General features: G+C 35.5%; 3 protein-coding genes and 1 long non-coding RNA gene across 4 annotated transcripts; all 4 read right to left on the bottom strand.

Moving 5' to 3' along the window:
- Positions 1–20,092: 20,092 nt before the first annotated feature.
- Positions 20,093–21,895, bottom strand: LOC145582443 (thioredoxin-like 3-3). Its single transcript, XM_081639442.1, has 3 exons — positions 21,669–21,895; positions 21,490–21,515; positions 20,093–20,456 (listed from the first exon to the last, which is right to left on the bottom strand). Exons 1-3 carry the CDS (start codon positions 21,768–21,770, stop codon positions 20,237–20,239), a joined length of 348 nt encoding a protein of 115 aa, XP_081495568.1. The 5' UTR covers positions 21,771–21,895; the 3' UTR covers positions 20,093–20,236.
- A 6,900-nt stretch (positions 21,896–28,795) lies between these two features.
- Positions 28,796–29,836, bottom strand: LOC145582442 (uncharacterized). The gene is made up of 3 exons (XR_014099877.1): positions 29,679–29,836; positions 29,493–29,586; positions 28,796–28,964 (listed from the first exon to the last, which is right to left on the bottom strand). It is a non-coding gene; the product is annotated as an uncharacterized LOC145582442 (long non-coding RNA).
- Positions 29,837–37,193: 7,357 nt separating this feature from the next.
- On the bottom strand, positions 37,194–37,760 carry LOC145581354 (uncharacterized). Its single transcript, XM_081638375.1, has one exon. The coding sequence runs from the start codon at positions 37,758–37,760 to the stop codon at positions 37,194–37,196; it is 567 nt and encodes a 188-aa protein (XP_081494501.1).
- A 16,154-nt stretch (positions 37,761–53,914) lies between these two features.
- LOC145582441 (BTB/POZ domain and ankyrin repeat-containing protein NBCL-like) lies at positions 53,915–57,169 on the bottom strand. The gene is made up of 2 exons (XM_081639441.1): positions 56,540–57,169; positions 53,915–55,370 (listed from the first exon to the last, which is right to left on the bottom strand). Exons 1-2 carry the CDS (start codon positions 57,005–57,007, stop codon positions 54,345–54,347), a joined length of 1,494 nt encoding a protein of 497 aa, XP_081495567.1. The 5' UTR covers positions 57,008–57,169; the 3' UTR covers positions 53,915–54,344.
- Positions 57,170–72,089: the final 14,920 nt, after the last annotated feature.

The raw sequence follows: 72,089 nt of genomic DNA, 5'->3' as shown, positions 1-72,089 counted from the left end.
CTCTTCCTCGTTTAATCCCTCCATGGTCCCACTCTTCCACTCTTCGCACCGGTGCACCCTCGGGTCTCCGTCTTACATGTCCAAACCAACGCAGACGATTTTCCCTTAATTTATCTACAATGCCCGCCACACCTACTTTCTTGCGAATAACCTCATTTCTGATTCTATCTCTTAAAGTGTTTCCACACATCCACCTTAACATGCGCATTTCCGTAACCTCCATCTTTTTAATATGCTCTTTCTTAGAAGCCCAACATTCTGTACCATAGAGCAACACTGGTCTTATGGCAGTCCTGTAGAATTTTCCCTTCAACTTTAAGGGAATGCTGCGGTCGCATAGCACTCCCGTGGCCGCTCTCCATTTAAGCCACCCTGACTTAATCCTGTGGGTCACGTCTTGATCAATGTCACCATTCTTCTGGATGATCGACCCTAGGTACTTAAAACATAGTGATTTTCTATTTTCAGGTTTACAGAAATAGAAAATTCTGGAATACAAGGGGTGGGGAAAATCATAGTGATTTTTTTTTTTTTTTTGGGAAAAATTGAGGTGCTTGCTAGGACTCAGGTCAGAAAAAAAACAGAGTACACACTCACACACAGAAATTATAGGAAGCTTACTTGATATGATGTATTGATAATCAGTGTAATTATACAATACAACTCTCCTTCTTTTGAGAGGAAGGAATTCTCTCCAACAAACTTCACTCTAATCAATATTTAGCATGCTCCCTTCTATTACAAAATTCCTATTTATAATCAGTTACTAGCCTCAACTACAGCTAAGAGGAATAACAACTTATTTCCCAAAATTACCACATTACCCCAAACCCCATAACAAACTCATAACAGACTACCAGCTCAGCATCAAGTTGCTGGAATATTCTTCTTGGGCTTCCTTCGAGTGTATGTGATCCATGGCCTGGGCTGATCCCTTGCAATACCCCCTTCCCAAACCTGCACCTTGTCCTCAAGGTGGAAAGAGGGGAACCTGTCATCAATCTCAGTGTATTGCTCCCAGGTAGACTCAAATTCCTGCAAGCCTTTCCACTTGATTAAGACCTCTGTAGCCTGCTGAGAAGTCCTGACCCCACGCACTGCCTCTGGCTCTACATCAAGAACCAAGTCTGAAGTAAGTTGTGAGGGAAGCTGTGATGGTGAGTGTCCTGTTCCTATGGCTTTCTTCAGCTCGGAAATGTGAAAAACAGGGTGAATCCTGGCAGAATCAGGTAGTTGCAGCCTGTAGGCTACCTGTCCAACCCTTTGCAGCACTGTGTATGGCCCATAGAACCTAGGAGACAACTTTTCATTCCCACGCTTTGCCAAAGAGTGTTGTCTATATGGCTGTAGTTTTAAATACACCATATCCCCAACCTGAAATTCACCCTCCCTTCTGCTCTTGTCCTCGTATTGCTTCATATATTGTTGAGCTTGAACCAAATGAAATTTTAGTTCATCCAAGATGGCATCACTTTCCAATAGCTGGTCTTCAATGGAAGAGACAGAAGTGCTACCTGGGTTAAAGCGCACCAATTGAGGAGGGTCCCTCCCATACAAAGCCTTAAAAGGTGTACAACGTGTGGCTGTATGGAATGCTGTGTTATACCAGTATTCAGCCCATGGCAACCAGGAAGCCCAGCACTTAGGCTTCCCATTGACAAAGCAACGAAGGTAAGACTCAACTCCCTTGTTGAGAACTTCTGTCTGACCATCTGACTCGGGGTGGTATGATGTACTTCTCCGCAAGTGAGTGCCTTGCAGTTTGAATAACTCAGACCAGAACACACTCAGAAACACCTTATCCCGATCTGAGACAATAGAAGAGGGCATTCCATGAAGCCTAACAATCTCCTTCATGAAGCTAAGTGCTACTCCTTGAGCTGTGTATGGATGTTTCAAAGGAATGAAATGGCCATATTTAGTGAGGCGATCAACCACCACTAAGATTGAATCCCACCCTCCGGACTTAGGCAAACCCTCAACAAAGTCCATGGATATGTCTTCCCATACCTTGTCCAGGATTGGCAAGGGTTGAAGTAATCCCAAGGGAGTGAGAGTTGATGTCTTATTTTGCTGACAGACGTGACATTGCTTGACATAGGCTGCTACCTCTCTTCTCATGCCTGAACAATACCACTCGGCTGCCAAACGTTGATACGTTTTCAAGTCTCCAGCATGTCCTCCCACTGGTGAATCATGATATTCCTTGAGTAACCTAGCTGTGAGCTCAGACTTCGAAGGAATTACTACCCTTCCCTTGTACCTTAGTACCCCATTTTCAACTGAAAACCACTTTGGAGCAGTACCACCTTCCTTGAACTGAGAAATCAGCTTTTGCAGCCCTAAATCCTTGTCAATGAACGACTTAACATACTCCCAACTCACCCCACATGCTGCCACCAGAGTGTCACACTCCACCTCTGGTTGTTGTCGTGATAGGGCATCAGCTACCCTATTGGTAGGACCAGGTTTGTAGTGGATGTCAAAAGTGTAACCAAGAAGCTTGCTCACCCATTTTTGATAAGCATGCCCCACCTCCCGTTGCTCTAATAAGAACCTCAAACTTTTCTGGTTAGTGCGCACAATGAATTGTCTTCCTAACAAGTAATGTCTCCACTTTTCTATGGCAAACACAATTGCCATCAACTCCTTTTCATAGATAGGCTTTGCTCTAGCCCGAACACCCAAAACCTTGCTATAATACGCAATAGGGTGACTTCCTTGCAGCAAGACAGCCCCTAACCCGAAGCCTGAGGCATCTGTTTCAATGATAAAAGGCAAAGAGAAATTTGGCATGGCTAGAATAGGTGCTCTGGTCATAGCTAGTTTCAGGGCTTCAAAGGCCTGTGTAGCTTCAGCAGTCCATCCCCAACATTCATTACGCAGCTGGTCAGTCAAAGGCCGAGCTATTTCAGCATATCCTTGGATAAATTTTCTATAATAGCCTGTAAGGCCTAAGAACCCACGCAAGGCTTTGAGATTCAAGGGAACAGGCCAATTGATCATGGCATTAATTTTTGAGGCATCAACCTCCACTCCTGCTGCTGAAATCACATGGCCAAGATACGCCACCTTCTCCTTCCCAATCTCACATTTCTTCATATTAGCATAAAGGTGGTGTGAGGCTAATGTGTGCAAAACTTGCTGCAAGTGGTGATAATGCTCATCCATGGAGTGGCTGTAGATGAGTATATCGTCAAAGAAAACCAACACGAACTTCCGGAGAAAAGGTCTAAACACCTCATTCATTAAAGACTGAAAAGTTGCAGGAGCATTGATGAGGCCGAAGGGCATTACGAGAAATTCGTAATGTCCCTCGTGAGTGCGAAAGGCAGTCTTGGGCACATCCTCCTTTCTTACACGAATTTGATGGTACCCCGATTTAAGGTCCAACTTGGTGAACACACAAGCACCATTGAGTTCATCAAGCAATTCATCGATCACCGGTATTGGAAATTTATCGGGAATTGTCTCCTTGTTCAAGGCCCTGTAATCGACACAAAACCTCCACGAGCCGTCTTTCTTTTTAACGAGAAGAACCGGGCTAGAATAGGCACTTGAAGAGGGTTGAATAATCCCAGCCTTGAGCATGTCCTGTACCAATTTCTCAATCTCATCCTTCTGGTATTGAGGATACCTATAGGGGCGTACACTAATAGGATTAGTCCCATTCTTCAATACTATAGCATGCTCAATGTCCCTGGAAGGAGGCAGCCCTGATGGCATCTCAAACACCTGCTGAAACTGATCAGTGAGAGGGCGGAGAGCAGCAGGGATATGGGGGTCAGTCCCCTGCAGACCCTCTAACTGATTAAACTCCAATAAAACACCATGTCCTTCCCTTTGCAAGGTTTTAACCATTGCTTTGAGTGAGATACAAGTCCTCTCTAGAAGTGGGTCTCCTTTGAGAGTCACCATTTCTCCACCCACCTGAAACTTCAAGGTCTGACTCTTCCAGTTCGAAGCAATAGTACCCAATTTCTCAAGCCACTGAATTCCTAATATTACATCAGAATTGCCTAAGGGTAAGATAAGAAAATCCTCAATGATAGAAATACCTTGCAAAGTCAGCACTACTCCCTTGCTCATTCCCTCCCCTTGCACAGTCTCACCCGTACCCAAGGTCACCCCAAAATGCTTGGAGTCTGAAATTGTTAAGTTCAAATGTCGCGCTGCTATGGCTGAAATAAAGTTGTGTGTGGCCCCAGGGTCCACCATCACTACCACCTTGCCTCCATTAATGGAGCCTATCATTCGCATCGTCTTTGGGGTTGTTATGCCCATCATAGAACACATTGACACCCCCGGATTCGAGTCAAAAGAAGAAGAAGAAGACAGAGGGGAAAGAGGGGGGGTACCTCCACGGCGGCGAACTCAGTAGCTTCATCTTCCTCAACCTCGTCATCATCGACGGTGAGAAGCACACTTAGTTCTCGGCGGCGACAACGGTGGTTCAAATTCCACTTCTCATCACAGCGAAAACACAAGCCCCGTTCGCGCTTCTGCTGAACCTCCTTTTCCGTTAATCTCCTTATATCGCCGGGATTTTTGTGGTGGTAAGGAAGGCGGTTTGGGTGGTTCTGGGTGGACGAGTTTAGGTTAGGGATTGTGTTTAGGTTCGTGTTTGTGGTATGGGTTGGGTTCGTGTTTTGGGTGGATAGATTTGGAGAAGGGCGTTGGGTGGGGTAGGGAACTTTCCACGTGGGTAGATTACCCCCGTATCTGGGTTTCGGGTTGACCCGGATTTTTTTCCTCGACCCGCATCGACAGCTCCATTGCATGATCCAGTGTGACCGGATCCATGATCCGAACTTCTACTCGGATCTTCTCTTCTAGCCCATTAATATATTGGCCCTTAGCTATTTCTTCAGGAACACCATCCAACGGGGCAAGCAACTCAATGAAGCGTCGCCGATAATCCGCCACCGTGCCAGTTTGTTGGTGAGCCAGCCACTGCTCGTGGAGCGTCCCGGTGGCGGTGGTGCGAAAGCGCCGGAGAATTAATTTCTTCAAGGATTCCCAAGTGAGCAACGGGTGGCGACGGTGCTCCCATTGATACCAAAGCAGAGCATCACTGTCAAGAGCCACCATTGCCGCCTCCAGCTGATCCTCCGCGCTGAGTCGATAGAAGTGGAAAAAACGCTCAGCACGAAGTATCCATCCATCTGGATTGTTTCCATCAAAAATTGGTAAATCGAGTTTCCTCATTTTCCAATTAGATTGACAGCCCTGTCCTCCACCAGTGCCAACCTCCAGCTGCGGCGGCGCTCTGGCGAATGGGTTATCCCACTGGTAAGGAGACCCATTCATTCCAGGTCCACGATTCTCCGATCGATTCTTCTCCGAGCTAGCAGCAAACTGACTGGTAAGATCAGCCTTAAACGAAGCCAATGCTGAAGTGATTTCTTCAGCAACCCGACCCGGAACACCAGCAATCTCCTGCTCGAGCAGAACCAAACGCTGAGCATGGGTAAGGCGAGCCATCCTAAACTCCGATGAGATCGTGACTGCTCTGATACCAAGTTGCTAGGACTCAGGTCAGAAAAAAAACAGAGTACACACTCACACACAGAAATTATAGGAAGCTTACTTGATATGATGTATTGATAATCAGTGTAATTATACAATACAACTCTCCTTCTTTTGAGAGGAAGGAATTCTCTCCAACAAACTTCACTCTAATCAATATTTAGCATGCTCCCTTCTATTACAAAATTCCTATTTATAATCAGTTACTAGCCTCAACTACAGCTAAGAGGAATAACAACTTATTTCCCAAAATTACCACATTACCCCAAACCCCATAACAAACTCATAACAGACTACCAGCTCAGCATCAAGTTGCTGGAATATTCTTCTTGGGCTTCCTTCGAGTGTATGTGATCCATGGCCTGGTGTCACGGTCCGAGTGTTTTGACACTGGATCGTGCGGCGCGCGCTTGTCTATTGACGACAAGGACGCAAGCCTAACTTAAGGGAGGTTCGTGAGCACACAGCAACACGGACCAAAGGTGTCTTAAAAGGGCACACGATGACAACGAGTGCGGAGTCGGGGCTTGTGACGGCCGATACTTCGAAGCGGGCACAAGCGGAACCGACGAGATGAAAGTGTATCTTGGGTCTCTTGGTTTGGTGGGGATGCTTTAAAACAAGGCAAGCACAATATCTATAAAGGCTTAAACAACACACAAGTCTTAAAGCAATAGCAACGGGGTAGGGAGCTTAGATTCAATAACCATTCGCTCCCTAAAGAGCTTTATATAGTATTACTAGAGAAATACAAGTGAACGTTGAAATGACAGTAACACAATAATTCTCCCTAGAGCCTAGAAAATGAAAAGAAAGACTTAAGAAACAATACATAAGGGAAAATACAAAGAAAATAAAGGAGAATACATAATTAAGAGGTTGGATTCTAACATCCTCCCCCACCTAAGCTGTCGACGTCCTCGTCGACTTACAAAACATACTCTAGGGATCCTAGCAGCTTCAGTCTTCTGGAGTGGCTCTTGTTCTTGGCCTGATGTTGGCGCGGTAGCTCACGTTGCGGTTGCTGTCTTCGGGATCTGGATGATAAGGTTTGAGACGGCTAACGTGGAAGACGGGGTGAATCCTCATCCACGCAGGCGGTTCCACCTTATAAGCATTCTTCCCAATCCGTTTAGTTATACGGATGGGGCCTTCGTATTTCCGAATCAGACGACGATCTCTGCCTCTTAGAAATTTCAACTGTTCTGGTAAGACCTTCACCATCACCATATCCCCAACTGCAAAATCCACCGGCCTTCTGTTTTGATCAGCCCATTTCTTCATCCGACGCGAAGCTCGCTCTAGGTAGGCTTTTGCAATGTCGGTGTTCTGTTTCCACTCTCTTGTAAACTCCCGAGCTTGAGCGCTCCTTCCACCTTCCCAATCAGCCACTGTGTGCGGAAGGAGAGGTTGTTGACCCATGATCAGCTCAAAGGGGCTTTTGTTGGAGGAAGAGCTCCTTTGAGCGTTGAAGCAAAGTTGTGCGACGTCCAAAAGTCTCACCCAATCTTTCTGATTAGCGCTCACAAAGTGACGCAAGTATTCTTCAAGAAGCCCATTGAATCTCTCCGTCTGTCCATCGGATTGAGGGTGGTGGCTTGACGACATGTTGAGATCAGACCCCATCATTTGGAATAGCTCAGACCAAAATATGCTCGTGAATCTGGTATCCCGGTCGCTCACTATGCTCTTCGGCAATCCCCAGTACTTCACGATATGTTTAAAGAAGAGCGACGCCGTTTCTTCTGCACCACAAGCCTTCTGCATGGGCACGAACGTTGCATATTTGGAGAACCTGTCTATCACCACCATGATAGAAGAGAACTGGTCCACCTTCGGAAGGCCGCTAATGAAGTCCATTGACACACTCTCCCAAGGTCGAGTGGGAACTGGGAGGGGTTCTAGGAGACCTCCGGGTTTTTGTCTGTCAACCTTGTCTTGCTGGCACACAAGGCAAGTTTTGGTGTAGCTCATCACATCTTCCTTCATTCCTGGCCAGTAGTACCCCATCGCGAGTAGACTGAGGGTTCTCTGCCAGCCTGGGTGTCCCGCCCATAGCGTGTCATGGCATTCCTTCAGCAACATTTTTCTCAATCCTCCTGCTTTAGGGATGAATAGCTTTGTCCCTTTTGTGAAGATAAGTCCGTCGTCCAACCAGAAGCGTCTAGTCTTCCCTTCTTCAATCAACTTCGTTATGATCTTTGTCATCGGATCATCTGGGAGGTAGGCTCGCACTTGATCTCTCACGGACGTGGCAATGCTGCTTGCATTCATTGGCGCTAGCTTGTACATTGCAGCAAGGTCGGCACGCCTACTCAGGGCATCCGCCACTCTGTTGCTGGACCCCGTTCTATAGGTGAACTCCACGTCGAAGTCGGCTAAGGCCTCTTGCCACCGGGCTTGTTTTCCTGTCAGCTTGGGTTGGGTGAGGAAGTGACTCGCCGCGGTGTTGTCTGTGCGGACGGTGAACTTTGATCCCAACAAATAGTGTCTCCATCCTCTTAGACAGTGCACAATGGCGAGTAGCTCCTTTTCCTGTGCCGCATACCTCCTCTCAGCGTTATTTAACTTCCTGCTTTCGAATGCTATGGGATGCCCTTCCTGGAGAAGCACTCCTCCTAGAGCAAAATCTGAAGCATCCGTCTCAACCACAAATGGTTTGGTGATGTCTGGAAGGGCAAGGACCGGCTCCTTCACCACTGCTTCTTTCAACTTCTGAAAAGCTTCCTTCTGTGGGCCTGACCATTCCCAACGACTTTCTTTCCTCAATAGATCGGTGAGCGGACTTGCGATCTCTGAGTATCCCTTGATAAATCTTCTATAGTAGTTCGCTAATCCCAGAAAGGATCGCAGTTCGGAGGGGTTCTTGGGATCTTGCCAATCGCGAACAGCACATATCTTCTTCGGGTCCATCCTCAATCGACCCTTCCCCACAAAATGCCCAAGAAACCCGACTTCTTCTTGCGCAAAGGCACACTTTTCTCTCTTCACAAACAGGTGATGTTCTCTCAACTTCTCGAAGACCAATCTGAGGTGCTCGAGGTGCTCTTCAAAAGTCTTGCTGTAAACAACAATGTCATCAAGGTACACAACCACAAACTTATCTAAGTATTCTCGGAATACTTGGTTCATTAGAGTACAGAATGTAGCGGGCGCATTCGTCAATCCGAAGGGCATGACTAGCCATTCGTACGCCCCGTATCTTGTCACACAAGCAGTTTTTGGTTCATCCCCTTCGGCAATGCGAACTTGGTGGTACCCAGACTTCAAGTCTAGCTTGGTGAAATACACTGCATCCCCTAACTGATCGAACAGATCCGCCACCAAAGGAATAGGGTAGTGATTGCGCACCGTAACTTTATTCAATGCTCGGTAGTCGATGCACAATCGAAGACTCCCATCTTGTTTCTTCTGAAAGAGCACAGGGGCCCCGTAAGGAGCCTTTGATGGCCGGATGAAGCCTGACTCGAGCAAGTCCTCCAATTGTCTCCGGAGTTCAGCCAATTCCGGGGGAGCCATGCGATAAGGGCTTCGCGCTGGGGGTTTCGCCCCTGGAACTAGCTCAATCTCATGGTCCACCGCCCTTCTAGGTGGGAGAACTTTTGGTAGATCTTTCGGGAGGAGGTCCTGGAATTCTGCTAGAAGCTCAGCAAGGGCAGGAGGAAGGTCTCCGCTTACTTCATCTTCCTTAGCGGACAGAGTTGCGAGAAACGTGGGCTCGTTCCTCTTCAACCCCTTCTCTAATTGCATTGCTGAAAGGAGGGGCCCTTTCGGCCCTTTTCCCGGATTGCAGGTTCTGAGGAGACATGGTTGTTGCCCGGGCACAAGTATAGATCTAAGGTGCGGCATCGGAACTGCCTTACTAGAGTGTAAGAAGTCCATGCCGAGCACCAAGCTGAAGTCATCCATGGGCGCCACGGTAAAGTCCACCTGTCCGCTCCAATCTCCTAGCTTCATTGTCACTCTCTTAGCAACGCCGTGGATTGGTTTGGCAGCCGAATTTACCGCTTTCATACTACCTCCTTCTGGTAGTAGCTTCAACCCCAGTCTTTTTGCCTCCTTTTCTGAAATGAAGTTGTGGGTAGCACCTGTATCCACCATGGCTTGAGCTTCCTTGCCATTTACCAACACCTTCACATACATCAACTCAGAGTTTTTGGGTTGGCCTTCAGAGGCCTCTCTTTCCATAGCACACATCATACGAATGGCACCCAATCTTGAATGTTCCCCTTCACTGGGTTCTATCTCATCAGCTTCTTCAACCTCCGCCGCTTCTAAGGACATCGAGGAAAGTTTCTTTTGGAGGTTGTCAATTTCTCCCTTGTGTCGACATTCAAACCACTTGTGCGGTCCCCGACAAAGGATACACGTCAATGGCCTGGCTGCCGAAGATGAACTAGGTGTGCTTCCTTTACTAGAGAAGGAAGAAGCTCCACTCTTCCGAGAGTCTTCTCCCCCACTCCTGTTATACCTATTGTTTGAGTTGTTGGAGCTCACTTGTGAACCATATCCCGAGTTTCTAGGAGGGTTCGGTGTCGGACCACTATTCCCTTTCTTCAAACCTTGCCCTTTCTCTGACGAGTAGTCCATCAACCTTTCAGCTACGGCTAGAGGTGGCCAGTGGGCCGGGTTGGACCCAGCCCACCCTGACCCGCACGGCTGGTGGGTCAAATGGGTCCAGCCCGGATCCGACTCGGCACAACCCGGCACAACCCGTTTGAAAAGGTGGGTGCGTCATGGGTCCAAAAATTCTAGGCCAGCCCATTTCGACCCAGCCCATTTTGACCCACATGATTCGGCCCAACTCGTTCAACCCATTTCGACCCACGTGATTCGACCCACCCAACCCACGAACCCACCCAACCCGACCCATCACGCACGGCCCACCCAACCCACCAACCCGCACAACCCGCCAGCCCACCCAACCCGCCAACCCGCACAACCCACCAACCCGCCCAACCCGCCAACCCGCACAACCCGCACAACCCGCCCAACCCGCCAACCCGCACAACCCGCACAACCCGCACAACCCGCCCAACCCGCCTAGCCTAACAGCCATATTCCAAATAATTTTCAAAACTAACGGCTACTTTTTTTTTGAATTTGATGAAGAATGTTAACGGCTAGTTTTTTTGTATTGTATGATCATCCCCTCAATTTTTCCTATAAATACCAATTCCATTTCATTGAAATTTCCACACAACTCAAGCTTTCTTTCTCTCTTACTCAAAAATTCTTAATTGTTCTCAAATTCTCAAGTGTTATTTAGTGTTATATAGAGTTTTATTTTTGTTAAAAAAAAAATCTCCTTACTATTATTATTAGTATTCTTAAGATTCTAAAAAAAAAAAAAAAAAAAAAAAGTTCTTCTCCATATTATAATTAGTAATCATAAAAAAAAAAAATGGGCTCAAGAGGAGGAATGGGAAGGAGTCAAAGTGGTGGTCGAAGTGGTGGCCAAAGGAGTGGTGGTGCAAATTTTTCGTATGAAATTAATACGGAAAATTTAAACCAATTTGTCAATGAATATGGAGATTATGGTTTAGGAGATGGGCAAAATATTCAAACGTCTCCACCACAACATTTCTCCCACCAATCATCGAGTTCAACTATGCCACCTCCATCACAACCAACATCTCAACCTTCATCTCAAGGTAATTTCTAATTTAATTTTTATTGTTATGAATATTTGAAAAAAACTATTATTAATGATTATAAAGTTCGTTTAGTTCCAATTTTCTATGATTTATAATTACCATGAAAAATGCGTTTAAATAATTATAATTAAAATATTTAAAATTTAAAAGCTTATTTTCATGAATAGCGTTTAAAAATTAATTTCAATAATTTGATTTATGAAAGGTGGTGGCGGTGAAAGTAGAGGTCGAGGACACACTTCTTGGGTGTGGAAACATTTTGACGGTGTTGACGTCACACCCCCGGGATGGCAACCCGGTCAACCAAAGAGGTTCACGTATACATGCCTAGTTTGCAAGGCGCTAGGTGCAAATGACAAGTCATATAGTTGGAAAACGGGAGATGGAACCGGAACCTTTAGTCGGCATTTGCAAAATAAACACGACTTGTTCGAAAATGGCCCCCGTCCTTCGGGGGGTAAGTTGCCCGTCCAAACACAATTGGGTGGATACATGAGCCATCTACCAGGCGGAGGTACACCTTTCCATTATAATAAAGATAGAATGATTGATGAAATGAGTACTTTAGTTATTGCTAATGAATACCCTTTTAGTTATGGTGAAAATGCAAATGTTGAGCATTTTAATAAAGTTGCATTACAACCTGCATTTACTCGTGTCCCCCGAAACACCCTAAGACGTTATACACAAACTTCTTATTATAAATATAGGAGTGGTTTGATTGAATTATTTCGTACTTTTGATGGTCGTGTTAGTTTTACAAGTGATACATGGACTTCTAGTATGGGCGAACCTTTTCTTTGCATTACTGCTCATTGGGTGGATGATGATTGGTTTATTCAAAAACGTATACTATGTTTTCAAGCTATGGAAGAAAGGCATACCGGTTTTAACATCAAAGTTCGTATTTTGGATTGTTTAAAAGAATTTCACTTGAATAATAAAGTTTTTTCTTTGTCTCTTGATAATGCAACTGCAAACACAAAGTGTATTGACTATTTGAAAAATGACTCCGAGTTGCATTTGTTGTTGGGTGGTAGTCTCTTGCATGTTAGATGTTGTGCTCATATTTTGAATTTGTCTATTCAAGAGGGTCTCGCTGAGTTGCAACCATTGCTAAACCCAATTAGAACAGTTATAAAATGGATTAGGATAACTCAGTCAGTTAGACGAAAGTACATAGCTATGTGTAAAGAAAGAGGTCTTAAGAAAAGACAATGGTCTATTGATACCCCTACCCGTTGGAATTCTACTTTCAATTTATTGAATGATGCTATAAAGTATCGTGATATTTTGACCCAACTTTACAACGAGACTCGTGTTGATCCTACTGAGTTATTAACCGAAAGTCAATGGACTAATGCTTCTTTTGTTCGTGATGTTTTAAATGCTTTTGATAGTGCAACTCATATTTTCTCTTATATCTACGAGCCTAACATTCATTTAGTAGTAATTGAGTGTGTTAAAGTTGTTCACACCATCGAAGAGCATATGAAGATTGATGAACTTCGTCCCGTTCTTGATAGCATGAAACGTAAGTGGCATACTTATTTTAGTGAATTTCCAATTATTTATGGAATTGCTGCTATTCTTGACCCCGGTGTCAAAGCTGAAGGTTTGGAAAATCTTTTAGAATTTTATTATACAAGTTTAGGAATCGATTATGATGTTAGTGAATATATTAACAAATGCAAATCTGTTTTGGGAGACCTTTATGATCATTATGCATCTATTTATGGTTTTGATTTAGCTACACCAACTAATACTAGTACTTCCGATTCTAGATTTGGTTTTCTTGATAAAGTTATGAAAAAAAAACACAAAGCATCTACATCATTCTCATCATCATCTTCTTCAACACTTGCTATTAATGATTATTTGTCATATCAACATGAGACCAACAACAGCTTTCAAATTATAAAATGGTGGCAAGAACATCAAAAAAGTTTTCCTATATTAGCGAGAATTGCAAAAGATATACTTGCAGTTCCCGCTTCATCAGTTGCTTCCGAGTCTGCTTTTAGTGCAGGTAGAAGAGTGTTAGATGAAAAAAGATCTCGCTTAACTCCGGAAAGCATTCAAATTTGTGTTTGTAAGAAAGATTGGGATCAAGCTGAAAGAAGAACTCAAGGTTTAAAGCAAGACGAAGACGATGAAGATGATCCTGTGATGATATTGGAGTCGTCAACGGATGATGCAGCTTCCGGGGATGATGATGCAACAAACATGGATGGCTAGAAAAGTCTTAATCAGGTACGCTAAGAACTACGTGGGCTTTGATTCTTTCGGGATACGTAGGCAACTTATTTTTCGAAAATTAGAATTTAATTGAAAAATTAAATTTTAATTTTCTAAAGATAGGTCCAAGCCCCCCTTCCTCCCCCAAATTCCAAAATAAGTACAATATAAGAACTACGTTGGCTTTGATTCCTTATTTTGTGATATAAGGATACGTAGGCATCTTAATTAAGAGCAAGCCATCAAATTGTTAATTTTGTAAAAATTAAAACATCACACACCCCATTTAGCCGTTTCACCCACCCGACCCTAACACACGAACCCACCCGACCCTAACACACTAACCCAACTCAACCCAAACCCACCCTTTGACCCACCCTAACCCATGAACCCACCTCGACCCACCCTAACCCACCTCGACCCACCCTTTGACCCACCCTAACCCACGAACCCACCTCGACCCACCCACGACCCGTCTAACCCACGAACCCAGCTCGACCCACCCACGACCCATCTAACCCACGAACCTAACCCTAGTGTGTCCAACTTCTCCGACCCAACCCACGACCCGGCCCACCCTACCTAACGTGTGTCGTGTCGTGTGTCATGAAACCCCAACCCGCGACCCACCTAACCCTAACCCAGCTCGCACGACTCGCACGGTGGACACCTCTAGCTACGGCGATGGCTCCCGATAAGGTATCAATCTTCTGGCGCCAAATTTCCCTTTGGGCCCATTCCTTCAGACCGCGCACAAAATTAAATAGACGATCTTCCTCCGACATGTTGTGGATCTCCAACATGCACGCTGAAAATTCTTTGACATACTCCCGAATAGAACCCTTATGCTGTAAAGCGGCGAGCTTGGTGCGAGCAACAAACTCGGTATTCTCGGGATAAAATTGGGCCATAAGCTCTTTCTTTAGATCCTCCCAAGTATCTACCGACGTCCTCTTAGCTTGGATGTCGGCGTACTTGGTGCGCCACCAAAGCTTTGCATCATCCACCAAATACATAGTGGCGGTATCGACTTGTAACTCACTCTCCAACTGACAGACGCGGAAGTATTGCTCCATATCGAAGATGAAGTTATCGACTTCCTTTGAATCTCTCGTGCCATTAAAGGTTCGAGGTTTGGGAGGTTTAATCTTGGCACCTCCACTTCCCCCGAGCCCTCTCTGGGCACGCATTAGGGTGGCACATTTGTCTTGTGCTTCATCAGCAACGTTTTGCACGAAGTTAAGCTGCTCCGTTAACCCATCCACTGTTGCTGCAAGCCTCTCCATTTGTTCGGCTTGTTTTATCACAATATCCTCGAGCTTGGGCAACCTTTCTTCGAGCATCGCCCAATGTTCGGACTTGCCTTCAAGCCAAGCAAGTCGTTCCTCAATTGTATATTCATGCATCTCTCCTTCTGCCATATCTGCGGCAAACCTGGCTCTGATACCAACTGTCACGGTCCGAGTGTTTTGACACTGGATCGTGCGGCGCGCGCTTGTCTATTGACGACAAGGACGCAAGCCTAACTTAAGGGAGGTTCGTGAGCACACAGCAACACGGACCAAAGGTGTCTTAAAAGGGCACACGATGACAACGAGTGCGGAGTCGGGGCTTGTGACGGCCGATACTTCGAAGCGGGCACAAGCGGAACCGACGAGATGAAAGTGTATCTTGGGTCTCTTGGTTTGGTGGGGATGCTTTAAAACAAGGCAAGCACAATATCTATAAAGGCTTAAACAACACACAAGTCTTAAAGCAATAGCAACGGGGTAGGGAGCTTAGATTCAATAACCATTCGCTCCCTAAAGAGCTTTATATAGTATTACTAGAGAAATACAAGTGAACGTTGAAATGACAGTAACACAATAATTCTCCCTAGAGCCTAGAAAATGAAAAGAAAGACTTAAGAAACAATACATAAGGGAAAATACAAAGAAAATAAAGGAGAATACATAATTAAGAGGTTGGATTCTAACACCTGGGCTGATCCCTTGCAGTGCTCTAGGTTTGCTTCATCTCATTAGTGTCATTTGCAGAATATAAAAATTTAAACACAGTATAATATAGTGTAAGCATTCCCCTCCTAACTAGCTTTGTTTCTACTTTCTAATACCTAAGTGGTTATAGGTTGGTGCACATGGTACTGGTGCAAAATTGCCACCTATTGATGAGCAAGTTATTGCCATGAAACTGGTCACTCCTGCCAAGGGAATTATAGAGCTCTCAAAAGAGAAAGATCCGGAGCTGTTTTATCTTGCTCGTGTTGGTCTTGGAGGACTCGGAGTAGTAGCTGAAGTCACCCTTCAGTGTGTTGATAGGCAGGAGCTTGTGGAGCACACCTACATCTCTAATATGGATGAGATAAAGAAAAATCACAAGTAATTTCTCTTAGATTATTTGAAAATTTTATTTATTATTGCAATTGCACTAAAGAAAAATTCTTTATCATTTTCTTTATAATCATTTAAAATCTTCTTTCTTCCCATTTCCTCTCTCTTACGTCTGATGGCCAATTCTGATAAGAATATAGTATCTATTTACTACTTTAGTGTTGCTTACCAAGGTGTCCATGTGAATGTATCTTCTTTAATTCATGTTAGTGCTGTTGCCATTTCCTATGAAGTTGCTTCTCAACCTGAAGCTACTTTACTGTTTATAGATTCGTTTAGATCTACCTATCCATCATCTTAAAACGCATTCATTGATTTGTTACAATAAATAAGTTGTAGACTTGTAGGGGTCCTTATCGTGAAACTGTTAGCTGTTTTTCTAGGTGTGTGGACATTTAAACTGGTAAGAGCATCCAACAACGCCTCTAAGGGGTGTTGCTAAGTTTTTCACATTACCAAAGCTAGATATGGGAAGGACAGATATGAGCAGACACAAACCTTGACCAATGAACTGCAGTGATGTATATGATAGGTTTCAAGTTTTAACCCCTTTCTTATGGTAGTGTTCGCTTTGGCTGTAGATGTAAAAATACTCTTTGCTTACTTTGTTATGTCTATGACATGTTCTAGAAGTAATAGTGACTATAGTGTTATCAATATCTAGAAATAAATTTGTATTTGCTTCCTTGCAGGAAACTACTCTCTGAAAATAAGCATGTAAAGTACCTGTATATCCCATACACGGATTCTGTTGTTGTTGTGACATGCAATCCTGTATCAAAGTGGAGACGTCCAAAGAATTTCAAACCTAAATATACTAAAGATGAAGCGCTTCAGCATGTACGAGATCTGTACAAAAATTCATTGGATAGTTACAGGTATTGTTTTTTTACATGCATAATACTGTAGTCTATATTAGAAGGTGGCCATCTAAACTCTTGTCATTTCATATATACTCAGAGAAGAAGCTATATTAAGGGCCTTGTTTGTTGCTATCAGATTACCATGTCTCAGGAAGTTGTCTCTCATGATTGCCTTGCTGTCAGGATATGAAAATTAATTATTAGCTTCTGTTATGATGATGAGACCATCTAAGCAAATAGAACCCAAAAGTTATTTATCTTGCTTTCTGTCTGTGCTTTTTCTGTTCATAGACTAATTTTGGCTGCTATTTTATGGCTTGGCACATCTTTCATACATATTGCAGCCTTTTGATTCCTTCTATATTTGTATACTATAAGTTCAAAGTTTTAAGCCAGTCTCTTAACTTTGAGGACACCACATCTGTGTTAGCATAATCATGGACTGAATTTAGAGATGCATTGCTAAGCAAGGTTGTGGAGTTTGATTGATGATAAACTGTAAATACAGCCAAGTAAAAGATAATTTCACTTTTGAGAGGTGATTTTCTCCCAATTTATCTTAGTAAGCTAACCCAAAATATTTGTATTCAACATGCTAATCCCTTTCAAATCTTCTCCTATTTATAGTATTACTCCTCTAACTCACTCCCTTATCTTCATCCTCAAGACACTACAAACTGAATTATATTGCACTACCTAATATGCCCCTCCCCCCTTACATCAGTTAATTGCATTCTGATGGTAATTTTTTTTTAAACCAATGCAACAACTCTAATGATGTCATGATTTCTGCAGAGTATCTCCTGCAGAGAATGATCCAGACATAAATGAGCTTTCATTTACGGAGCTTAGAGACAGACTTATTGCTTTAGATCCTGTGGATGAAGAGCATATCATCAAAGTGAATCAAGCTGAAGCTGAATTCTGGAGGAAATCAGAGGGTTATAGAGTGGGCTGGAGTGATGAAATCTTAGGTTTTGATTGTGGTGGTCAGCAGTGGGTCTCAGAGACATGTTTCCCTGCTGGAACCCTTGCAAAGCCTAACATGAAGGACCTTGAGTATGTTGAGAAATTGAAGCAGCTGATAGAGAAGGAAGGAATTCCTGCACCCTCTCCTATTGAACAACGATGGACAGCTAGGAGTAAGAGTCCTATGAGTCCAGCATCAAGCTCATCAGATGATGATATATTTTCTTGGGTAATTTATTTGGGTGGTTATTTTTGTTTAATGTATTTCTGATTGTGTTTGCTCGATTAAATTTTAAATGATCTGGAAATGCTCTTATAAACATTAAAGGCTGATCTTTTCTGTTGGAATTTGATTCTCAAAGTTTATAAATTCAGACACCTTTTAGAAATAATCAGAAAATTCCTCTGAAACTTATGAAGTCATAGTTAAAGTTGAATACACGATATCTATTTGATTGACATAGCTAATTTCACTTGTATAATCGACCTTTTTTGGAGCCTTTATTGATCTATTTCCAAGCTGAACCATTATATCTCTATGTTTTCCCAGCCCAGACTACTAGTTGGGAGAATGGAGGGGATGTGTTTTGAAGGTCAATGTAGCATTACACCTAGAACCAAAGAACAGCATGCAGAACAACCAAATACTCCATCTATTTTCTCAGGCAACTTTGCCCTTTTAGAAAACCAATACAATATTATCTGTCCATGTAATGTACCTATGTAGCATGTACCAGTGCAGTAACTGTCTCCTTTCATAACACAATAAATAGTTCTTAATTTGTGTGCATAACCTTGCTAATTACTTAAATGGGAATGGCGGGAGAAATTTTCTTTGGGATATCATTTTAGTTGAACGGATATACATAGTGTAAGGCAGCATGGAAATGTAAGTTATATTTTCTTATTCATAATTCCGTTCCTAAACATTTTGACCTATTTTTCAGGTTGGTATCATTATGTACCTTCCAACGATGGATCCTCGCCAGGGGAAGCTGATAACAGACGAATTCTTTCACTACAGATCTTTGACACAAAATCAGCTGTGGGATTCTTACTCTGCTTATGAACATTGGGCAAAGATTGAGGTATTTGATGCACATTTAACCTTGTCTAATGAAAATTATCTTGATCTCACATATTCCATAATCAAAACTTTTAAAGAGTTTTCATGATCCATCAGAGAATAAGCACTTTACTTGTGATCATTTGTGTGATTCTTAGATTCCGAAGAACAAGGAAGAGCTTCCGGATTTGCAAGCAAGGTTAAAGAAGCGTTTCCCTGTGGATGCATACAACAAAGCACGAAAGGAATTGGACCCAAACAGGATCCTGTCTAATAACATGCTTGAGAAGCTCTTCCCGTTGTCAGAAGACGTATGAAAAGCATTCAGCATACCAAAATGTGAATTATTTGATGTCTGTACTCTCAATTTTTGGTTTGATCAGATCACCCCTCTCTTAAGTTTAATCTTTTGCTCGTCAAAAGATGCCTTTCTCTATTAACATGTACAACGTAGAAAGGTAGTTGATGGATTTTGACATGTGAATGTAAGTCATTCCATAATCTTTTATATCTACATTTAATTATATAATAAAAGTCCTTTTAAAGGTGGTGACAGCCTTGTGCTCAGTTACCCATCCTGTTCTAAATCTTCTCGTTATTATCTTTACATTCCAGAAGAAACACTTAACAAAAGTGGAAAAGAGAGAGACTTGTTCCTGAGTCAATTTTCGATTAGAGCAGACGTGCTTATAATGGAACAGAAACCTGTAACCCTGTAGGATATGGGATCAGAACTCTGAAAACAAAATGAATGTCACCAGTTTCCTGAGTCAATTTTCGATTAGATCAGACGTGCATATATTGCGGAGTCATTTTGTTAAGGATTTCACTAAATGGGTCTGATTCTGACAAGGAAATAGAAGAGAAGCTAAAGTAAGTTGAATATCAAACCATCCTGCAATGAAGCAAACTAGCTGGCTAAAGGAGCTAAGGAGCCAACTGTAAAAGTCTGATTATAATTCCTTAACCAGCTAAACAGATAATACTCTAGAAGTTCTAGTCTCGATTTATTTTTCTGTCGGGATAGCAGATAGCCAGTGAAACCAGATACCTTCCCCTGCTCCAAGTCCTAAAACTAATGCATCGTTATATAAGAAATTACTGGTTCATGGAGAGTACTGGAGTATTGCTAGTTCGCTGCGACAATGGTAGGCAAAGGTTTATTGCAGGTCTGTATCTATAATTTGCAAGGATCACATAAATCAAGTTGTCAAGAAATTTCAGTATAACACAACTCCACATCAGAATAGATTCCCAATCAGTCAAATATGCGATCCAATAAGTGAGAAAAAACAATTGTCAATGATCCATCCAAGCTATGAGCTATCAGAAACAGCTAAAACAAATACAGGTTTTTATATGTGTAAAGCAAGATCAGGGTAAATAATCATCATCTATATTTAAATATCCAACTACATTTACATGCTTCTCAAATTTTCCAAGAAAGCTGATTTTTTGGATAATACATGGTTACAGAGTTAGGCTTGTCCTTTGCCACAGGTACAGTAGAGGGGAAAACTAAAATCATGAATGCAACCAAAGACGGTCACGAAGCCGTTCTTCTCCAGCTCCAAACATCTCGTCAACCCTCTCACCATCGCGGTAGAACTGAAATGTAGGAGTGTAGCGTATCTGTTGAGTGGTTTCAGGGCACTCATCTATATCAGCATAAACAAAGGAAAGCTTTGGGAACTCTTTGCTGAACTTCTGAAATGCAGGCAGGATCTGATTGCAAACTCGGCACCTGAAAAAGATTAATTATTAGTCTACTCTGAAACGTCTTAAAATTAAACCGGCTAACTTCACATAAATGATCATCCAGTGAGTAGACCATGCATAGCTTACGTTGAGAGGAAAAAATCACAGGACTGCAAACATGCCGAAAGCATATGATGCTACAAACAACTTGAAGTTATAATGGGATACATCAAGTAAATATTAATCTTAAGACATTAAAACACAACAAATGATTGAAACCAATCAAAGTAATTATTTGCCAATTCAAAGCACATATCCTTGAGAAGACGTTCATGGAATCCGCCACGAATGGCACATCCAAATCCTTATGTAAACTGTAAAGTATCCAACTTCAAGTCAATTATTGCTCACATTATTCTCAGTAATCACTTTCTTTTAATCAATTTTACTCGTAAATCACCTAAACAATATGTACTCGTAATGAAAACCTAATTAGTCACACCAAATCCAACCTAGAAAAAGGTATCTTCAATAGTTCTATTTGACCAACAAGTCCAATACTCCAAACATAGTTCATTGCATCAAGATACCAAACCTCACTCACCTCCCACTATGTAGGGTCGGCTACATCAATTATTGGTCACCAAAGTAAACTTGAAAGCAACAATTATTCCCTTGGTTTCAAATTCTTCTAGCCTATTAATCAGTCTATAACAATGACCAACTTACAAGGCAAAATCTTGTGTACGACGGGTTTTAGTACTTCGTATACAACAAACTTAATCACCCCAAATCACATACAAGTCAACTTTGCAAATGAATAAATTTAATTTAATCAAAGGCAACTATTATTCAATTTATAACAATGACCAACTTAAAGGGAAAAACTTGTATACTATTAGTCGTACTTTGTATATAACATACTAATCACCCCAAATCACATACGAGTACAAGTTGGCTTCCCAAATGAATAAATTTAATATAATCAAACGCAAGTAAGAATATTGTACTGTATTACATTATTCAATACAAAAAAATAATGCAAAAATATAGTCTTGGAAAAAAAAAATCAAACTTACCAAGAAGCACCATAATTGATTACTGCCTGCAATTAAACATAGGCAGAATTTAGACAAAGAATTTCCAATTAAATAACAAAAACCCACTTCTAATAAACTAATTTATGCACTCATCGTCATCCCAAATAAAAATTAAGTAGAAAAATAGAAGAAAAGGGAAAGTAAAGGAGATTGTTTACTGGGGTTTTGGAAGCACGAATTTGGAGAAGAACATCAGTGAATTCTTCATCAGTGGAAGGCGTTTTCAAGTTGCTCAAATCTTTGTCAACCTCACCTTCCATTTTCGCCGGAGTACAACGTGGCTCGCCGGATTATGGTGACTGGAACCAAGTAGAATGGTTGAGACTTGAGAGGCTCAGTTTTTTTTTTTTTGTTCATTTCTTTTGTAGATGGGCTTGGGTCATAGACACTCTTTTAAGATCCCCGTCCATATAATCCCTCCGTATTTTTTTAGTTTTACGACTTAATATTTTTTTGACTATTTATTGCACAAAGTTTTAGGAGATTAATATAATATTGTGAGTGGGTTAATAAATTATAAATTACGGTTTTTTCACCATATACCACTGAGTTAAAGCTTAATTCACCATATACCACCAAAAACATTCTAATACACCATGTACCATTGAATTTAACATAAATGTTACAACATGCCCTTTTTCTTAACCCAGTTAGTCATGAAGAGTTAAATGTGACATGTGGCAAACTCTAATTGGCTCTTATTTAAACTATTTAATTAAATAATTAATTAATCAATTAATTAATTAAAAAAATTTAACAAAAATAATTGGAAAAAAAAAACCACCACCAACTGTCAGCCATCTCCCCTCCCCACAACCGCCACCTAGCAGCCCAGCCCCTCGCCGCCCACTCCCAGCCTTGAACCACCACCGGGTCGGTGCCAACTCTCACCCAGCCTTGCGCCGGTGCACGAATCTCTCCCTTGATCCACCATACCCAACCCAAATTCTCCCTCCTTCCCCGCCTAAAATGCCTCCCCAGTAGCCCTTCCACCTAAGCCGAAAACCACCATGCCGAAACCCAATGTCGGTCGCCTAGCTCCCCCTCCCTCACGTCGCCACTGTTCGATTTAGCTGCAAACAACCAACCCAAAATCCCAAAACCCAAAATCGAAACCCTAGATTTTGATTTTGGGGTTTTAGGGTTTTTGGGTGGTGGTTCAGAGGGGGGGAAAGGGGTGGAGTTGGAAGATTGAGGGGTGACTTAGGTTCGCCGGCACGGGGAAGGTGAGTTTGGGCGCCGACAAGTGGGTTTGGTCGTCGGAGAGAAGGTTTTTCGAGTTTTAGAGTGGGACTTGAAAGGATGGTGGTTTAGGGGAAAGGGATGGGCGAGTTCAGGTGGATCATCTTGAGTTATGGTAGTTGTCGGCAGGGAGGTGGCACCGGTGTAGACATGTCGGCGCCGGTGGGGGCAGGGTTGTTGGTTGGGCTGGGGGGGCAGCGGTGGCTAGGTTGGTGGTGGTTTATTTATTTAATTTTTTAAAAAGTTTTTTAATTCTTTATTTAAGTAATTAATTAAATAATATTAATAAGAGCCAATAAGTGACAACCACGTGGCACAATTAACCTTAATGACTAACGGAATTAACGACGTTAGTCATTAAGGGCATATTGTGACATTTATGTTAAACTCAGTGGTACATAGTGTATTAGAAAGTTTTTGGTGATATATGGTGAATTAAGCTTTAATTCAGTGGTATATGGTGAAAAAACCGTATAAATTATTATAGTAAAAGTAAGATGGGACCTAAAAGAGAAAGTATGTGAGAGAGGATAGATATTTTTATTATTTTAATGTGAACCATTGAAGAGAGAGAAATGATAAAATAAGTTGAGTGGGATTTAAAGTAAGATAGAGAAATAATAAAATATAGTATAAAGTTACCAAATATAGAAGTGATGCATTAAAAAAAACACCCCAAAAAGGAAAGTGATGCAAATAAAAAAAAAAAAGAGAGTACTTAACAACGAGCTTTTGTGTAATCGACTGACATACACTAAAAACAATAAACAAGTAAACCTTGACCGATTGAATAATTCCTAACCAATCAAATAACCCCTAACCAATCGAATAACCCTTGACTGATCGAGTAGCTCCAGATCAAGTAACCTTTGATTGAGTAATCCCTAACCGACCGAACAACCCCTGAATAAATAACCCCGACCATACGTTGTGGCCAGCCACATATAAAATTCTATGAATAAAATAATTCCTAATATGGCTGACTAGGCGGTGTAGTCAACCACATATAAGAACTTGTGTTTCCTGTAAACAAAACATAACCTCGTTAATATAACACAAACTATTGGATGCGGCCGTGCGGTGCACCCGCACTCCCTGCACCCGATAGTTTGTGCGATTGCCGCACAACTCTCCTCCTTTCTCTTTCTCTCTCCTTCTTCTCTTCCCTTCTCTTTCTCTCTCCTCTACTCCTCCTTTTTTTAGATCAAAATTAAAATCAAAATCTGAAATTCACATCAATTACATTGCATAAAACAATCATAAATTAATCGAAATTGATGATTTGCTCTGTTTGAAAGCAAAGGAGGAGGCGGCGGCGACGGCGGAGGATAGAATTTCTGGTTTGCTATTTGCAATCGAAAATTGTTGAACAATAAAGACTGTTGAAAACTCGTCAATAGTACTACAATCGGCTAAATTTGTGCGATTTGCGGGTGGTTGGCTGTGGTGGTGTGAATTTGGACGTGGTTGGTTATGGTGGTGGTGGGTGGGGGCTGCGGCAGGAAGGAGAGTAGTTGTGTTGGTGGTGAGTAGGATTAAAAGACTTGGATTAAGAGAGGGGAGCTGTGATGGAAGAGTACAGGGGAAGAGAAATGCCAATGGTCGAATGCAATATTCACATTGGGCTTTGATGATGGCACTATGGCAGGATATTAAACTTTAATATCTTAGATGATATGATTTTGCCATTTTGTGATAGTTGGCTGATATATTTATAATGTTAGACTGATATGATTTTACCTAAAGATGGGCAACGGGCCGTGCCGTGCCGCGGTGATGGGCGTGACGTGCCGTGCCGTGCCTAAATTTGGCACACCCCAGCCCACGGCACGGCATGGCCCACGTGCCTAACGGGTCGGGCCGTGCCGGGCCGCGGGCCAGACCGTGCCACTTTTTTTTTTTTTTTTTTTTTTTTTTTTTTTTTTTTTTTTTTTTTTTTTTTTTTTTGTAAATAGAAACGATATATATATATTAGTACAACTTAATTTTATATAAATAATGTTATTAATTTATGTTTATGTTAATGTTAATATATTTTGTTTTGAACAACTTTATTTTAATTAAGGTTATATAAATTATTTATCTAATTATGTTTAAGTTTATATAAATAATTCTATTAATTTAGCAAAAAAACAACAATACATATAATAAAAAAAAATATTATGAGGGCCGTGCCCGGCCGTACCACGTGCCGTGCCCTCGTGCCGTGCCGGTGTGCCGACCCACGGGCCGGCCACCGTGCCGCCCGCCGTGCCTCGTGCCGTGCCCCTGCCGATTCCCAGATTTTTGTTCACGGCACGGCCCAAGGCCCACAGGTGGGTTGCCGTGCCGGAATCGTGTCGGGCCCGTGCCCATCTTTAATTTTATCCATGATTTTGTGAAGATGAGCGAGGTGTAGAAAAAAAGTGAGAGGGGAAGTAAAAACAGAGTGTATGTTTTAATCATATTAGCCAATAAAAGGATGCATATCAACCATTAAAATGAATATATCAGCCAATTAATGTCTGATATAGTCAATATTAGGGACATATCAGACATTAATAACAATGTATCAGCCAATAAATGGAATATATCAGCCCACAAAAGATACATGTCATCCAACAAGAAGAATATATCAGCCAACAAATATTACTTATCAGCCAATAAAAAGAGCATATCAGCCAACAAATGGAGCGTATCACCCAACAAAAGGATGAAATCAGCAAAGAAAAGCAACATGTAAGCCAACAAAATAAACATATCAGCCAACAAAATAAAACATATAAGCCAACAATTAAAATATGTATATCAGCCAACAAAATAAATATATCAGCCAACTAAAAAAATATATAAGTCAGCTGATGTTTGATATCAACAAAAGAAACCTATTAAAAAATTTAAGAAAAATATATCAGTCAACAAAAAGAATATATTAGCCGACACAAAAAAACATATCAACCAACAAATGAAACATATCAGCTAACATATGAAACATATCAGCCAAGTCAGACGCACAGATATTTGCATGCGGACATCCGCACGCAATAAATTCTCTTGATATAAAACACATTACCTTAACATTAACTCACCAGTGTTTATCTATGACTGTATCTATGTTTAATTTTCCTCAAAAAGAGAAATTGTGTGTTTATCTATATCTTTCTTTCAATACATAAGTTGTAACCTTCAACATTAGTTCATTGGTGTGTCATCATTATTTATCCATTACGAAGTTGCCACAACAACACATGACTACGTCTTGCAATATCTTTGTACTGTCATGTTTACTTAACTCTTAACTCTTGCCAAAGTGCCTTGTGTTTAGCCGCGTGTGACCTTAAACCATTTAAGGTATTATTCGAAATTAAATTTGGAATTATTCTCACCATTCGTCCATACGTCCATGTTATGCCACAACACTCCATGATATTCTATACATCTGTACATACCGTTCATAAGATGGGAACATGGGATTCGAGTCATTCGACCATTTTAATCGTTACCTTACATAATTATATACTCGAATGTATCTACCAGAACATATATACGTAGTAATTACATTTATATTGTCTAATTATTTACCAAGCTAAGCTTGGTTTAGTGAGAAAGATTGCATCTTTGAACCTTGAGGTTGGGGGGTTCAATCCCCACTAGAGGCACTTTGAGGGTGGGGATTCCTTACCCTTCCCCCTTCACTCTCAAAGTGTCTGACCCGTAAATACCGTACCAAAAAAAGTGAAGGTTGAGGTTCGATCAGGATCATTCTTCTTGCCGTAAAAACAAAAAAAAAATAAAAATAAAAATAAAAATAAAAATAAAAATAAAATAAAAATAAAAATTGCCTAATTGTCTTGCTAAAACTAGCTCGTGGAATGGTCATCACTTTAGTAATTTTGGACAGTTGGAAAAAGACCAGCAACTGAACTTCACAAGCTTATCTTTAGGTCAATTAGTTTTGGTAACACGTGGAACATAAAATATAACACGAGCAGATGTTCATGTTAGCTATCTTCTTTAGTCATTTCCATTCATACTTTGGATTTTGGGGTAGATTAGATATTAAAAGTTGGTGGGCTTCTCTTTTGGGATATTCATTGGTTTATGGTATAGTTTTATAAATTTTGAAGAAGTCAATAATAATCACCAAAAATGAAGAATATGTGTGTAAATTGTACCCTTAAAAAAGTGCATTATTAAGTTTTTACTACCAAGTCTCCAAAGTAATAATTAGTAACTTTCTCCAAGTAATTACTACTCTTTTGGAGCAACTTTTTATTAGTTTCCGTCAAAAAAACTTTTTATTACTTTGGGCGATGTTTAGATTTATTGACAATCAGTAATTACTTTTAAAATTATGATTGAGTCTTGATTTAATTAACTTTCATTTAGTAGTACATTGTCAAAATATAATATTTCTGTTTGCAATGGGTTGTATGTATGCCTGTATATGTTTCTAAATGTTAAGGCATGAGATCATGAGTCAAAGTCAAGTGCATTTCTTAACTTTGATTTTTAATGTTTATGTGGATCCGTAGTGGATGATATATCAAATGAGAACCAACAAAAGAATGAGAGCGTTACGTGACATACATATAAATTTATTACGGAGTACGGAGTATTGTATTAGCACATTTGGAATATTAATATTATACGAATATCGACATCAGCGAAGTATTATACAATCAAGCAAATTAAAAATATTTAGCCATTACTTTGTCTTTGATCTATGCAAAAATCTTGCCATAATTTTCAAAATATATAATTTTATAATAGTACAATTGTTCGTCATATTAAAGTTAAAGCAACAATAATATTAGATTTTGCCCTAGTTCTTAAATTCTTATGCACTATGAGTTACACCTTGGCTAATTAAAGTGGTCAGCTTTTATTTCCTTCTTCTTTCAAAACTGCCTTATTAAAAAGGAATGTAGTATAGGTCAATAGAACCCAATGTAGCAGGCAAGATCATTTAAAAGTAAAAGAAAGATACGGAGTAAGAGAATTCTCAATCTCAAAATGTAGCCATACCGATAAAATAGGATTATATAAGCTCATGTCAAATAAAATTCATATAATACTTTACACCAAATACTACCTATTTCTTGACTCGCAAATTTTCAATAGTGTACTTGTACAAATATTATTACAATCATTCAATGACAACTAAAGAGAAAAGAATATTGTACAATGACATGCTACCTTTTCGTTGATGTCAAACTTAGCTCTTGAAGTCTAAGATACAACCAATGAAACAAGTAACCAGTTATAATTTTGTATTTGTTGCTTAATTGAATATTATTTGAACCTCCTTAATTTAAGTCCAAGAAGATAGTTCCAACTTTGTTCGTGATTATCCTAATAATAGGATTATTAATCGACAATTAAATGATGATTAGACTAGTAGAATATATTGTTTGTGCCATTGTTGAAAAATTGGCCCACATTGCATTTTCTATAACGTCCTCATCACGCCTACATAGATCGATCTAGACTTCCACAATTATTAATTGTCTCTCTTTATTTTCTTCAATTATGTCATTTACTATATTTTTTTAATTTCATAAATTGAGTAAAAATTGAACAAAAAATAAAGAAAATAATTAAAAACGCATATTTTTACTACTCATATATTTTGTTCCGATACATATATATAGGTTGAAAAAACACAAAATTAATAAACTCACACTAAACTCTCAAAATAACATTATGGATAAATATTTTACAAGCTCATAAAATAATAACATAGGCTCTCTTTTTTTTTTTTTTTTTTTTTTGACATAATATAAACTTTAATTTATTTGAAGGGTGGAGAAGACTTTTTAACAACACTCTTCACAAAGCCAACAGCAGCATAAAGCTGCAAGGCTGCGCGCACCAATCCATACGCCAAACAAAAAATGAACAATCATTAGATAGACCAGAATAATTAACAAAAACTAACACTGATAATTTTATTATTCACATGACAAATATATATATATATATATATATATATATATATATATATATATATATATATATATATATATATATATATATATATATATATATATATATTATGGTATTGTTCATCAAATCATAAATCAATTACACATAATTCAAGAATCCAATAATTTCACAAACTGTATTAAAAACATGATAGATATAATAATCATCATCAATAATCATTCAATCCATGATTCTTTTAGCAGCAGCACTCTTCACAGATCCAACAGCAACATAACCCGGCCAAACTGCAATTTTTTCACAACATTCAACAAACAAACAAACAATATAAACAATTTTGTTTATCATATATAATTTATTATCACTCTGTATATATATAATTTGACTATATATTAATTCTTTGAATTAAAAATAAAGAGTAGTTTAATCCAAATTAAGTCATCATGTTATTTTCTATAATTGTTTTGTTTAAAATTATGCAAAATAATCTTGTTTCACACATGCATATAAACACATAGTAACAACAACTAGATAACTCTTTTATTATTAGTCAATTATGGATGAAAATTAATTTTGTGTCTGGTTGATTTGTTTTGATTATTGGCTATATGGAAAAAAAATTTTAAAAAAAAAAAAAAAATCTCTAAAACGCCCCCACAAGTTAACCAATCAATCACCGGAATCAAATAAGTACATAAATCGGGTTTGCCTAAGGCACGTTACGTGTCATAGCCAAACTTGAAAAAACATAAAGAATAATAACGAATAGAGGGAGTATTATTTATTAAGTTAGGGTGTAAAGAGAGACGACGTACCATCCTTCAATGAAACCTTTCTCACCCCTCTTCTTGGAGCGGAACCAACCCTTCTTCTTCATCTTTCCTTCAGGAGGACTTAGAGTCGGGTAACCTATAACATCATCATCATCAAAACTCAAAATCAATTCAAAAACTTAAAATTAACAACAACAACCAAAAAAAAAAAGAAACAAAAATTAATACCAGCAGGAGGAACGTTGTCCATGTTTTGTTGTTGTTGTTGTTGTTGAGTTTGTGTGTTGCTCATAATTTCTGTCGGGTTGATAACAATTCACAAAGTAATTGGGTTGTTGTGGTGTTTTCAAGGCTTATAAACTTCTTGTGATTTTTTTTTATGGGAGGAATGAATAATGATTTTAAATGTATTTATAGGCAAACAAAGTTTAGGAAAATAGGTAGGAAAGATTTATTCAAGGAAGGTTCCAATTAGGCTTACGCTTTTTTGGAGACGCGTTTTTTTATTAATTTCATTTTCATTTTCATTTACTTTTTTTTTATAAAAATTCATTTATTTTTCCTTTCATATTGTAATGGTATAACTAAATACGACTACCAATTTTACACGGCTGCTATGTGGTTAAGGAATATTGGGTTAAAAGGCCAATAAGGGTAACAAGTCAAATATTGCTTATGAAAACATTATTTCTTCAATGTTTTTAACTTTTTATCAAAATTTAATGTACTTTTCATGAATATCTTAAATTGGATTTCAATCTTGTAGATTTTGGTTAAGCAAAGTTTGATATCTGTTTGGAACTTAGATTTTTGATCTTGTACTTTTTTTGTTAAACATAGTTCTTATTAATGATATCTGTTAGGATATTGAATTGATACTCGTATCTGTTTGGATTTGTAACCATAATAATGAACTTATATCACATGGATATATTAGAAAATATATAATAATAATGAAAAATTTAAATAATCATAAATATATTATTGTGTTACAGATTTACAGAGTATATATTACACAAATATTGTTTCTCAAAAAAATGAAAAATACAAAGTATTACACATATATAAATATTTTCCATTATTTCATTGAGTAACTTTTGTATACATCCGGTGTACAGTAATTTACTGAACATCGGGTGTCACTTTTATCAAATTTAGGGTTATTTTTACAATTTTTTGGGTAACTTTTATCAATAAAGCATAAATACTCCGTAACTTTTATTTATGGGCCTGTTCACATTTACTTAATTTCAGTTCAGTTCAGCTCCAATCAGTTCAGTTCAGTTCAGTTCAACTCCAATCAATTCAGTTCAGTTCAGCTCCTAATTTCCCTCTCTCATAAAATATTCATTTCAACTCAGCCCAGTTCAGTTCATTTCAGCTCCAATCAGTTCAGTTCAGTTCAGCTCCAATCAGTTCAGTTCAGTTCAATAAATGTGAATAGGCCCTATATCAGGGTAATTTTTATTCATATTAGGTAACTTTTGCTCATTTTAAGATAAATTTATAACGAATATATAATATTTTATTGTACATACTTGTCATTTTAGGTATCAATAATGACAAGTATGTGCTCTTAACTAACTACAATTATATTACTTAAAGTACAACATCATCCATACAATCAAACTACAAAGTGATACGGAGTATAACCAATAAAAATATGTTCGAAACTATTTCAAAAGTTTCATAATGTTTAGAAAAGTAGTCACAATCTCTATCTCTAAAGGAATAATTGTACAATTTCTTAAAATATATAAAAAAAAAAAGAATAATTGTATGAGTATAGTTTAATTTGTGATTCGGAAAAAAATAAAAAATCACATTTTTTATGTTATATAATTACGTTTGTATTCAGTATTTAACTAGTTATAATCTTATAATTAGACGTACTGTACTTCATAACATGTAATTAATACAATTAATTGTTGTTAAATTAATTACATGTCAAGCACGCATGGCCGAAACCACGAGTAGTGTAGTTATTCTCAAAACAAATTTGAAATCGGTATTAGTTTAGGTGTCCGGTATATCGATCATTTTTTTCTTCAATATTTTAATAAATCCTTGAAAAGGAGATAGAACTAAATGTGTAAGCCCATGATGATTTAGCTTTTTTGTTGCAACTATGAGTTTAATTGACATTAGTACTTTACTTTAACTACTTTGTTTATAATAATATTGTTCCATGTGTGACCCAATCGAATTATTATGATGAAGATATTTAAAATTGTTATGATTGAGTGTTGTTGCTACTAAATTTAAGAATCTTCTTTAGACCTTATAATCTGAACATGCAAATACATAAGAATTTAGAATCTTTCGAATGTTTGATGTTTTACAACTCACAACTTTGGAAAAGAATGGCAATGCAAAGCTGGTTATATATCTTTACTTCAAATAGATCTTTCATTCTCTTAAAATTATATTTCTAGGCTATGAAAAATAAATAAAAAGATGGACCTTTATATTTTGTTAGTGACGCATAATAATTTAGCTAGCTAAGGATAAACTTTCTACTAGATCTACTTTTGTTTAATTTGTTGGGGGTATTGAGAGACTCAAAGCCACGAATATGCCACAAATATATTAATAATCTATAAGCAACTTTTGTGTGCGGCTGATCATACTGTATAGCCAACTAACACTCGGGTAACCCCTGGTCGAGTAATTCGAGTAAATTCTAAACGAACTCCTCAAGTAATCCATGTCCGAATAATCTCTCGAGTAACCCAAACCGAGCCCCTTAAGTAATCCCTGATCGAGTGACCCCTAACCAAACCCCTCAACTAACCCATGATCGAGTAACTCGAATATTCCCTGACCGAGTAACTCGAGTAAACCCGACCACACCGTGTGGTCAGCCACATATAAAAATTTGTAATAATCTAATATAATGTTTCAGAGTCTAAAAGCCATCACCAAGAATTTATCGACTAAGTTAGCTGGCACAGCTAAACTCGATTTTATAACATTGATCATCAAACTAGTTATACCATTACCATCAATCAATAAAGGAAGATGCCTTCCTCTTTGTAGAAAAACATACATTAACCGAAAGTAAAGGGAACATTTTTGTTGGGAATATATTCTCCATTACATTGAAAGGGAAAAAAAAAAACTAATTTTATTTTGGTGATAAGATAATAGATAAATTGATAAGAGGGGTTAATGAAAGAAGAAGATTGTCCTTTTCCCAAACAAGGGTGCGTGATCAAATTGACATTTTCACGGAAGCAATAATAATACGCGTTCAAAATTTTATTTTATTTTATTTTTTTGAAACAAATTAATTTATTAATAAAAAGCCATCCGACATTTATAAATAAAATTTAAATTAACAAATACATAAAATTGAATCAAATTAGGGTTTCCTTTATCAAAACTACGATCGTTAAAAAGATGTTGCATTGTGGTACATCTCTCGCACACATCGCTGGAATATACAACCTTTTCGGAGAGACAGTTTAACGATTTGTTGTAGCCGTAAGGATGATTCTCATATGATTTGCCTGAACGCATTTGAAAACTTGATAACCGTTGCGATCCCGAATAAATTTTTACCGAAAAACTGACAATAGGGCCAAATATGATTACCTTTTTTATGAACCCTAACACACAAACAAACTCTAAACATAAACAAACAACTAAACTAACAAAAACTAACGACTTCACTATAGGGAGGCACTCCACCATAGAGAGACGGACAAATATCTACACTACTTGTGTAGATTTATTGAAACCTAAAATGCAAAATTAAATAAAATTAAGGGGAAAAGGATTGGAAATACTCTAATTTCCGAAGACATTAGACTATTTTCGGCCTAAACGGCTAAAATTTTGGAGAAACCCTAAAAGAGTGGAGGAGAGAAGAGAAGAGGAGAGGCGAGAGATTTTTTTTTTATAATACGCGTTCAAACTTAAAATTCATATGCTAATTGAATTTCTACTTTGACAATTGTCAACACACGTGGTCAACATTGATTGGTTTAAGTCATCAATTTATGATCTCAAATTATCAATTCATTTTTTTTAAAAAAATAGCTAATCATAAAATTAATGAAAGGGTTAATTGTTTCTTAAGCATTCCTATAACACAAGCAAACACAACACGAAATTATAGTCACTTTCATCAAAATTTGATGATTGTATTTTTCGTAAGTCATACTAATTCAAGTCAAACATGAATTACTTAAATCAAAATTCACAAATAAGTGGATAATACAACCTACATCCTATGCGCACACTCACATTCATTTGGGGTTCAATTTGTTTTGTCCTACTTTATTTTAAGCAAGGATTACTATAATTTTTCTTCTATCTTACCATGAATAATAAAAGTTAGAATTCACACTCACATTCAATGTAACCCTGTTTGCATGTAGAATTTTAACTTTTATGTTTAGTTTGTTTTGATGGAAAACGTCTTTCACGAAAATTATAAATTTATTTATTTTTTTACATAAAACAATTATATTTTCAATGGAAAATGTGTTTGTAAAAACGTTTTCCTTTATTTGTTCAATAAGCCTTGTATAAGGCTGGCTTATACGTTATTGTAAGACAGACAATTTAAGGATAACTTTAACAATTTTTATGGTGTCTTGAATCTCTTTAAGGGTAACTTTTAATTTGTAATGAATTTGACTGTATTTTAACGTGTAATTTCGAATGGATACATATATATTATGAATGTTGTTATGATTAATCTAATACATTATAAGTGTTTTTTAAGGGTAAAATATTTGTTAGAAAAATAGTAACTTTTATAGTATATAAAGGTAACTTTAAATACTTTTAGAATAATTTTAAGGAAATTTTCACTTTTGCTACCAGCAAAACACATGCATTTTACTTTTGCTACCGGAGAAAAAAAATTTATTTTATTTTACTACCATACAAAAGCAAGTTTGTTAAAAATTATTACCACTTAACACTTTCAGTTAGTAATTCCATTAGTGAGATCCAACCACCCTCATTATCACCTTTCGGCCACCATTCCCTCCTTAACCACCCTAACTGCCTCCTCGTCAGCCTCTAAAATAAATAAAAAAAACCAGCCACCCAAGAAACCAGCCCAACCCCTCCCGTTAGCCACCCAGCCCCTCCCCCCTACCAGCGACCGGCGACCCCATCCCACTCCCTTTCCCCCACCAACGCTGCCAGTCCCTCCCTTTTCCCCTTCTTGCTGCCCCGACCTTAGCCACCACACTGAAACCACAATCGAACTCGAATCGCTGCAACCACCACCACTACCACCACTCTTCTGCAACACTTTGATCGATCTTCCTCCAAACCCCAACGAATCGACCCACCTTAACATTTTCGGCCACCCCCTAACCCCTAAACCACCGCACCGAAACTACCCTAAACGGGTTTTAAGGTTAACGGTGGTTTCGGTGTGGTGGTTAGGGTCGGGGCAGCAAGAAGGGGAAAAGGGAAGGGGCTAGGCTGCGTTTGTGGGGGAAAGGGGTGGGATGGGTTCACCGGCGCCGGCCGCTGACAGGGGGGAGAAGAGAGGGTGGCTTACGGGAGGGGTTAGGTTGGTTTCAAGGGAGGCTGGTTATTTTTTTTTTTTATTATTATTTAAAAAAAAAAAAACTTAACGGATCCCCTAACGAATTCCGATAAGTGGTAGTAATTTTTTACAAACTTGCTTTTGTATGGTAGCAAAATAAAATAAAAATTTTCTCCGGTATCAAAAGTGAAATGCATGTGTTTTACTGGTAGCAAAAGTGAAAATTTTCTAATTTTGAGTACTTTTAGAGTAATTTTAACCCGTTTTATTATAATTTAATGAAAGACCGCCTTAATAAAGAATTTGTGTTATTTGTTTGATTGTAGAAATACTTATGGAGAAAAAAGAAAAGGGGGAGTAAAAGGAACAGGAAGGATGGAGCATTGAGAAGAGAAAATAGAGAAGTGAGGAATAAAAAGAAAAATGTGACATATATACTTTCTTCACCAAAGGTAGGTTCTTCTTCTCGTAACAGTAAATTTTCACCGTGGGAAAGTGGAGACATAAAAACAATTACTTCTTAACTAAGAAACTGTTTTCCAACAAAACAAATACAGAATCTTATTTTACTTCTTGTTAATTTTTTAACATGACGTTGGTCTATGCAATAATAATACTTACTCCATAATATTAACACGCGATCATCTAGTCTTCATTGTTAAGATTTTCTAATAATATTGAAAGCAAATGATTTGTTGGCTATCGATACACACCAATGCATGCTCCATTATTCTAATTGTTTGATCCTCAATGGTGATCATATAAGTTATTTATAATCATATGATTAGTATAACTAAATACAAAATAAGACAAGCTTGATTACGATAATTGGTACCAAACCCACCCTGGACCATCTACTTCATAATAATAACATAAAGATTGATCCATATCAATGCTATTTATTTATCACATGCATGACTCATGCAGGTGACAATAACCTTACTAACTAACGATTAATGAAAGGGGCAATAGCTTAGTCACAAGCTCACCTTCCACATAACAAAATTGGATCAATTGAGAAAGAAGGCAGATTTCTTAATAATGAAAAAGAAATAAGAAAATATTATGAGAATCTTATTATTAATAATAAGTCAATAATAAGATTTTGTTATTATTAAATTTTAATCATCCAGTTTGAAATCAACTGTTTTCCAATATTTCCCTAAACTAATATTATGATCCAAATTGTCCTGTACTCGATTGCTTTGTAGTACACCCTAATTCGAGACAGTGCACAACTGCACGCGCAATTTGACATGCTCATAAAGTCATTAGATATTCTGATTCATATTGGATATGAGCCCGAAACTCATATGATCAGAACTTGACTTGAATCTAAAGCTTATACAATTCAAATTAATAACATCTATCATATTTTTGTTCGATTATTTTATAAAATGAACCCGCTAAAATTAGTTCTTAAGTGTTAAAGTGATCTGAATTTGATACTCAATTCTAAACTTTGACTCAAATCCAAAATATAATTTGAGGGGCAAGGAGGACATCTCTAAGTGCAAGTTTATTTTGGAGATTAGTATGACCATAACCAGTAATTGGAATGCGATGACCGTTACCAACTAAAATATGATTATTTGTGCTTAATTTAAACAGGGGAAGAAGATTACCGGAATTATGAGTCATGTGGGTGGTAGCTCCCGAATCCATATACCATCCTTTATCCGGTGTAGATAGCCCCGGTGATGAATAAGCACTAGCAAACTCCGTTGGCGTCATAGATGAACCGTACATAGGGGACCCAATGTAGTAGGCCTGCTGATTTGAATTGGGCCTTTGCTGAAACTGGCCCGTAGTAGGAAAAGGTGCTGGAGGGATTGCCCATTGAGGCAAAGCATATTGTTGTTGAGGCCAATTTCCTTGTTGGGCCCATGGCTGTCCAATCGGCCCAGCTTGTTGTTGTTGAGGGGCTTGAGAAGTGGATTGTTGTTGCTGCTGTTGTGAGCCTCGACCCTGGCTTCCACGACCTTGACCTTGCCCCTTTCCTTTGCTTCGACCTCCCTTGCTGCTGCCCCTGCCCCGAGCTGCACCACCGCCGCGTCCACCGCCGTTCACCGGCGGCTGTTGTGAGGCGTCAGCAGCGGTGTGTGATTGTTGGGCGGCAAAAGAAGAGGTGTTGCTGCTGGTGTTTTCATTGTTCCGGCGAGATTCTTCTAAAAGAAGCCGTGAACGCGCAGTATTGAAGGAGGGAAGAGGGTCGGTCTGGGCAATCATTGTTGGACCGTATCATAATCCGTCTTGTGGAGGCCGGCAACCATAAGGAGCACCAATTTCTGGTCGGAAATTGGTTGATCAACATTCGCAAGCTGGTCGGCAATGGACTTGAGGTGTTGACAGTATGCGGTTGCGTTAGGGTACGAATCCAAGTGGATTGAGTTTAATTGGGTCTCAAGATACACCGCCCTCGTGCTCTTGTTATCTTGGAAAATTTCCTTGAGACGATCCCACGTCTGCTGAGCAGTAGACTTTCTCTTCAAAATTGTCACAAGAAGATCAGATGATATGGTGCCGTAAATCCACTGTTTAACAATTGCGTCCAAGCGATTCCATAAAACATCGGAGACATCGGAAGGGCGAGTTACGGTGGTGTCAATGTGATCCAAGACGTTATAGGAAACCATATGATTTTCAAACAGCTCCACCCAATTTGCATATTGAACTTTTTCATAATCAAGAGTTAAGGGGATCGCGTTCTTGATATTGGTGACAGTGAGTGCCGGATGGAACTCGTTTGTCGGTGGAGGAGGTGGCGGGGGGGACTCATCGTCTTTCACCATAGTAGCTCAATATGACAGTAAGTGGTGATTGAATGTAGTATTAAAGAGTTGAACCGAAATCAATGAAAGAACAGAGAGCAGGAAAAAAAAAAGTTGCGGAAGAAACGTGTAGTAGGTCCCAGTAAAACAGTAAACCAAAAAACCAAAGAATTGGAAAAAAAAAAAAAAAAAAAATCGGGATCTAAAACCTAAGCTCTGATACCATGTTAGATTTCGGGAAAACTCCTCAATCTGGAGTGTGTACCATTGATCAAATATATAGAGTTTACAACGCTAGGCCTAATCACGTTAGGAATCCTGGATACGATAAACATACAAATATACAAATAATATATCCTAATCTGTGACAAATATTATCCTAAGTATAATATCTATCATGCTCAAATTAAATTCAATATTCAAGATTGGCCTAAATTTAATATAACCTGTATCAAAATTGACTTGAACTCGAAACTGTGAATGATTTGGGCTCACAGAAAATCAAAGCGACCCAAATCAATTAATTCGACTAGAATAGACTCACTAAACAAAAACCTCGATTTGAGCCAAGTAAAGTCATAAAAGACAGTCCATCGTCGGTTAACTACTCTAATCTCAGTGGTGGGCTTATGCTATATGGATATCTACTTCTGGGCCATGATATAATTTAAGGCCCAAATTCTCAATTTATCTGGATTATTATAAGGCTTGTGTAGTGGCCACATAACTGTCCAGGATTAATATATTCTCGAAGTGTTTTGATGATATACTTGGGCTATCACAGCCCAACAAATGCCAATAATATCAACACAAGATCTACTGTATAATACGGAGTACAACACATAATAACATGATCAATAATACTTCCATTTTTTTTTTTTTTTTTTTGCAATTAAAGATTTTACGCTTATCAATGCATTACTTTAGCTATTAATATCTAATTATACTTTTTTAAAAAAAATATATATAAAAAGTTGTTTTTTAAAAAGTAGATTTCGAGAAAAATTTCACTAGATCTCAACGATATTTTTCATTACGGATAAATCACTGAAAATAGTAAAAAAAAAATGTAAATAGTGTAATATTCCTTATGGTGCAATAAAATAAAACAGAGGAAGTATAATTTTATTTTATTTTTTTTAAGGGGAAGAAGTATAATTTTATTTTATTTTTTTTAAGGGGAGGAAGTATAAATTATATGACATGTTTAGTAGACATTTTTACGTTTATTTTGACGGAGTCAAGTAGACTTGCTTCATTCTTTCGAAAAAAAAAAAGAGAGAGAGAGAGAGAGAAGTAGACTAGCTTCATCTTCCGGAGTTCCGGGCAACATTTTATAGCGAGATATGACTAGTGGTCGGTAGAGTTGCGACAAAGGGCGTCGCCAATGGTCCGATCCTCATAGGAGATATTGCATATGACAAGGTTTAATTTTTAAATAGGGAGGTTTTGTACTTTGAAATATGATGGCAATTATGACTACAACGAGCAGTTTAGTACAGTAGATGAGTATATCTGCAGTTTGCTAATTGTATGCTTTTATATAATAGGACAATGGAGCCTCATATGTTAGTTGTTAATGTTTGACCACTAATCGGCAGGTGTGTAATGTGAAATACTTATTTAGTTGGTTAAAATTTAATAGGATGATACGTGATGAGGATTGAGAGTTTGGGATCGAATCATGTTAACCTTACTAGTAACCTTAATGAACGAAACTATGTGAAGTAAAACTAAGTGGCGGCCCGTAATGTTGTAAAGATGGCATTGTGTTGGACATCGCATGATCCAACATTTTTTTTTAAAAAAAAAAAAAAAAAAAAAAAAAAAAAAAAAACAGCTGCATGACATGACATACATAATCATATGTATCCCTTACTTGAAAAGTATGATAAGGCTCAATAATATAACAAAGCACACTAATATAAATCAAATATGGCCGAGGCACGCAAGCACTTCAAGGTGGTGCATGGGCTTGTCTTGTGGCCTTGAAAGTTTCAATACAACACAAAACTTGTGGATCAATGTTTAGATTAAGTTTAGTCCGTTCAAAGCCTGCAAGTTAAACACGAGTGACGAGACACAACTTACAACCATTTTTAGTTGTTAAGTGCATATTCGTGCTTCTTCCCAACAAATAATTCTCTATATCTCTTTTCTCTTTACGCTAGTCTTCCTTTTTAATCTCTTTATCTCTCCTCATCTTAAAAACAAGTCCCTCTTGTTGCAATAAAAATGAGTGAAGTTTATAATTCCCTTAGCTTAAAAGTCGCTCGGTTAAATTAAAGCAACCCAACTTTGCTCATAAATAAAATTTGACAATGTTCAAGTGCTTAATTTAAGTCTCAAATTATTGACCTAGTAGTTCAGTTTGACTATTTAAAGTATGAATTATTTGTTGTTGAAAAGAAGAAAAGGATACCGACAATTATATTATTTATACACTACTCTCGTAGTGGACATAATTCTTCTCTGATCTCTATGTTATTCCAAATTTGAAAGGTCCTTGGTATTAAAATGTGATTTTCCTGAACTCTTTCGCCATCTATTTATTGACTACACATCAAACCCTTTTCCCAAACAACCCACAATCTATCCATCTTCATATGTGCTACCACCAAATTTGGTATCCGATTATTTATTGTATTATACAATCTACTAAGTTTTCTATCATAATTTCATACAATCTATCAAGGGTTCTTTTTTTTTTTTTAATCATAATTTAATGTAAAAAAGGGTTAATTAGTTTAATGTATTTACTAAGTTTTCTATCATAATTTGATGTAAAAAATGGTTGATTAACTTTTAAAAAATGTGGTGAATAGAATGAAACCTAAGTAGTTTTCCATGAATAAGAAATTGTGATTAATAAGTATAATCATCACATGAGTAAATAAGATGATCAAGCCGTAAAGTGGAGAATGGGTGGTTATGATATAACATAACATAACAATTCTAGTATTCTACTAAATAATCTTATACTTTTTGTGATAACGCTCCATTATCTTCATAGTGTGTATAAATCAAGTAGTATAAATTAATATTTTCATGTCCCTTTCATTAATAGGAACCACAACATTTTTACTAAATAAAAAATTAGTATTAGTACGTATGAGATTAATATATTAATTAAAATCAACTTTGTTTCTTTTTTGAGACAACGAAAGGTCTAGATTTGTCTGATTCAATTGCAACATATATGCTTTTTATTTGATTATATAATATTTATAAGATCCCTCTAACCCACCCTCTAAAAAAACAATAATGTTAGCAAAAATTTCTTATAAAAATGGGGGACATTATAATATAAGTGTCCCACTTGGATTTTAAGTTCTTTTATTCGACGTGGAGAGATTTCAATCTTGTATAAAACTTAAAATAACAGTCTTAATATCATTCTTTTTCAGAAACTTTACAAAAGATTGACTAATAACCTTACTTGAGAGATAACGTCGGTATGTCATCACATCAATTATCATTGATTTTGATATAATATAATACATAGAATATGTAGTATTATGTACCACTTGATCTAAATGACGTTTTTACGTAATACAAGTGTATATTACTACCTCATATCGTATTGTACTAAGTACTATTGTTCAAGTTGCGGAATTAAATTTGAAGAGTTAAAAAAATTATTGTGAACTCTTTTTTTATAGAACTTATCTAATTCAAACAATTTAACAGTATACTCATATTAACAATGTATTACGTTGTACATTATTTTAAAAATCCTTATAAGTACATGTTCAATTAAATTAAGTAACCAAAGTATGTGACTATAATATAGGGTGATCATTTGATCAACTAACTTATCATATATCATTGAACTGAACCACTGACCTGACCTGTAAAAGTGCAATAACCTTCTCAAGTTTTTTGATGATATAGGGAGAAGGAAAGTGCATGATATGATTGATTCATAGTCAAAGTGAAAGAGGACAATGTTGGTCTTGTTACTGTCTGGACCTGATCTCCCAAGAACTCGGACCTGAGATCCTGATACCCCTATCGGCGAGCTGAGAACCTACACAATGAGAAGAAGTTAGCTAACCCCGGGGTGATTCGGGGATAACCACTCCGATGACAAAGTCAGAAAGTGTTTAAGAAAGGAAGATAAGTATGAGAGAGAAAGTAGAGAGAGAGTGTGTGTGATTAATGTCCTCATTAATGAGGTCTTACCTACTATTTATAATGACCCAACTTGACAGGTGGCTCCCATCCATGCAAAGCCTCTTGAGCCAGGTGTCGAGCTTCTGCTGCCACGTGCCGAATTCCGACAAGCCGATATGTCTGCTTTCTAATACATATCAACGCCTTTTTCACAATTACTCAAGGTTTAATCACGCGCTTCTTCAAGATATCGGCCTTTCCTAGATATCATCCCATACAATTAGCCCCCCAAGTGAGGACGCATGATCACAAATCATCGTTCTCAGTTAACCTAGCCGACAAACTTAATCTAGCTGAACAAACTTTGGGTTCCACTTCTCATTCTTCAAATTTCACCTTATTTTAGAATTTTTATATGACACAACGTTTCTTGCACTCTGTCAAGCACTGTGCACCAATGAAACACTACTGCTATCCCTGTTGTTGCTCCAGTTCGTTATGCCCATTTAGCTTACACTCAAACACTGCAGCGGGTGAAGTTTAAGGATATCTCAGAGACTTTATTCTGACCTGATGGCGCGGCTACAACTGGATTTATTTGTGTCCTTTAAGCTCTATATTCTTTTGCTGAGAAGATTTGTTTCTTATTTTTGCTATATTCAGGACGACTTTTGTATAATGTTATAATTCCTTGGTATATTCATTTTCATTATCTTTGGTGTTATTTCTCAATTTTATACTCTGTTATACTCCATCGACACATTACTGTTATTTATTGACTCTATTTTCCCGCCCAAGTGACCTTGTGTGCCGATAGCAGACAAGGTCTACTTGTTACAAAATGTATGGGAGCGAAAAACTCCGTTTTCCCCCCTAGTGACCTTGTGTGCCGATAGCAGACAAGGTCTACTTGTTACAAAATGTATGGGAGCGAAAAACTCCGTTTTCCCCCCCAAGTGACCTTGTGTGTTGATAGCAGACAAGGTCTACTTGTTACAAAATATATGGGAGCGAAAAACTCCGTTTCCCCCCCCCCCCCCAAGTGACCTTGTCTGCCGATAGCAGACAAGGTCTACTTGTTATAAAATATATGGGAGCGAAAAACTCCGTTTTCCCCCCCAAGTGACCTTGTGTGCCGATAGCAGACAAGGTCTACTTGTTATAAAATATATGGGAGCGAAAAACTCCGTTTTCCCCCCTAGTGACCTTGTGTGCCGATAGCAGACAAGGTCTACTTGTTACAAAATGTATGGGAGCGAAAAACTCGAGAGCCAGCAATGGTGAAGTATTTGGAGAAGATGAAACAGTTAGCAGCGCAGTTGCAATATTTTGAGATAAAATTGGTCCCGAGACTGAAAAATGTTCAGGCAGATGCGTTGGCAAGGTTGGCAAGTTCGAGTTTTAATGACTTAGAAAGGACGGTCATGGTGGAGGTTTTAAAGCAGATAAGCATAGATGAGATGTCGGCAGTGGTGTTGAATACTGATATCGGGAACCAGTGGTTTGATAAAATATTGGCATACCTCCTTCATGGTGCAGTGCCGACGGATAAGGGGGAGTTGAAAAAATTAAGAAAAGACAGTGTATGGTTTGTCATGTACCAAGGTCAGTTATACAAAAGGGGGTTTTCACTGCCATTATAGAGGTGTATAACGAATTTTGAGTCAGCAAGGTTGATGGAAGAGTTACATGAAGGTAGCTGTGGTAATCATCTCGGAGCAAGAGCCTTATCCAGAGAAGCAATGAGAAGGGGGTATTATTGGCCAACGATGAATGCAGATGTAATGGCTTATGTTAAAAAATGTGAGAAATGCCAAAAATTTGCCCCAGTTATTAACTTGCTTCCCAATGATCTGACTCCGATATTAAATCCAATCCCTTTTGCACAATGGGGGATGGATATAGTTGGCCCATTCCCATCGGCCACGGGTGGAAGGAAATTTTTAATAGTGGGAATAGATTATTTCACGAAATGGATTGAGGCAGAATCGGTAGCGAAGATAACGGCATCAGAAGTGAAGAAGTTTATATGGAAGAACATCTTCACAAGGTTTGGGTTGCCAATGGCAATGGTTTTTTATCATGGAACCCAATTTGATTGTAAGCCAGTCAAAGATCTCTTAACTATGTACAAAGTAAAATTTGCTTATGCAGCGGTATGCCATCCACAGTCTAACGGCCAGGTAGAAGCAGCAAATAAGCAAATTATAATAGCAATAAAAAAGAAAATTGAAGATGCAAAGGGTTTGTGGGCAGATTTGATACCGGAAATATTGTGGGCAAACAGGACTACAGTCAGAGAAGCTACAGGCGAGTCGCCTTACACTTTAGTATTTGGTACAGAAGCAGTTATACCGGCAGAGGTTGGGTTGCCGACATTTAGAGTTCAGCATTACTGTGAAGACCAAAATGATTTACTCTTACGGGAGCAGTTAGACTTTCTGCCAGAGCTCAGAGAAAAAGCAGCAGTTAAGTCAGCTGCGTATAAAGAAAGAATGTCAAGAACTTACAACAGAAGGGTATCTCATCGGTCGTTAAATGTAGGGGATCTGGTACTGCGAAGAACATCAGCAACGGGTAAAGGAAATGAAGATGGAAAGCTAACAGCAAGCTGGGAAGGACCTTATCGGATTAGAGATGTCGTCATCCAGGGATCGTTTTATTTGGAAACTTTGGATGGGGCACCCCTAAAGAATGTATGGAACTCGGCAGTGCTGAAGAAATACTATGTATAAAATGTATAAAAATTTTTTTTTTTTGTGAAGCTGATATCAACAAAAGGTATCAGTGATGAATGAAGAAGTATTCAGACAACGTGTATTGGGAATAGGCATCCTCCATTTAACAGAACATCGTTAAATGGGACGGACAACTCAAAACCGCTTCCGTGAAGTTAATGAATCTACAACCTGATCAGTTGTATACATTAACTCGCGAGGTTGCTGGTTCAAAATATGATACCGGCCAAATCAATTCAAGTATACGCTGACATGAGGCGTAGCTCAGAAAGTGATCGCCGAGAGGGTACCCAACTGGCTGAAACAGCAAAGCAGTGGGTGACCGATGTTATAATCTGGACCAGCAACACAAATTACCGCATAGTGTATATAATTCCAATAAGAATTATGTACACTAGGGGGAGTAAAGAGTGAGATGGATGTCGTAGATGTCGTACATTGATAATTTTTAAGGTTATTGTGTTATGTTTGGATATTGTTATGGTGTGATAATTGTTGAGAGTTGTCAGATATCAGATATGTCCTTATTTTTTGCAAATGATAACACTGTTTAAATAGGCAAATTTGCAACATAAAATACAGTATCATTAACTGATATGGTAAGAGATGTTTGGATTCACAAGCAACTGATAAGCAACAAAGTATAATGAAAATGAGTTGAAAAGTTTACACAACAATAAAGATGACAATCGACAGGCATCACCACAAAAAAGGGGTATATGCCGATAAAACAGCATTGTCAAAATAAATGTTAAGACACACAAAAGGCAATAAAAGAGAGTTATAGCTGATAAGGCCCAATAATACAAGACCCACAAGAAGATGACGGTGATGACTGCCCGCCCCTTCAAGCTTGTGCATTCTCAGGGACTGGGGAGTTCAAAATGCTGGGATCTTTGGGGCCGTCATCAGCACTTGGCACCAGATTGTACAAGTCCTCCTCAGAGAATTGTTGTGCCTCGAAGCCGGAAGGGATCTTGTAAGCTTCCTCCTTGAAAGCTTTTTCAACCTTGGCCCAATCTTCCTTCTTCCAACCGGCAGCATGGGCAACACATCTCTGAGCAGCAGTCCAACCTCCATCGAAACGATCTTGGAGCTTGGAGCAGAACTCGTTGGAAGCTAGATAACGGCCAACTTCTCTCTGGCAAATACCAGGCTTGTCAGCTTCCATTTGTTGAACCTTCTCCTCAAGGTTTCTTATCTTAGCTCTGGCGTCGCCAAGATCTTTTTCAACTGAAGGAAGGCGCTCAATGGCCTTATCTTTTTCAATAATTTGAGTCTTCAGACTCCGCACTTCTAGCTCTAGACCAGCGACCTTCTCAGCCTTAACCTTCAGCTCCGACATCTCCTTGTCGTCTCTTTCTTTTATTTTCTTCAAATTATCTAAGGCTCTTTCAGCGTTGTCGATGATTTCTTGCATAGCGCTTTGGCTGGAGGAGGCTTGATGATGCTTCTCTTGATAATAACGGTAAATCTCAACAAGCTCCGTACCAGACATGACGGCCTGAAAACAGGAAAATATTTAAAGGTAAGAATAAACAAAGAGTGAGAAATACGTAATAAAGGTGTGCAAAAAGCATAAGGATATGCAAAAAAATAGAGTGGGGTAGACAAGGTCAATAGCAAAAGTAAATGTACCTTCATCATGTTATGCATGTGAATAGCAGCAAGGGGACCGATTGGACCAGCAGGTCTATCCATCGGTAGAGTAAGGTTGCTCAGAAGCCGATAACCGAGATTCCCACCTTGCATTGGGTCATCGGTGATCATAGATTCATTCCGGCCGACATCCATATTAGGTTGCCAACGGTCTCCGGAATGACCAGCAGGAACAGCGAAGCCTTTTAAAACTTTGTCTGGAAACCTTCTAGAGACTCGTTCAATCCACTGATTAGACCGGTAAGTCAAGGCCGGAATGCTCGAATCTGAGCCAACCGTAGTATGAGCGATTGTAGTAGTTGGCTGAAGCTGACGAGGGGACTCAGCAGCAGTGAGATCCTCGATCTCAATCCCCTGAATAACCTTCTTCACAACAGCTTCAGGGCTCTTTGTTTTTGTGATGGGTGGAGTCTTCTCAGACTCCAACCTGTCCTTCTTCTTCTCGCCACGCCCTTCAGGCTGTCTAGGGATAGAGATCACGACGCCACCACCTCGCCGATTGGCAAGTGATGTAGTCTTTCTCTTCTTGGCGTTGTCGTCGGCCATGATCTCAGCTCTTCTTTTTGCGCTGATAGTGGGAGCACGACCACAAACACTGGCAAGTGTGTCGTAGGGACTTGACGCCTTAGGACAGCGTCTAATTACTCTCTTCCCGTCGGCTGATAGGCCAAGTTGCCTGTTGTCTAACTTATCTATGCCTGAGAACAAAGAGCAAGAAAAATTAGATACAGATAAATAATATCAAGAATGAAACAGAAAGTAAGAAATTAGCAAAATAAATAATACCATGATGGTCTGTCCAACAGAGACCGACACGAGAAAGCGGCGCGTTGCCCAGAATGTAACTCACATTCGGCACCCACACCTTGGGAACTAGACGAACCTTGCCGTCACCCTCATCAAATTCCGAGATGTCAAAGTGATTGACAGCTCTTTGTTCGTGCTTACCGAGATCTCTCTCGGGAATTGAATCAAAACGGGGATGAGGTCTAAAGAAGGTTCTCCTCAAAGGAAAATCCTCTGGGACCGACATGAAGAAGAATCTATCTTTCCAGTCCTTACAACTAGATAATTTAGGATGAACGGTATATTTGTGGGGGATGAGTGTATAGTGACCACCACCGATCTGATTGACCATCCCTCTTCAGGGTAATTAACCGTCTAAATACGTTAAGGGTTAGAGGATAGTTCCGATATAACATAACCCAAACAGTAGCAATAACGGCCCGAACTGTTGGAGGAGTTAATTGAACTAAGCAAACATTCCAAGCTTTAAAAATTTTGGCAACAAATTGTTACTGTCTGGACCTGATCTCCCAAGAACTCGGACCTGAGATCCTGATACCCCTATCGGCGAGCTGAGAACCTACACAATGAGAAGAAGTTAGCTAACCCCGGGGTGATCCGGGGATAACCACTCCGATGACAAAGTCAGAAAGTGTTTAAGAAAGGAAAATAAGTATGAGAGAGAAAGTAGAGAGAGAGAGTGTGTGATTAATGTCCTCATTAATGAGGTCTTACCTACTATTTATAATGACCCAACTTGACAGGTGGCTCTCATCCATGCAAATCCTCTTGAGCCAGGTGTCGAGCTTCTGCTGCCACGTGCCGAATTCCGACAAGCCGATATGTTTGCTTTCTAATACATATCAGCGCCTTTTCACAATTACTCAAGGTTTAATCACGCGCTTCTTCAAGATATCGGCCTTTCCTAGATATCATCCCATACAGGTCTAGCAATCTTCTCAAGTTTTGATGATAAGGAAAAGGAAGAGTGCTTGATTAAGAACAATAAGATCGAGAGTAGTTGCTTAATTTAGTGACTTGCGTACATTCTAACTTAATTTTTATTGTCAATTTTTGCATTTCAACATTGCCAGTATGTTTTGGCACAACAAACTATGCACACCTACATAAAGTCAAAGAATAGTATTCTCACATTATGTGCATGTGACAATACAATTGTTAATGTGTGTGCATGAAACTTAAAAATTATAATCATCATCATCAATTGTGTCACATGAGATTGGTCATGACTCATCCGACGACTTAGGTCATATTTTAATCCTAATCTGCTCGACTATGACCTTCAGTTTATTTGCTTTTACCAAAGTAGCTTGGGGCCCAACTTACTTTACTTAATTGAAATATCATTTGTAAATAATCAGTGAATGAAGAGAAGAAAGGTACGGATAGTTTACAAGGTTTTTTTTTTTTTTTTTTTTTTTTTTTTTTGGTGTCTACTACTAGTAATAAGTAATAGGAGTAACTAATAGACCATTACAAAAAATTTAATTAAAAGAGGAAAAACGAAGTTTTCAAAAATAGACCCTAAAAAGGATTTCATCATTTTGCCTATAAATTTTCTAGGCTATTGGTAACCAACTTTGAAAAATGAAAATGAGATTATTGAAACATAAGAAACTTTTTTTTCTTATGAAGGCATGTACCAATTACTTATGAAGTATATAGGCCTTGTATGTTTGCCAATCATTTATTAGTGGATATTAAGCTACAGGCGGTGGTACCATGCTTGACACATACAAAAAACGCAGAAAAAACATGTAGCTAATTTGTAAAGAACGTACAACTATTTTGTAAAGAACATATATCTGTTTTGTAAAGAACAACTAAATGTTATTATTTTTTATTTATCTAAAGAACATCTATAATATTAATAAAGAACATTTTGTCAAAAAAAATATTAATAAAGAAGATGATAATATTATATAATAAACATTATTCATATATACCCACCATAATTTAAAGACGAAATTCAAAGAACATTTCACAATAAGCAACGAACATAATATTACAAATAAAAGTACATTACACTGACAATAAAATAACATGGAAATATGTTCTTTTCACTCTTTTTTGGTAAAAATATGTTCTTTTTACTTTAGGTTTTTGTTCATTATAATTTAATAGTATGTTCTTTTCATTATAGATATATGTTCTTTACATTTGTATAATATGTTCTTTCCGTGAAAAACGTCTGTACAATACATGGTACAGGAGCCTGTGGAAACCACGCACTGGGTGGATAATTTTAAATAACATTTGGCTATTTAGTTTACTCAACACACATCGAGTATTCACTTAAAGGTATTCAAGTAATGGTTGTAATTAGTTAGATATAGTGCAAACAAATTGGATTTATTGTGTAGAACACAATTAATTATGCAACTGACTGTATAAAAGGATATGACGTTAATTATGATAAAACAATATTTACATAATATTCCTAATTTGGTTGTGTAGCTTAGCTATAATAACAAACAAAATTTCCACCAAAAAAAAATAATAACAAATAAAATAAAAAGATATAATTCATATTTGATAATTTATTACAGATTTTAGGTGGATTACATTTTGTAACTTAACACAATGATAGAAGAAAAGAATAGAGTGACAATCCAGTTGTTCAAATTCATTCAAATCATAAAGGTGATGAGTTATATTGATTGGATTAGGGCCAATTAAAATATATTCTTAGGTTCAATTATTATCAAGTATTTCTAACTGTAATGAAGTTTTATTTAATTATTTTATTAATTTGCAAAGTCGGTCAGGCAAGTATTGTCTATTGAAGAATTTAGTAGCCTAATTTCGGCTACAATTTACTTGATGGGTCGGGTCTATTTTACGAGATCTTAGAACTACTAGTTTTGCATATTGTCAGCAGTGCGAAATACAGAGTATTACGTTTATTAGACATATTAGGGTGAGGGATTGCAGTGCGAAATACAGAGTATTACGTTTATATATATGTATATATATATATGTATATATAGAATTCGCTAAGAACCCTTCCTTATATAAGAATTCTTTCTTATGTAAGAATACCTTATGTTCTAAATTTTTTTTTCAGCTTATGTTCTAAAGTTAGAATAAGGTATTCTTATGTAAGAATACCTTATGTTCTAAAGTTCGTCCTATGTTCTAAATTTTTTTCTACTTATGTTCTAAAATTTTTCCTATATTCTAATTTTTTTTTTTTTTTTTTTTAGCTTATGTTCTAAATTTGTTCCTATGTTCTAAATTATTTTTTCAGCGTAAACTCTAAATTTTTTCCTATGTTCTAAATTATTTTTTCAGCTTATGTTCTAAATTATTTTTTCAGCTTATGTTATAAATTTTTTCCTGTGCTATAAATTATTTTTTCAACTTATGTTCTAAATTATTTTTCTTATGTTTTAAATTTTTTTCTATAAATATGAACTCCTCAAAATTACAGAAATGTCATTACTAAAGGATCATTTTAGATGGTTAAATCAAAACTGATAAAGGGAAGATTGGTTCTTATATAAGAATGGGCTCTTTTTATATTAGGAGGGTTCTTACATGAGTATATATATATATATATATATATATATATATATATATATATATATATATATATATATAGTACAAGAACCCTTAAAAAAGTGAATAGTAAAAGCAAACTCTCACTACATAAAATAAAGACCTATGTACAGATATGGCTTCTTGTGCGTGTATGGACTTCGATTGAATGTCTATGTCCTATATTTATAATTGAAAATGGAGCTTGGAAGAAATGGGTGGAAGATTCTAGAACTTCTTTCATCATTGTTATGACCACAATATTCTAAAATATTCACGAACCATATTTCTATTTGCTTCCAATATCAAGAATTCTCTAGACTATTCAAGTGGCTTACATGATATAAGCTAATAGTAAAATCTAGAGAAATAAAGAGCAATAAGAGTCATGCTACATGAATCCGAAAGCTTCTAAAATATGCAAAAATAATCCATCCAATCCATGGGCTTATAAAATTTGGGTCACACCCAACACATATGATATCTAATGTACAAAATTTATAGATGTACAGAGTATGAGAGTATATAGCGGCAAGTACAAATATTATTGTCCATTAAACTGTAAGCTTAAGATGTTAATAACAAACTAACAGAGAGAGATGAATTATTGGCATAAAACTATTACCTTGGGAAATCAACAAAATCTTTAGACAAATATGCTAAATGTGACAGGACTAAAGCCAAAACAAAGTATGATTCCATCTTACTATTTGATTGTGCCTAAATGACTGTATTATTTTCCTAGGTGAAAATTGCACCTTTTCACATAACAACCCTGATCTTGCCCATACTTTAATTGCTTTCATAATGGTAATGTCCATGCATCCTTCTAAATAAATCATTTATATGTAAATAGTACATAATTACTTATATAATAAAGTGATATATATTTTATATATTAACTACATAAATGATAGTAAAAGATGTAATCAAGTCATCTAAATGTACAAGATAAGTCTCTTTAGTTCGGTAAATTATCATTAGGAAAACTCATTTAGTTCATGCATGTATCAAAATAAATTCAACTACAACAACCCGAGAATAGTCTATTTCAACACCTTACCATTATAGTAGTTAATTTTTTATGTAGTCAAGATCTTTGCATCCTACAAGAACTAAGAATCCTAATTTTCTTGGATTTATAAAGGTCAAATATGTAGATCTGTTAGTGATATATAATAATTATACCGGGAAATCTGTATCATCACTTTGTTGTCGGGTGCATAATATAAGAATAGATACTTAAACAAAAAGAGTAATTATACTATTGCCTAAAGTACGAATGGAGAATTTTATATGATAGGTCACATGGGGAATATGAAAAGAGCAAGAGTGAGAAAGAATCGCGCGATCGTAGGCCAAACCTAGCTAGCAATTTAGGTGATGAAGAGAGCTAAACCTAGGGTTTCAATTAAGTGATAAACAAGGAGAAAGAAAGATAATTAATAAGTAGAGCTCCCCAAAATGGCAAGGTCGAGAAAAGGCAAAAGGAGGGTTATTGGAATCCTAAATACTTAATTAATAAGATATCAAAAAGAATAATTAAGATAAGATATTGTTGCATTTTTGTATAATAAATTATAGTATATGCTATGATAAGTCCATTTTTGCTGGTGGTCACAGTTCATTTGCTGCGTTCATCCAAGACAAACCAATCAATAATTTGCACCCACAAAGCCTTAAAAAACTATTACAATTAGACCAAAAAGACAATCAAACTTGAACTTATGTGAAAAGGTTTATTGATTGGAGGTAGCCAAGAAAAGAAATGAACCATAAAAGGCATGAACAGCTCATTTTCCCAAATAGAACAAGATCTAGCCACATATATTATAAATAAATATGTGAAAATAAACTACATGTATAAATATACAATCTTGTTAACTAACTACACTACAATACCAAGACATGCTAGGGAAGTCAATTTACAACCTCAAATTTTGATAAAAGCTTGCATACACTATAATATTTAATCCTGTCATAACCAATAATTGCATTATCTTAATATTCTTAATACTAAGGTAGTAATATATAGTAGTTCAAAAAAAAATATAACAAGAAACTATATTAAGAAAATTATTATTTGATTATGAATGAGTCAAACGACATGAATGTTGATTGAATTCAAATTTGTTTTTGAATAACAATCACACTATCTCTAAAACTTTACAGATAATAAGTTATCCTATAATTAACAATAGAGACCATTATATTATACATAAGAGAAAAGACTTGATGATAAAAACATACTTATATAGACTAAAAAGAGAATCTTTTTACTAAAAATTACTTTTCTATTTTAATTTGACCTTTGAAGTCTTAACAGTTATAATATTTTGAATTACATTTTAATTTACAAATGTCCGTTATAGTAATTACAGAAAATTATCCTTTATAAGGATACATACACACAAAGGGTTTTTCTCAAATTGTAAATGGGTACCAATGATTACTAATGTTGTACCACCAATTACAACTTTGAACTAGAAGTGACTTGTAGTTTTTTTCCCAAGAATGACAATTGCTACCAAATTGGAAATAGTCACACTTCACATCCTTACTTTTAAACCAATAGTATTAGTATTGCAATCTTGATAGCAAGTTGAAAAGCAATTCAATATATTGTCATGATATATTGTTCAACACAATGCACTCATTATTAAAAATAAAAATAAACATTATTTTAAGATTACTATTATACACTATAAATTGGTTATTAGCAGTATCTGATCACGAGCTAACCTATCAACACTCATGTAATTAATATTCTAGCTCTTCGTTTTAAAAAGTTTTTCTTGACTGAAATAATCATGGATTGACGTAAATTAAAAATAAAATAAAATAAAATAAAATAAAATAGTCAAATTAATATTACATTAAAAACATTTAGGAAAAACATTTAAGCAGTCAAAATATTTTTTATAAAAACAAAATTTTTGTCATAGTCATATTGTTTTGAGTGAAATATAGCTCTTATAGTGCACTATTATAATCATTATTAGTAAACAAGCATAAATTTATGTGAATTAATGATGAACATTTCAAAATGAATAAATTCACTGTAAAAAACAAAAATAAAAAAACTCTATTTTTTATTTTTTTTTTTAAAGCTCGATATATTTATTATATAGTAACACCTTATCAAAAAAGCCAAAGGGTAGGAAACAACAATTTTAATGGGAAGAAAAGATGAGTGGGAGACAAGGAAGAAAAGAAAAGTTAGCAATAAATAGGGCATGATATTGTAATTTCACAGAGGTGAATTAAACCATGTAATAATATTTTTACAAAACATAATTTAATTTTTACAGGCTTGTATTAAAAAGATTGCCCTGATTTTTATTTTTTTTTTTAATTTTTTTGTAGATTTAATGCTCCAAAAAAAACCAGAATCTCCACTTCACATGATCAACTGCATTTTGCATATAATCATTTATCATTAAATTGATCATGCACAAAAAATAAAATTAATAAAAAAAAAAAAAAAAAAAAAAAAAGAAAGAAAGAAAGAAAACCTACAAAAACCAAGAATTAATTTTTTTTTTAAAAAAAAAAGAGAGAAACCCAAATTGAATTAATTGAGCAAAATTATGTAAATAATTCTAGCATTATCCACCTATGTAGTAGTAATTTGTTGTTGACTTAGCTTGCATTGATGGATAATTACATATTGATTGTTTTCAATTAATTAACTAAAATATGTAACACCAACCGTACGTACGTCCGTACCCTCCAAAATTTAACTTCAATACTCGTTATGATGATGGTGATGCTGGTGGTGGTGATGATAAATCGACGCCGGATTCCGGTGACTTGTGTGACTATTATCCTCGTTATGGTGGTGGTGATGATCTCCCATTGAAGCTGAACCAACTGCCCCTAGATTCAAATAAACCATTCTTGAATCTATACCAATGTTCCCAACATTTCCACTACTACTAGTACTACTAGTATTCTCTTGATCGCCTCCAACGGGTGCATAAATCGATGTGTTATTGTTATTGTTGTTGGTGGTGGTGTTGTTGTTGTCGTTCGCTTCCTCCCTTGAGATCACCATTGCAGCGGACTGCACGAGTTCGAGACAAAGTCGTAGTTTGTTGGGCTCAATGTGAGCTAAACCCGGGACCGCCCCTTTGAAGAGGAAATCCGAGGTTAAAGTCCTTAGGATGTCTAGGGGAGTGACTCCGTCTACGGTGCGTACATTTGGGTCTGCGTGGTGGTCTAACAACACTGCCACCATGTCCGGGGACACCATCTCGGCTGCTATATGAAGCGGGGTTTTCCCCGTGGGGCCTGCCGGGTAGTTCACGTCGGCTGCCCCTAGTTCAAGCAATGCCTTAACAACCTCACGGCTGCAGTTTTCTACTGCATAGTGTAGTGCTAATGCTTCATCTAAATTTAGGCCCTCACCCATGACCATGAGCTTGACTAGCTCCACGTCGGAGGAGTCGAGTGCACGTCTCATACGCCGGATCTTGTGGTCCTCCTGTTCCACGGGGGAAGGGAGACCGAGGTCGTGAGCATGGTGGTGGTGGTGATGAGGAATAAGGGATGATCGTCTTGCTATCGATGACTTTAACCGGAGCTCCTCGATTTTCGCTACCACGTCGATTGGAAGGTGTTTTGCTAGGACTTCCGGAGGTAAGCCGGATTTCGCTACAAGGTGTGAGCATGTTGTCCATAGTTGGTGCATTTCTTGCTTCCTTGATGCTATTAGTACTTTCATTACATCTTCAATTGATGCCTTCTCTACCATACTTGACAATTGCTTCTGCAAATTAAATTCATCCCCAAAATTAAACATAGATCAATAATGCAATGTAACACTAATAATATACTCTAATTATGTTTATTAAACAATACTATTAATTGGTTCATATAAGGTGGATCAAATAACTAACTGAACATAAGTGTCAGGGCTATCACTTTATATTGTTGAGCAAATCTTATTCCAAAATTTGCACGCATGAAATAATGTATATGATTGGACCTTTACACAAATCCAGTGGTAAATTTCTTACACAAACTATACACAAACAACTCCGTACAATACATCCTCTGTTCAAAATTAGCTGTCACATTGATAGTGTAATTTTTTTTTCTTTTTTTAGTCAGTAGTGTAATACTCAATACTGTAATTACAACTAATATTGTGAGCTAATTGAATTTGGACAAAGGTAGCATTTTATTTAGTTTGTAACATATATTGTGTTAATTAAGCTCTAATGACAAGTGTAGAGAAATTATTTTGAAAGTTTTCAATAACAAATCGTTTTAATTACAATTTTCATATAGGATGAAATAATAGAAATTATAGAATGACAAGTTATATCTAAAAAAAGACAATTTCAATATGAGTAATCAATAAGATACAAAGTCTTATCATTTCATGAATACAAGACTTTTGTACTACAAAATTTAATTTCACACTAATTCGGATAAATGTCACATAATCAATAAAGATAATGGAATAATTCATTTGTTTATATATACATTTATGGGAGTTTGTGTAAGCATGAGTAGATTACCATATTAGAGTTTAGACAATGAGTTGCTCCAAATGAGGAAAGTAAAGTTTTTTTTACAAGAAATCAGTTAAATTTTGTCCCCCCAGCAACTGTGGAAGAAAAGACTTTGATTGAAATGATTTGAACACCTACCCCCAAAAATCAATTCTTAAATTATACAAACATACTTAACAATCATCATAAAATCTATATATAGTAAGTAGTCGTAACCATTTGGATGAGATTTTTGCCAATTTTAAAGCTAACAAGTTCACCCAACTTGTGACGGCAATAACAATACAATACACCCGTTATATACAAGACCGACTAAATAAAATAAGATCTGACCTCAAATCCTCAGCTCACCATCATCCACTAGACTACTTATTTAACCCAAATAACGCAAATGATATTAAAATTATTTATAACGAACCTGAGTAAGCAAAGCAAGTTGTTCAACGCCGAAAGATCGAGCGGCGGAGAGAGTATCAAGAGCAAGATCAACGGCGGAGGTGCAATGCGTGTGCCAACAACCGCGCTCGCCACAATTGGGGCGAGGTTCGTGTTTTTGAGGAACAATTGAAACTTGACCACTGTAAAGAAATTGTAACAATAACATGAAAACTTCATACCCGACTGAGTTAACCGGTATTATTTGTGACGGACCACCACTGGCTCTAGGCGATGAGGCTTGACCCATGACCCGTGGGTCAAGCCCACCCGGTTGGTCCGGCCCACAAAAGAATTTTCTGAAGAACAGACTACGCGCTGCTAAGATGCAGCGGTGCGCGTGTACTAAACGTCCTTCTACGCTGAAGGTTACGTCGCTGAAAGCTTGGCCGTTGATTAACAGGTTCAGGTAATCCAACGATAGAGATCGTAAGGAATCATCTAAGCTCATTTTTCTTTATTTTCTTCTAATTCTTAGGGTTATAAATGGTAAAAATGATAATAATTAATTTTAGGGAAATATTGAAGGAATTTGTTAAAATTTTAGGGATGTGAAAATGGTGTATAGTTTGAGGTGAGCTTCATAGTTGAAGATGAGAGAAAAGAAGTTCTTTATTTATTTATTTATTTATTTTTTTTTGAAGGGAAAAAAAATTGGAAGAGAGAGATAAAGAGGAGAGAGAAAGAGGGGATTTTACAAGGAAGCAAATGGGGTGGATGGAGTGGTCGGCTGATGGTATTTAAAAGGGTATGAATAATAACAATAAAAATAATTAGAATAATTTTTTTTTTATATATTTATACGTAGTTAATAATTGGAATAATTAGATGACGTAAATTAGTAGCATATTATATTTAAAATATAAAATAATGGTAGCTACGGAGTAATAAATAAGGAGGGGTTTGTTAGTTTTTTTTTTTTTTTTTTCGTGCACCATTTTACTTTTCACGATTTATCATTATTGATAATTTAGTTTTGTATTTTATTATGTGATGACTTTTATTACCATTACTCTATTGTAAGTTAAATACAATATATTTCCGACACATTTGTAATTGGATTACTAATATATCTAATTATCTATTGATTAAAAACATGAAAAGTTGATACACGGAAGATATACATTGACATGAATCTAAAACATCTTATATACTAAGATTAGTATCATATGTTAATACATATGAAGACAATCAAACAAGATACGCGTTATGCTAAATAAAGATGAAAGGTTCAACATATACGGAGTAGCATTTAACCTGAAGCAGATTGAGTGCCTATATGTATATATATATATATATATATATATATATATATATATATATATATATATATATATATATATATATATATATATGATGTATAGTATTTTGTTAGATTCTTTTCAATGCTTTACTAAAAGATACTTAAAGATATTAATTAATTCATGATCATTGCATTGGTAAGCATAAAATTCTAAATAATATGAAAGTATAGGTATTAGTATAAAGAAAACCGAGACAATACATGTAATTATTTAAGTAGAAAACTATATTGTAATCAAAGGTTGTTAAATTTGACCGTATTATGTGAGAATTTGTTAAGGTTTTCTTAAGGTAAAGGAGTACCCAAACTAAACTTCAACTCTTACGGTTTAAATAATTTGATAAATGTTAGCGAGTTAGATTGATACAAAGTACCTTGGAAGTGATTGAACCCTCGGCTAAAAATTGAAAGGTGCAGTCATTATTCCTGGTTCAAGCTTAGTTTTGTAAAGGAAGAAAAATAAAATAGAAATCTATACTTAGTATTTAAAAAAGCAAACCAAAAAAAACATGTGTCATCATTTTATTACACTTCCCTATCTTCTTCTTCAACTCAACGTGCCACATGTCGTTTTACATTTTTTATTTTTGATTATACAATTTTTATTAACTCTTTCATTAAACACTTCATTTTCATCTTCCCTCTTTAATTCAACCTTTTTAATTACTCTCTTGATTTTAGTCTCTCCATCTTCTTTCTATTAAGTCTCATCAATCAATATATATATTAAAACTCATGGCAAGACATGATGTTTTGCCATGTGTCAACAATTTTGCCAATTGACATATGATGTGTCGTCGCCAAATCATACCATAGCATTAATTATTGAAAAACTCTATGCATTAATTATTGAAAAACTTAATTGATAAACTCTTCATATGCATGACAATTTTCCTTGGACTGTAACTCCTTTTAATTACATAATAATAAAGTTAGTAAGAAATTTAACATTGCTCCATTTTTATTTTGTGCATTAACTCATAAAATTGTACAGTAATCATATTATAGAGTAAAATATTTTTGTGCATTATGGAGTAGTATATATTTTGACATCAAATTTATAAAGATTTGATTTATCATATTTTTATGATTTTAATGTAAAAAAATTATTCTTATAATCAAATAAACCTCATACAAGCAACAAGCTACTTAAGCTATTATATTAAATAAATAAATAAAACCATCACTTAAACTCTTAATGGCAAACAAGCCAAATATATATATTTGATTAAAGTAATAAACTTATAATGATCCGGGGCATCGCCCGAGCCAATAACTAGTTATGTTTAAATTGATGTAATAAATGAATTTAATTACTTGTATTTGAAAATTTGGAGAATTGGGGAAGAAATAATTGCATGTGCTACGCGTAGGTCTTTAAAAGCTAAAGGGACAAGCTACGGCAACCTGCAAAATACTGGCTTCAAGGGGACAAAAGGGTGAATAGAGAGGAGAATAGGATTAAAAGAAACACTTCTTTGGCCTTTTTGGATGAGGTAAATTCCTTACTTCCTTTTTTATAGTGGGAAAAATTAAACATATTTTTATGTTCATCATAATTATTTTGGTGAAAAAGGAGGGAAAATATCTTGGATATACATAGAACGTAGTATCGTGGACAGCGTACAAAAGAGGGTAAAAAGTGTAAAATTAATCAATTAAAAAGTTGTTATGAAGTTGAATCGGATAATTAGAGTGTCTATGCAATATTTATTGTAAATATTATATCATCATCTTTTATTTTAATTTTTCTTACCTTTTTCACTCAGGTGTAAGAATGAGAGTTTGTTATCGATATGGTGTAAAATTAATAAACTGGTCATAAATAGGGTGGAGATTAATTACATAAAAAGAGTAACTCACTACATATAACTTTTTGGATTTTATTTGTGTGTATGAAATTAATCTATACCTCTGAAAATGTGAAGAAATTATTAGTGTGAGAGTTGAAGCTTTGAGATAAAAGATTTTTGCTTCCATGAAAAGGATATGCAATATATACATGTATGACTCAATTATTTGGATATTTTTGTTACAACAAAACAATTTCAATTTAGAGTTGATTTGCTTCATACTCTCTAATTCACGGTAAAATGCATTTTTTGACGGAAATATATAAACCTTTTTTTTAAAACAGAGAAAATATATTAATTACAGTATGATTTTGTTTTACAAGTAGATAAAAGGTTGTCTTTTGATGAATAATCATTGTTTTCCTTAAAAAAAAAAAAAAAAAAAAAAAATTGAATTGAACTTTTTTTCCTTTTTTTTTTTTTTTAATCTCCCTGTTATTATTTAAGTTAAATTGTTAATTACATGGGTTAATCTTTTCTATGTATGTAGTTGTATTGTACTGTACTTTTCTTTTTTCACCCATACTTTGCTAATATATCTCATAAGTTTTTCGATTTCATAGCTTCTGTACTGTGCATTGTCAATTTACATTTTTCTTTTCTTGAAGTATATTCATTATTTCTTCAATAGTTTATTGTTACATTTTTGTCTTAGGAGTTAGGAACACATACACAAATGTACATGGTTTGGTCATAATGCGTTAGCATATGTCTACCTGATGATAAACAAAAGAGACCTCGATCCTATGTATAGTAATGGTTCACTTAAAGCACTACATATATTCAAAAAAAAAAATTCAAACAATTACTGCTTATATATTATAAGTCCAAAAGTTTTAATTAAATAAGCTTTATACACACACAAATACACAATATAATGCCTAGGGTTCTTTAGATAGAATGCAAAAAGATGTGATATAATGCAAAAAGATGTATTAAGTTCAAAAGTAAATCATAGTGAAACAAACTACAGTATTTTTATACCATGATTGATTTTAAATTAAACCCTTTACCAATACTCATTATGTCTTATGATTATTGATTTGGAAGGAACTTTTTTACTAAAACTTTTTCTATTGTACTTCTTCTTTGAGGACAATAGTTATTGCGAATGTAAGTTTTTAATTTTACTTGAGTCAAACGATTTATTGCTCCTTGACTTTAATGATAATGCATGAACTTCTTACCAGGAAGTTAGATTATAACTAAAATTTAAATGATGCAGTCTATATACTATACATTTAGCAAAAAAAGTGCATCATGGTGAAATAAACCCTCAAAATTCAAATTTTAAGTTATAAAATAAGCATCCAATTGAATTTATTTTTTTTTTTTTTTTAAAAAAATTCACAAAAGTTATTGAAACATAAATAACTCTCCTAAATCATTTTTATCGCTAAGAAAATATTTCGTTGTAAATTAGAATACATATTGTGCATTACCATAGTTATACTTTAGTTCTAAATAAAAAGCGGACATTACACCACCATAAGGAGATTAATTAATGAATTAAATTGAAATTAGAAATGATAAGAAGTACGGAGTACTAAATTATTTTCATTTTTTTTTTGAAAACCTACTAAATTATTTTCATTTATAGCCATATTAAAGATTGGTCTCAACTTATAGTAATAATAAAAATAAAAATTTAAAAAAAAATTAAATAAATAAATAAATATAAATTATAAAAAAAAAAAAAAAAAAAAGGTCTCAACTCTCATTTGACCAAATAGTGTTGCATCCATTTGTATTAAGCGAACAACTTTTAGCATGGTCTGATTATTAAGCTTTAATTGGATTGAAATTTTTGCACAATATTGTCAGTAATGATGTTGCTACTAATTACTACACTCTGCTTTACTGATTTTGAAGTTAATTTTTTAGGTGTTATCAACTAATTTTGACTAATAAAAAAGATCAATCGTGTTTGACGATCAACTTTTAATTATATGATTTGTATTTTAGTATTACGGATTTATTTGATCAAAATTGTTGTTAGTTACTATATCCCTCTGCCCCAAATATAGTGCATGTATTCCATTTTAAGTATCTCAACAAATTGGTTATTTGTAATTTTTTAGTATACATATTATTATAAAAATAAATCGACATTTGTATATTTACCATATAAAGTACCAAACATTTTATATATCTTTCATGTCATTATATACAAAGTACTTCTTAACCTTTCCCATTCATTAAATACATGTTTGTTTTGTCTTTACAAGAAAATAACAATGGCGTACTCACTCCACTATCTTTAAATCCCGTGAAATATATTATGGAAAAGAGGAATTAAAATTCAATTGTTGGATACTTGGATATTAATTGACTAATCAAATCCAAATACATCGTAAACAATCTACTCAAAATTAAAGAGAAATGAAAGAAAAGGACAAATAGCATAGAAAAAAGCACGTGAATTTGAGAGCTAGGAAGCATACATCGGTTTACTTATTACTTACTTAAATTAGTTACATTACTTACATACATACTTCATATGTAGTTACATGCCCATAACCAATATTTTGATCATACATACTATAAAAGAGGTTAGTTTAAGTAGAATTTGAAACAAAAACAATACATCAAATAACATGAGATTGCACGTGTACAAATACCAAGATTACTAGAAGAACACATTCGAGCAGTAGTATAAAAAGAAGTATTATTAGGGAAAAAATCTTTAATACTCGTAGTAGTAGTAGTCGTAAATTAATCATGAGAGAGAAAAGGGTAAATTAGTAGAGAGAGAAAGAAAAAAAGGAGAGAAAATCGGATGGAATGACAATACATATAATTTCTACTTTGGCAGCTCCCACATAACACTGACTGTCTTATGATTTCTTGACCCTCCGATTTGACGTCTGACTTGTCTTTTCACTATCCTTTTCTCCCTCCCACTCACTCTTTTTTCTCTTTGAGTCTTTTGTTTTTTTCCTTCCTTTTTTTTCTTATTTTGAAAAATATATTTATATTATTAATATCAAATTTATTACTGCCTCCGTTTTTTTAGTTGATACATTTTGAATTTAGTACTATTCACACATTATCTTTTAATCGTGTATTGTGCTTTATACATAATGAAGAATATAGTTATGTGAGATCTTTTTAGATAAGTTAAGATAAATATTTTCAAAATATCAACTTTCATAACTTTTGCTTATCGGTAATTAAATATATGAAGGGTTGAAGTTGTGCATTGGCAAAAGTAACTAAAGAAACGTGTCAACTAAAAAGAAACGGAGGAAGTATTTTTTGTTAATGGTGAAAATTAAACAGCTGTAGGTTGTAGCAATAGCCTGCTTAATTATTCATGGTAATAAACGGTGATAATGATAGAGTTATGAGAAAGAAAATGTTGGAAACCTTAGAGTTTGAGAAGGAGAGAAAACTTAGTGTAAGAAAAAGCTTAATTATATTAATGTGATTTTATGAAAATATATAGTTCAAGAGTAAGCAATAATAAAATACGACCAAATACATTTGAGTATTCCACTAAGTACATCAATTAAGAGTTAGAGATATCTTTACTATCAACTAAATAAGCAAATTAAGGGATTAAAATACCAATAATGATGATGATATATGTTAATATGTGAATTGAAATCTAGTAAGACTGGCTTTGACTACAAATATCTCTCAAGCTATAAGTACTTTTTAGGGTATTCTATTTGGAGGTGATAGATTGTTTTAAGAGTTTTCTGATGATAAGCTTGTTTCAAGAGTTTTTTCAAACAATATGTCATGTGCCAAATTCCGATAAGAATCGAGAAGGTTATGACCGTTTAACGAAGAACTGACAATGTGGATATTTGCTAATGAAGTACTCTAGTTGGAAATTTCAGTTTTTTTATGTTTGCTTGCATTTGTTATGGAATATTTCCTAAAATTATATTTCTTCTATGACGCTATATGAGTATACTTGTGGAATAATTTAGGGTTATTTCTTATGTTATAAAAGGGTCCTTAGTTGATCAACTAGATCACACCCTAGAGAGCCATTAAGATTTGACTCCTTGTATATTCTCTCGTTCTTTCTCCCTTACAATGAATAAGTTCTCGAATCTCTCACCTGTGAACGTAGGTCTAATTTGATCGAACTACGCAAATCCTTGTGTTCTTGGTTCATTTTCTTAATTGCTTTACTCGTTCTTATTTTTTATTGACTCAACATTAATCAAATACAATTACACCATTATTTCCTAACAATATCATCCTTTATATATACGGTCACACGATAAATAGTGATTTTAAAAGTAACATTGTGAAGGAAATTTCATGTCAATGTCGATAGAAATGTTACTTTCATATACCTAATTTTTATTACAAATGTAGTAGCATCATCACAAGCATCGTAGATATGGTAATGTGCGGTAATAAAAAAAAGATGCAAGTAGAGTTTCATTGACTTGATAATGACCATTAAATTAACTTGCGAAATTACATACTTCATATATATCAATTATCATTCCATAATTTATAATCGCTTACTAAAAGTTCCATAAGATTTTTGTCCACTTTTCAATTTCATGGGGGACATCAAGAATACACACACAACTATTCAAAAAAAAAAAAAAGAATGAATACACACAAATTTAAGAGGGGGAAAAAAAAAATTATATTGAGAAGGTGGAATAGTGGCATTACTCCTCGCATTAGACCACTATTATCTATATATGGATCAAATATCATGGAGTTCATTTGTGAAATATCCCCTATCCCTCAACCCAACCGAGTTTTTTTTTTAATTAACATCCTAATATTGTTTTAAAATACAACCACTAAGCTAATGTGTTGCAATCAACCATCTTGACTAATACTCCCTCCGTTTTCTTTTCTTTTTTTTTTTTGGACAAGCTCCGATCCTATTTATTCTTCACACTTTGACTTTTTAACACACACACAAATTCAACATATTTCATAATAAAATTTATTTTTACTATAACATTAGACAAGAAAAAAGGCAAAGGTGTCATTTATTTTGGGACAACAAGAAATTTTTTATTTATTTTATCATGATTTTTAATTTTTTATTTTATCTTATCTAGAACTTGTTATTGTATAAAAAAATAGACTCTATTCTTTTGAGTTGAAATGGACTAATATGACCTAAACTAAACTATTAATAAAAAAAATTGATAACTACTACTACTACTACTAATAATAATAATAATGATAATACTCCCTCCATTTTTAAATACTTGCTCTATATCCTTATTTGGAAAGATTTTACAATATTTAATTCATTTCTCTCACCTAGTGGACCCAACGTAAATCATATTTTATTAATTTCATATTCTCTCCTCCAATTCTTTCCACTACTTTTGCTTTTTATAGTTTTTTATCCTTCCACCTACCCCAATACCCCCATATTTTATTACTTTCTCCTATTACTCTCACTACAAAATTTTGGCCTTAGTGACTGGTGAAATCCGTTGCTAATTTCTAAAAATCCGTCGCTGGACATAGCTAGCTACGGATATATCGACAGAATCACTCCATTGGTAAAAACCTTGTCGCTAAATGGATTTAGAGACGGAAAAAAAATCCGTCGCTAGATTTAGCAACGGAAAAAAAAATCCGTCACTAGATTTAGCAACGGAAAAAATAAATCCGTCGGTTGATTTGGCAACGGAAAAAAATATTTTGACTCTAAAAAGAGAGTCTATTTGGTTCGACCTCACTCGGGTCAACCCGACTCCGCTTTGCATGTAAGGCTCCTTGAATCCCCAATCGCAAGAATTGCAATTGGTAGAAGTCGAACCCGTGACCTCAAAGTTACATAGTGAAACTCTTACCAACTATACCAAATATTATGTGTTTACTTCCACGCACATAATTGATAATAAGTGAAAGAAATATTAGAGACGGAATTTAACTTAGAAATGGATTTTCAAATCCGTTTCTAGTTTAGAGACGGATTTGAAAATCCGTTTCTAGTTTAGAGACGAATTTAACTTACATAATTCGTCTCTAATGTAATATTTTACATGATTCGTTTCAAAAATTAGTTAGAGACGGAATTAAAAATCCGTCGCTCATATTAGCAACGGAAAAAAAAAATACGTCTCTAATTTAGCAACGGAAAAAAAAATCTGTCTCTAACTTAGCAACGGAAAAAAAAATCCATCTCTAAATTCAGCAACGGAAAATAAAGTCGTTGCTAGATTTAGCAACGGAAAAAAATCCGTTTCTAATTTAGCAACGGAAAAAAATCCGTTTCTAATTTAGAGACGGATTTTCAATTCCGTTGCTAATTTAGAGACGGATTTTTTAATTTTGTCACTAAATTAATTTAGAGACGGATTTTTTAATTCCATCTCTAATTTAGAAACGAATTGAATTCCATCGTTATAATTCCGTTTCTATATGGACATTTTTTTGTAGTGGATCTTAAAACTCCGTGCATGGAAAAATAGAGCAAGTATTTAAAAACGGAAGGAGTAATAATTAAACTGAACTAATTGGAATGAGCAAAATTGAAATTAAGTAATTAAACTGAATTGAAAATATGTCCAATAAAATTATGGCCTAAGTAATTGTTTTTATTGGTCAAACACTAATAGTACCTTCGGACTTGTTCTCTTCAGCTTAATTTTAGTAAAAATAATTTCACTTCACTAAAATTAATTTCAGTTCAGTAAATATAATTTAAGTTCAGCAAAAATAATTTCAGTTCTATAAAATAATTTCAGTTCAGCAAAAATAAGGTGAAATAAACGAGACCTTACTTAGCAAAATTTTAACCAACTAAGCTAGTTGATCATCCATGCATCACAGTCCTTATTGATATTAGAATTTTTTTTTTATCAAAAGACAGAATGATCAAAAGGCAGTAAATATAGAATATGGTCCACCAATTAGGAGCAATATATTTTAACCAAATATAATCCATACATTTCCTTACAAAATAAGTTGCCTACAATCTAAAACAGTAGGAGTACTAAATTTAATCCTTACATTTCCCTACAAATATGTAAACAACGTGCACCATTTACACATTGACAATAAAGTGGATGTCAATCTTGACATTCTTGTTTGTCAATGCTCAAAACGGTTCAAAGAAACATGGAGAAGATAAAGGCCAACAAATTAAAGTAAAGAAATATCTACTTATAGTACACAATGTACGTAGTGGACAACTTACTAAAATAATACAAGTATTACAAACTGTTTGAACCCAATAATAAGTTGACTTCATATTGATTTTATTATGTTAATAAGTACTTCAAAAATTATTACTGAGTAATTAATTATATTAGAATGATTAGTAACCTTACGATAGATTACGTTGCGCTAATTAATAATTTGTATTATCTTAGATTGATCAAATTTTAAAATTTTTGTTCATATTCAATATGATCAAACCGTCTTCTCTGTTTTTATATACTTGTATATAATATTCTATGAAAAGTTTTACAAGTATATGGTTTCAAAGCTAGCTAACTTTGTGCTGTTTGAATAATCAATCAAATATTTAGGATTATAAAAACATAACTAATTTAAGTCATATGTTCTATAGATTATTATTCATGTAGAAACAAGTTTGTCCCGGCCCCCAACAAAATAGTTGCTATCAAAATTAGTTAACCACTAAATATCCGAAAGAGCTTTCCGGACACGGTTCGCTATGGCAGCCGCCCCAATAATGTAAAAAGTCAATGCTTGAACAATGTCAACAAAAATAAATCTCAAAACTTCTTACGTACTACAGTAAAATTTAATTTATAAAGCAGTCAGAAAAAATAGTCAAAATAGTATATATAGAATTATATAAGATATATAAAAAGTCAAAATAATGCGAGTAATTTAAAAGAAAGAGAACGATAATTGAAAAAAAAAGGTCTATAATATAATGGGTACCACACCTGATTAGTCCAAGTCTAAAGTCAACATAAACCTCATGATTACATGCATTTCACTAAGTAGACATAACATAGTTGGGCATCTCTCTGTTTGGCTCAAGGCTCTCTGTTTTTCCTGGATTTGAAGTTAGTGAGTTGTTGATTTGATATCAAGTAATTGGAGAAAGAACGGCAACTACATTATATGGGGAAGTGGGAGTAATCACATTGGTTATTTGGAAGGTTCTTGTGGAGGATATAAGGTCAATATATCATCTAAATGACTACCCATTAATCTTTCCATTTGTGGTGGTGAAAATTGAGTCAACTCATTCCAATAATACAAAATCCCATTATTCCCTTTCATGGGAAGAATATTATGATATTATTTTTACTTTTGTTTAAGATTTTGACGAAACTATATGACTTTGTATTTATATGAGGTAATACCGTAATATATTATAATCAGTGACGAAGCATAATATTTTTTTATTAGGGAGGTAAAACTCTATATGTGTATTACAATCTTGTGCTCAAAAAATAATAATAAAATGTCATTAAAGAATGGGATCGGTTAATGGATATCAATACCTCAAAACAAAAAAGAGTTGAGAAAATTACATAATATGAAATTAAAGATTGGAATATGGATATTAAATTCAAGAATGTAATGCTAGCTATAGCCTAGAATTTTTTGTACATAAGATTTAAAGCATTGAAAAGTTTATAAAAACAGTTTAAGGTAGCTAGGGGGGCTTCTACGAATGTGAGAGCTGAAAAATGGATCTCAAAATTCTATTAGAAACCAAATCGAAGACATATAAAATAACTAGTGTAAAACTTACAAGTAATAGATTACCAAAACCTTGGGGGAGGCAACGGCCCACCTTAGTCCCCGTGGTTCCACCAACGACTAATTAACCTTGGGGAAGAGCCATGGCCCCTAACCCCCTGGTTCCACAACTGACTATGATTACATTATATTGTATTTTTCTAACCCGAGAATTGCTATATTTCTTACCAATACCTTTTCATCTCCAAATTGGTTTGTTAAGTCCTCATGCTAGCATTGGTTTATGCCAAGTTGCCAACATATCTTAGCTTGGTTCCACCCTTTGAGGTTCAATATCCTATATATAGATAGTACACCGTAAAGGAATCTTGTGGAACAAGAACACCTCGCTTTGGTCCAAACAATAGTAAAATGCATGTCTCAAGAAATTTCAAAAATGCTAGCCATTTGAAAATTAAATATTTTGTACCTTTTTTTGATTGATTAAAATTAAATATTATGTACCTTGTTTTGGTATATGATGGAATCAAAAATCTCATGTTATTATACCTAACGTAAGTTTGGCTAGTAAGGAATTCCCTACTCACTGAGGCGTATCAAAAGAGACTAATTTGAAGTAGGCTTGTTCACATTTACTGAAATGAGTTGAATTGAACTGATTGAAGCTGAACTGAACTGATTGGAGCTGAACTGAACTTAAATGAATATTTTATGAGAGAGGGAAATTAGGAGCTGAAATGAACTGAACTGATTGGAGCTGAACTGAACTGATTGGAGCTGAATTGAACTGAACTGAAATTAAGTAAATGTGAACAGGCCCTAATTATTGCCTAATCTATCATATCAAAGTGCCTTAATTTGAAGTACGAAGTACAATTTAAGGTTATTAATCTTATTATACATATAATTCAAGTACTTAATATAGCATCTTTTATACAGTAACAAATAATTAAGGTGATTATTCTTATATATTGAGTTCTTATGGTTTTGAAGTGATGACAAACCATGCAGCAATAGATAATGCAGTGAATTAAAGTTTAAGAGCGTCTGACCTCTTAATGAAGATCAAGAAAGAAGTGGATTGAAGTTTGTCTATCCAAAAAAGCTTCAATAAGTGCAAGAAAATAATAAAGCTTATAGTCTATGTCTATCTTACTAATTAGTTTTAATGTAATATATGTGTGTACTAACTACAGAGAAAAATTGGTGAAGTGTTTCTATTAATGGAGCCAAGTGTTGTGAACGTCAAAAACAGTTAAACTAGCTCCATTTTACTCTTCCATCAATGCACTCCATTATAGGATTTTCATGGTCTTTTGACTAAGCTTTGTGAGAAAGCATTACTAAAACAAAATGAGTAAGTTTAAATTGAGTCAATATGATGATTTGAATGAACGAGTAGCATTTGCTAGTTCAAACGTGAGTACTTGTGAATTTAAGTGCGATATTTGCATTTTATAGGGCCTGTTCACATTTACTTAATTTCAGTTCAGTTCAGTTCAGTTCAATTCAGCTCCAATCAGTTCAGTTCAGTTCAGTTCAGCTCCTAATTTTCCTCTCTCATAAAATATTCATTTCAGCTCAGCTCAGTTCAGTTCAGTTCAGCTCCAATCAGTTCAGTTCAATTTAGTTCCAATCAGTTCAGTTCAGTTCAGCTCCAATCATTTCAGTTTAGTTCAGTTCAGTTCAATAAATGTGAACAGGCCCATAGTCTCCACTAGTGCTTACTTGATTTGATCATTTATAAGAAAATGCCAAGTTCCATACATCTCGAATGATAGTAATAAGTTAAAAATAATATCTATTGGTTACATATATCAAGTACTTTAACGTATAAACTAGAGTCGTCTTAAAATTATTTATTTATTTATTTTATGTACAAGATTATGAGATATACAAATCATAGAAGATCAGCCTCAAAAAACCACAATTTTTTTTAGATGGTTAGTCTTAAAGAAGATGTATTATTACGGAGTAGAAAAGAAAAGAACTTTAATTAATTGACTAATTAATTAACATTAATTGACACGCCTATAATATGAAAAAGAGGATGTAATAAAGTGATGGATGTGAGCCCAAAAAAAAAGAAAAAAAATGTTGAAAAAAGGGGAAATGACATACGAAGTAAATTGTGAATGGGGGAGTAATCGCCAATCAACATGCTATTACTCCATTAGCACTTGTCTTTTCTCATCAAAGGAATGTGTAATTCATTGTTTACTGTTTTCCTTTTATAAGATAGTGACATTAACATTTAAAAACTCTTGCAAGTTTTATAACTTTTTATTCCCAAGATACCTACAAAATATATTACTTCCTAATGTATATTATGGATATCACTATTAATTTACTAATAGTAAGTATGAATATTGAATAATGAATTATGGGATATTGACACTTTGTATTTTAGGATTTAGAGACTCATAAGAACGAGTGATGAGAATCAATCCTAAGATCTTCCGAAAGCAGGAGGGAAATTCTAATAACCAACTAAACTATCCCTCACTCTCAATTATTTTGTCTATAGAAATGATACGTGTTCAAAATTTGACTGGTTTGATTGTAAAGTAAAAAATCTTACTACTCCGTATATATATACACATAGGATGTAACGCATATTATTATGTGTTAGAATTTCAAATTGTTATTTTGCCATATTTAATAATGTATCGAATCGAAAACATAAATTAACTAAGAGTTGGTATATATATATATATATATATATATATATATATATATATATATATATATATATATATATATATATATATATATGATTTTTTTTAAAAAAATGAAATCATTAGAGCACCACTTCGGATTAATATTTTTAAAACGCTACAATCAGATTACGCCACATAAGATTAATTTTTTTAAAGCACTACGTACGATTATAATAAAAAAGCGCCACGTAGGATTATTAATGTTAAAATGCTACAATAGGATTATGCCACGTAAGATTAATTTTAGAGTGTTACACAGGAAAATGTTATATTTTAGCTAAAAAAAAATTGCAATTTCTTTTAGATCAAAATTTTATATTAATTATAAAAATTAAATCAGCGTGTTTTTTGTGTGGCTGGTCATATCGCGTGGCTGGATGAAACACACCTTAAAACTGACCGAATAATCCCTGATCGATTGAGTAACCCTTGATCAACCAAGTAACTCCTGACCAAGTAATTTCGACCACATGGTGTGACCAGCCACATACGAAATTTTGTAAAATAAAATATTATCTATTTATATTATGAATTTTATCTAAACATGAAGAAAAAAAAAGTTAATAATTTATTTTATAATAAAAAATTCAAGTAGTAAGCAAGCAAATATCACAAAGTTTATTTGATAAATATATATTTAGTAAAATATTTTATTTAAAAAATACAAACAAACTGTGCGTCGCACGGAATTCATCTAGTTTATTATTATTATATATTTGTGCAAACATCTTTTATGATATTCATCATTAATAGATCATCTTTTAAAAAGATATTATTGTAAAGCTTGAAAAATGTGCACAAGAATAACTCTTTACCTTTCATTCAAAAAACAATATACTTTACCTTGAACACTTTCACGGATATATGCCGTTAAAAGTTTTCCTCTCCTTTTTTCTTATCTTTAATTTTAACGTGGGAATCTTTACTTCCATAACCATTGTATAGATTATCTTCTATTCTGTCGTTGTTTAGTTCATCTTACTTTTACTTATCTGATATAAATTTTTTTTTTTTTGA

This window comes from Chenopodium album, chromosome 15 (genome assembly GCF_948465745.1).
Source record: "Chenopodium album chromosome 15, dcCheAlbu1.1, whole genome shotgun sequence".
Lineage (NCBI taxonomy): Eukaryota > Viridiplantae > Streptophyta > Magnoliopsida > Caryophyllales > Amaranthaceae > Chenopodium > Chenopodium album.
Note: the sequence above shows the minus strand (reverse complement) of the source record. Positions and strands in the feature narration are given on the sequence as shown.

What these genes read in the sequence shown, in the direction of transcription:
- LOC145582443 (XM_081639442.1), bottom strand. Translation starts at nt 21,770, where the DNA reads ATGGAAGGTGAGGTTGACAAAGATTTGAGCAACTTGAAAACGCCTTCC. An exon ending in TTCGTGCTTCCAAAACCCCA is followed by an intron (nt 21,516 to 21,668) that starts GTAAACAATCTC and finishes GTTTAATTGCAG; the next exon opens with GCAGTAATCAATTATGGTGC. An exon ending in ATCAATTATGGTGCTTCTTG is followed by an intron (nt 20,457 to 21,489) that starts GTAAGTTTGATT and finishes AATCTTTTTCAG; the next exon opens with GTGCCGAGTTTGCAATCAGA.
- LOC145581354 (XM_081638375.1), bottom strand. Translation starts at nt 37,760, where the DNA reads ATGGTGAAAGACGATGAGTCCCCCCCGCCACCTCCTCCACCGACAAAC.
- LOC145582441 (XM_081639441.1), bottom strand. Translation starts at nt 57,007, where the DNA reads ATGAGCTTAGATGATTCCTTACGATCTCTATCGTTGGATTACCTGAAC. An exon ending in AACTTGCTTTGCTTACTCAG is followed by an intron (nt 55,371 to 56,539) that starts GTTCGTTATAAA and finishes TTTAATTTGCAG; the next exon opens with AAGCAATTGTCAAGTATGGT.